The 72,089-nt window shown below is 36.0% G+C and overlaps 2 protein-coding genes and 1 long non-coding RNA gene across 3 annotated transcripts; 1 reads left to right on the top strand and 2 right to left on the bottom strand.

The window, feature by feature from the left end:
* Positions 1-3,044: 3,044 nt before the first annotated feature.
* Positions 3,045-10,019, bottom strand: LOC149410429 (uncharacterized). Its single transcript, XM_089648244.1, has 3 exons — positions 9,869-10,019; positions 3,981-4,539; positions 3,045-3,048 (listed from the first exon to the last, which is right to left on the bottom strand). Exons 1-3 carry the CDS (start codon positions 10,017-10,019, stop codon positions 3,045-3,047), a joined length of 714 nt encoding a protein of 237 aa, XP_089504370.1.
* Positions 10,020-18,769: 8,750 nt separating this feature from the next.
* Positions 18,770-23,468, top strand: LOC149410428 (presequence protease, mitochondrial). Its single transcript, XM_089648365.1, has 2 exons — positions 18,770-18,903; positions 19,402-23,468. The coding sequence occupies exon 2, from the start codon at positions 19,421-19,423 to the stop codon at positions 22,514-22,516; it is 3,096 nt and encodes a 1,031-aa protein (XP_089504491.1). The 5' UTR covers positions 18,770-18,903; positions 19,402-19,420; the 3' UTR covers positions 22,517-23,468.
* Positions 22,755-30,616, bottom strand: LOC149410427 (uncharacterized). Its single transcript, XR_016305002.1, has 3 exons — positions 30,103-30,616; positions 27,941-28,646; positions 22,755-23,489 (listed from the first exon to the last, which is right to left on the bottom strand). It is a non-coding gene; the product is annotated as an uncharacterized LOC149410427 (long non-coding RNA).
* Between the last annotated feature and the right edge of the window lie 41,473 nt (positions 30,617-72,089).

The raw sequence follows: 72,089 nt of genomic DNA, 5'->3' as shown, positions 1-72,089 counted from the left end.
TATTGTTTCTAAAAGTGTTGCGGGTGCTGTGACAGAGATGGTGATAAATCTATAGTATAGTATTGTTTCTAAAAGTGTTGCGGGTGCTGTGACGGAGATGGTGATAAATCTATAGTATAGTATTGTTTCTAAAAGTGTTGCGGGTGCTGTGACAGAGATGGTGATAAATCTATAGTATAGTATTGTTTCTAAAAGTGTTGCGGGTGCTGTGACAGAGATGGTGATAAATCTATAGTATAGTATTGTTTCTAAAAGTGTTGCGGGTGCTGTGACGGAGATGGTGATAAATCTATAGTAAAGTATTGTTTTTAAAAGTGTTGCGGGTGCTGTGACGGAGATGGTGATAAGTCTATAGTAAAGTATTGTTTCTAAAAGTGTTGCGGGTGCTGTGACGGAGATGGTGATAAATCTATAGTAAACTATTGTTTCTAAAAGTGTTGCGGGTGCTGTGACAGAGATGGTGATAAATCTATAGTATAGTATTGTTTCTAAAAGTGTTGCGGGTGCTGTGACGGAGATGGTGATAAATCTATAGTATAGTATTGTTTCTAAAAGTGTTGCGGGTGCTGTGACAGAGATGGTGATAAATCTATAGTATAGTATTGTTTCTAAAAGTGTTGCGGGTGCTGTGACAGAGATGGTGATAAATCTATAGTATAGTATTGTTTCTAAAAGTGTTGCGGGTGCTGTGACAGAGATGGTGATAAATCTATAGTATAGTATTGTTTCTAAAAGTGTTGCGGGTGCTGTGACGGAGATGGTGATAAATCTATAGTATAGTATTGTTTCTAAAAGTTTTGCGGGTGCTGTGACGAAGATGGTGGTAAGACAATATTTTCTCTTTTTGTGCATAGGTGTGACTTTCGTTAGTTTGCACATTTATGGAAATATATTATTACGAAGTGAAAATATTTTATTTACCCTCAAGAACTTGTACAGATTTGTGTCCAACTGTGTCTGTTCCAATCGACTTACCTATATTAATTCTTATTTTTAATGTGCCTAACTTAAGATTCTTGCGATTTTAATCAGACTGATTTTTCTCCTGCTCAGATAAGTTAGCAAATCTGTAAATAGACACGAGCCAACATCATAATATAAAATTTATATTAAATTATTATTTATAACCCAGGAACTTGGTTCATTTCCGGAAGCATCTGCTGAGAAAACTTGCCAAGCATAAAAATGACATAAAACTTTACTGTTTTAGTGGAATTACGACGAGCGACTTCTGGAACTGAAAGCTGTAAGTATAATTATTAGTAGGTAACATAATACAGCTGTGCAATGAATATAATGCGTTTGGTGTGTATTTCATATGTTTACTGCAAATTTTGCATTTTTCCGCTAAAATCCGACAGTTTCTCCTTTTCCCATGTAAATGACCTCATTAACTGCACAGCAATGTTTTTTCTAAAATCTCCAACACGCTTTCAATTTTAAAAAGACAAATTTACAAATCTTCTTAATTACCTCCATAACTTAGGTTTACGCAGCTATACAGGGTGTTAGGGGCCTTACTTGATTTACTTTAACCAGTTATTCCTGACATTATTTGAATTGAAGAATTTTAATGAAATTTTGGTCTCGTATTTTTGATTTGGTAATGGACATCTAGTGGGGTCTATGTGAGGGGTTGAGCAGTTACTCGGCTGAGTGACAGTGACGATATGTGGAAATATATCCATTATATCATTAATTCCTTGAAAAAAAAACGAAGAAGTCACCGTAGACTAAAATTTCGATAACCTTTTTCACTTCAAATTTTGTCCCTTAACACCCTGTATTTTATGCTAACAATTACAACGAAATTATAAATGTAAATGCGAACCAAAACGTGAGGTTCAGCTCGACAGTTCGACTCGCGGATGTATACCTACATAGCATAATAGATGATCTGACCGACTTTTTTGCGATTTTACAAGATGACTGACAAAAGGCATAATTTCCCAATGGAAACATTTCTCTGTTTATTGTATTTTTTAATCAAAAAAGTACTTTTCAAAATGCAATAAATGTTGCCTTTTAGCCTCACTAAAACCCATTCGCTGAATTTCATTAAATTAAGTACGGGTTGTTTCACTAAATTTGAACAATTAATCAAATTTCAAAGTTGATTTTCAAGTTCTGTGAAGGTTCTATTCAAGTTCACCTTAATTTAAACATTAAAGTTTTGGTGAATTTAAATGCGTGTAGTTTAGATTTTTTCCGCTCTTTAGGGGAGACCGGGGACAACTGTACCAATTTGACTTTCAGCATTTTCTACGTCTTAGGTATAAGTTTTATGAAAAAAATACTTATACTCAACGGCAGATAATTTAGTTGTCTACCAAATTTTTACTCTATGATTTTTCTAAATCTTATAGAAATTACGCTATAAACGCATGAACAGGTCGGGGGAAATGCTACAACTGACCCCTACCCCGGGGTTAGTTGTACCATTAGCGGAATTTAATTTAAAACACAGAATTTATGGATAAAGTTGTTTAATTTTAATAATTTCGGTGAGGAAAAACAGTTTTTTTGTTGGTTTACAAAATTACTTTTCAAAATTTCAATTACATTGAACGTAATATACAATTTATCTGACCACAAGAAAACTCTTATAAAATTCGTCAGTTGAAGTGTTACCAAGCACCTTAACTATTGGAATATTTTAAAATGACATTACAAATATATATTAACACCATAGCATGTTTTAAACTCAAGAAAAAGGGAAAAAAAATAATTAAAATTTTGTATGAAAACATTGTGGTACAATTGTCCCCGTGGTACAATTGTCCCGTGGTACAATTGTCTCCAAACAATATGTATATATATATACATTTTGCGATAAAAGTATTTAAAAATTTTCTTTGACAATATAAAATGAACAAATAACTTCTTTGGCTCAAACGTTAACATGATAAAGTCTTATATAAATTAAAATAATTATAATATAAACTTGTAACCATAAAATACACGTTTTAATACGACTTATTGTTGAAAATATAACATTTATTACGAACAAAAAATATAAAAATGCTGGCTTGTTGAGTGATCGGTCACCTAAAAAGACACACAAAAAAGAAATAACAAATAACCTCTTACCATATTATGGGAAGTAAAAATTGTACTACGAACAAATATTGGCTAAAAATTTTACATGTTAATTTTTTGTAGGAACAAATTACAAAAAATATATATGTTTACGAAAATGCAAACTTGTAACCATTCAATATACATATGCAAATAAACTTAGTTTTGAAAGTACAACATAATAAACTAACTAAAAACGAACAAACAAAAATAGCAAATATGCTTGGCTTGGTGAGTGATCGGTCGCCTAATAACTTATAGAAACTATAATATAGTCTTAATCAAGAAACAATAAACATTTTAATAATAAACAACCTCTTACCATATTATGAAAATGGCCATTATAAATAAAGCAGAAAATTATCAAAAATCAAAAGAAACCAAATTGTAAAAATTATTACTTAGATTGACATATATGACAAATGTATCCAGGTTCTCGCTGTGTGCAATCTTCGTGGGACCAGGATTTGCACTGAATACATTGAACCCATTCTTCACCGGGCTTGCTTGCACTGAATGATTCTAAGCACACCAGACATAAATATTCTTCATTTTGATTTTGCTGCTTTCTTGCTGGTTGATTTTTTGGTTTATTTTTCTTTCCAAGCTTTTTTAGGTTTTTTTTGGCTGATTTTGCTTTGTTTTTCCTCTCCCTTTCTTCCGTTTCTAATCTTATCCCTTCTTTTTCGGGCGTATCTGTATAGATAGTAGCCTTTCTCTTCTTTCGACCTCTGTTGGTTATTTTTCGAGGCGGATCTTTGTTGAATGGCCTCAATATCTCTGGAGAAAAGCACATCTGCGGGGCGGCAGACGTTGAAGGAACATACATTCCGACCTCGGTCAATGGATTTATGGAATCGTTAAGGCTTATACAATCTGAAATATTTATAATATCAGTTAACGGATTTTCGAGAATCGGTGTCGTCAGCGGATCTATGTGCGATGAATTCATGTTAAAAGTCTCTGTCTCAGCCCAGGGCTCCTGCATTTGTAGGCTTTCAATTTCAATCTCTTCCGAGGAAGTATTTACACTGGGAAATGCAATGATTATTTGTTGCTGGTTATGTTCATTTGAATCTGTGACTGGTGTTGGCATAGGCCTGTCGGTGACATATGAGGGTGCGTAGTCCAACTCAGAAAAAATACACCTATTAAAGGGGTAGATTCCTGTACATCTGAACCCAGACTGGATATTTATTTGGGTCAGTGATAACGGTACAGCGGTAGCTACAATTCCCGGGATGTGATATATGGTCATTGTATTCCCTGGATTACTTCTCATCCAAGCATCGCAGGCAGAATTCACAGCTTTTTTAAGCGGTCCAAATACTGATCGGTCAAGTGGTTGTAGCTTATGTGAACAGTGGGGTGGGAATGATAACACTATGATTCCATTTTCCTTACAAAAATCCAATGCCCGAATTAAAATGTGCGATGAATGGTTGTCCAACAAAAGCAATACTTTGCGTTGAAGAGATTTTTTTTTTTTTTTTTTTTTATTAAATATCAAAAATAATATACAAAATTCAAAAAGTCCCAATAAACTACTTTAAAGTAGTTTGTCATTGGGTGCTTTTAACTTAAACAGATTATATCAAATGTATACATTCATATCATGAGAGGTGTAATACAATAAAAATAAAAACAAAAAACAATTAAAGCGTATGCAGTTAGAAATAGTTTGTATTAGAGTCTAGTACAAACTATTTCTTTCAGCTAGCCAATTTTTCAACAAAAAATTTCTTTTTATATTTGTACATTTTTTGATTTCTGCAGGTAACATATTTAAACAATTTGGTATCATGTAGTCTAGCGTTCTTTTTCCATATTTGTTTACATGCTTTGGTACGATTAGTCCTTCATTTAATGTAAATCGAGTATTGTAAGTGTGTTCCAGTCTATTTATGTACATAGGGCTATTTATGTGCTGAAAAATTATTTTATACCACATAATTGCTCTTACCGAGAGGATTTTCAGATTTTGATAAAGGTGTGGAACATTATGCCTTTGTTCATATAAACTTTTATGAGCTAATAATTTAACAAGAGAATTTTGAACTGCTTGAACATGATTTATATTTGTTTTAGAGGAAAATCCCCAAGCTGTAATTCCATACCTTATGATAGATTCAGCTAGTGATAAATAAATTATTCGAAGTGTGCATATTGGAACATAAAATTTTAATTTATATAATCTACTAATAATAGATCTCAGTCGTTCACAGACTTTATTTATCTGTAAATCCCATTTGAAAAAACAATCAATAATAACACCTAAATAAACATATTTTTTAACCAGTTCAATATTTTCACATGTACACAACGCAGGGATACCAACATGTAGGCAATCTGAATTGTGTGTTTTAATTTCGGGTATAATAGTATTTACCTTGGCATTGGGTGATCTAATGTGTATCAATTTAGTTTTTTTTGCATTTATGATTAGGCCAGAGTCGTGAGACCATTTTAAAAGTTCAATGTAATCTTTTTGTAAAAGTTCAATACATAATTGCAAATCACTGCAAGAAAACACCAATGCAGTATCATCCGCGTACACAAAGTGTTTTACATGTTTAAAAATAAATTTAATAAAAGATACATAAATTATATATAAAATAGGACCTAATATGGAACCTTGAGGAACACCTGCTAAGATTTTTCTTTTTTTACTTAAAGTGTTCAAAAGCTTTATTTGCATGCACCTGTTGTTCAAATAATTTTCAAATAGCTTTAGAAGTTTCCCTCTTATTCCTATGATTTCTAGTATTTTCAACAATTTTTTATGGTTAATAGTGTCAAATGCCTTGGAATAATCTATAAATAAGACTAATACATGATGTTTATTATTTAAATTATTATTTATCAAGCTGGCAAACTTTTGAAGTAGCACTTCAGTGCCCTTTTTTTTTGGAATCCATATTGGTTAGTATCAATAATAGAAAAATCTTCCAAATATTTTATTAATTTAATTTGAATGTATTTTTCAAGAATTTTTTCGAGTGATGGCAAAATACTGATTGGTCTATAATTACCCAAAATGGTGTGATCACCTCCTTTATAAATGGGTCTGATAATACTACATTTTAAATCATCTGGAATTTTTGCTTCAAATAAGATTCTGTTTACAAAATGGGTTATAATTGGACCTAATGTTAATATATGTTTTTTAATATCGCTCATTCTGATATTATCGATTCCAGGAGAAGAGCTTTTAAGTTGCTTCACAATGTTTTCTATATCAGCAATTTTAGCCCTAGGTAGGTACATGCTTTGAGGCATCTCCTCTGGTTCAAACCCAGTTGTCCTGTGATTACATTTATGTAACATATTGCAAACATTGTCAGAGAAATAATCAACAAAGTCATTTGTTACGCTTTCTTCGGTCCGATCTTTCATCAAATATTTGGATGCAACTTGGTCACAATCATTTTTACATTTCTTTCCTAAAATTTGATTACATTCGTCCCATGTTTTTTTTGAGTCTTGAAATATATTTTTGAATTTATCATTATAGTATGAGGTTTTTAATTTTATTAACAATTTATTTAAAATATTTCGAAAACACTTATATTCTTTTTCATAGTATTTGTTCGTTGGAGCATTTCTCCAACGTTTGTATAAAAAATCTCTTTTTTTAATTTTATAAAGTGCATCAGTAGATATCCATTCATTTATGGCATGCGGTCGGTTTTTTGATTTTTTGCTTATTTCAATTGTGCTTTTTTTATACAAGTCATCAAAATAATTTTTAATTTTCAAATAAATAACAGAACATTCGGTTTCCTTTAGAAGCGATTTCCAATCATAATTACAAATATGTTTATCAACCAGTTTTTGCGAAAGAATTTTAACTTTATTATAATCATTTGAGTTTAAATTATCTACCGAGTTATAGCGTATACTTATAGCTGTTGTGTTGTGATCGGCAATGTTATAGTCACATACACATGCGAAGATTGTACTGGTTAATCCAGCGGGCAGTTTACCGCTTATTCGCACGTAGAAATGATCGATACATGAACTATTTATTTTCTGTTTAACAATTACTTCCCTAGTGACGTCATCTATACATTTTTTCAAATAGTTATTTGTAAGAATATTTTCATAATTTATTATGATAGGATCATTTTTGTTTAATAAATTTAAATTTATGTCGCCGAAAAATATTACACTTTCATTTGATTTAATATTGTTTTCAAACACAGAGGATATTTCTGACAAAAATGATAGCTTATTTAGATTCGGAGGTCGGTATATTGCTAAGACATTTAAAGTGCTCTTATTTGGAAGTGTCAATATTCCAAAAACGTTCTCAAAAAATTTGGTGTCCAGAAATATTTGCGAAAAGGAAAGGTTATTCTTTATATATAACAAGATGCCTCCACCGGATTTTTGTTTTCTACAATAGTGATACGAATTGTATCCGGGAATATCATAAAGATTAACAAGTTCCGAACGAATTGCCGTTTCACAAAGCATGAGTACGTCAACGTGATTTAAACAGTCTTTAAAATAAACATGAAATAGGTCGAAATATTTACATATTGACCTAATGTTTAGTTGAACAAAATTAAGTTTACTTGTATCACATTTCCTTGAATCTTGCTTTTGAAACCATTCACGCAGGTTATTTACTTTACAAAAATTAATATCATTGTCATCATCTATGAAACTAAAAGACATAATGATTTAAATAAAAATAAAATATTTCCAAAACATTCATGGTTAGATTATAGTATTGTTCAGTATAAGGTAGGTTTAATAATTTGCACCAGTAAATACATACTGTACATTTTCTACATGAAATATATTTGTTTCGTTCATTGTATTTCAATTGATAACTAATTGATAATTGATAATTAATTGATAACATGATAATTAATGGATAACAATAATTTATTTGTTTCATTCTCCATTTGGTAACGATTTGTAAGTAAGATAGTGTGCGTGAGTTTACGCCGCTAAAACAAGTATTGAAACAGTAGTGCAGATTTAAATGGGAATATTGGTATTGCGGTGTATATAAACTATTATACTCTTTATTTAAAATATAATAAAATATTACACTTATAACATTCCGTATAAAAGTAAAAAGTTGAAATACAGTATTTATTAATAGATAATTTAGATGCAAGGCAATGGACATAATAGTATATGTAGAGTAGGTGTATAGAACGTATTTAAATAGTGTAGGCCTATAAACAATGATTATAAAATGTATTTTAATATTCTGTATCTGGTAAAGAAAAGTGTGTAACTTTTGATGTGTTAATTTAATATTAACAAGCATCTTAAAAGAAGAAAACTTACATATCACATACGCATGTAAATAAAATTGATTATCTTCATTAATTATCAAAATACTACAATATAACAAAAGATTCTTATTTAAAATATATTGTTGCATTTTTTTTGATAAGTAAAAATTAATATTCAATATTTTGTTCAGCAATTGCGAGCATTTTTTTATATACCTTACAGTTGTTTTTGTCATTTGCCCTATGATTAACTGGAAATGTCATTTTATATTTTTCATTTTGAGTGCAACAGTTTCTGCAGTTTGGTTGTTTGTCCTTGTTCCCGCATTCGCTGTATGTGTGGTCGAGACCGCAGTAACTGCAAACAGGCTTTTCGTTCTTCTCTCTCTGCAGACATCTTGCAGCACCGTGTCCGAAGCGTAAACAGTGGTAACATTGCATTACTGGATTTGCGTCTTCAACAAAGATTCTTTGGTATCCGATTTTAATTTTATCTTTGTTTAAGAGTATTTTCCGGGTTTCACTCTCTACTTCAACCACATAGTTAGATGTATCATTAAATTTATTTTTAATTATTTTCTTGACGTTGAACACAGGTTTATGTTCCTTATTTTCCGACATAATTTTAATTTCTTCATTTTGTTCGATGATGTCACAAGTGAAATCTTCTTTATCATAATCATTAAATATTCCCTTGAAAATTAAAGTAGGTTTTTTTTTTGTTAATTCCTTAGTATCGACATCATTTATTACTTTTGAGATCTCCATTTGTAATTTCTTCGCATCTTCTTTTTTTAAACACTCGATGATGATTCTGTTTCGGGATATTTTTTTGATGCCTTCAATACATATTCCCAGTTTACTAGTTTTAATATGTTTTTGTATTTTTTTTAGAATCGAGTCAGAAGAGTCACTGTTTGTTTTAGGACTAATCATTAGACAATATTTATTTTTTATATTTTTTTGTTTATTTTGAGGGTAATCATATGTTTTTTCTCTGTTCGCAATTTCTATTTTATTTTTATCTTCCGACATTTCAATTGCCAGGTGCCCTAATAATGATAAAATGTTTGTGGCTTTATTTGTCACAATAATTTGTTGGTCTTTACTGAACTTTTTACTGGAATCTTGCACTGCGAGAAGTAGTTCACTAACTACCTCCTTTGCTTCTTCCATGAATTTGTGTAGATTGGCCATATTTATTTTTTCACAAACTTACTCCACTTTACACTTTTACAACCAGTAGTACTGTACAAATATTGTTGTCACCAGTTTGACAGTTTCAGAATGTTTAAAATATTTATTTATTTTCAAATGTGGTTTGTAGAAGATATGTTATTACTAATTGATTATTATTTTTTATTCCAATCGATAGTGCGCACTTTGTTTAATTTAATCATCAGCTTCACTGTTTGTTTTTGCCAAAAATAAACACTTTGCGGAGCACTTAAATTGGGAGCAGAAAAATATGCAGCCTGTCACTAAATGAATGTATAATACTTTTTGAATGTCACTAAATGAATGTATAATACTAGATGATTGGGTATGGTTCTGGAAGTGTTTTAAAAACACGAGAAAGTCATCTTCTTGCATCCATCCAGATGCGTTCGCTGTACCAATACACCCAATTGGACCATCTCTTACAAAAGCATTGTGGTATTTAATACGAGGAAAAATAAACATGGCAGGGATAGAATTTCCTATTGCGTTTACTGCTATAGTTACGGTGACTAGTTTTCCACGTTCGCCTGATGTTAAGGCTCCTACTTGCCGCACTCCTCTTTTGGCAACTACCTTGTCAGGTTTTTGGACGGTAGTCACACCAGTTTCATCAACATTATAAATGTCTTTAGCTTCGAATTTTTCACGGTCCATTACCTTTTCCAATTTGTCGAAAAATGACCGAACATTGCTCTCGTTGAAGCTCGTTGCCCTGGATAAACTTGTTGCTTGTGGACATCGAATCGACAACTCTGGGTTTCTCTTCATAAAACCCGAAAACCAATCTCCTCCTACTAAAGCGATTACATCCCACGTAGAAGGTCTCTTTAGGTTGTATTTAACCGTTAACTCACATGCAAGTCTTCGTATTTCTTTCGGCGATAAACCGTAGTATATTTCAGCAGCTCTCATTAAATATTTTATCATTTGGGATTCCATTTCTTCCGAGAAAACCCTATTGGCAGATTTGTATCCCATTGTTACAGCAGCCGGACGACACTCAGTGGCATCCGCAGCTTCTCTCTTTTGCTTATATCGTATTAGTGACACGTGACACAGGTCAAACATCCGAGCTGAGGAATGTATCGACCTACCAATTTTGATTTCTTCATATGCTTGCTCATATATTAAAAGGTCCTTTGAGGCTCGATCCGTTCATCTTTTTCTATTTCGCGGCATCTGAGAAAATAAAAGATATACATGTTTGATTAAAATCTCGATAATGCAATAATCTCGATAAGGTCATTGACACGATAATTTAACCAACATAAACATGTTTATTATGACTTGGGAACTGTACTCACAGAATCTTAAAAAAAAACCTCGGGGTTAGTTGTACCACGGGGTCGATTGTACCGGTACCATCGCCCCCGAAAAAATTGGTACAACCATCCCCGAGGGGTCATTTTAAATAAAAACGCAAATTTTTGGTTAATCCCTACCCACGAACCCTTCAAAACCAGTCCTAAAATAAACTCAATTATCCAAAGAAATGTGTAGATAGCAAAATAATAACAAACAGAACAAAGTAATTGTAATATTAGAGTATGAACGCAATCGAAAAACTTACGTTTTGGGCTCGAAAAATTTCTTTTTCCAACTGCGAACGACCGGCTTCCACTCTTCCACTGCGTCCCGCGGGCTACTAACGATTGTCCGCGCTTGTCCGGGCTATTGCTTGGCGATACATTAGTATACGTACCTATTATAGTTAGGGAGTTATTCGCATTGGTACTACTGACCCGTGGTACTACTGTCCCCGGTCTCCCTACTAATAACAGTTTATATCTCATTTCCTATACCTACTAGACGTGGGCCAAATTGAAAGAATGGATTAAATGAATAAATTATATCTTGTGACACACTCGATCAGATTCTTCAAAAGGAATTAATTCTTAATTTTTGTCTTCAATAATTAAATATTACAATTTGTGGTTTTACTCATTAAGTTATTCCAAAAATAAAAACAATAATTCACCACCATATTTTTTCTTCCATTTATTGTACTGTTAACCCTTTCAAACCAGAGTTATACCTCGGGTAAATGAAGAAAAAAATTAATATCTCTTGATTCTGTGAAACAAATCGACCCGAATTTGCGTATCGCCTGTGAATGATATATCTATTATCTAATGGCGTCTATTTTTTCTGCTAATTTGCAACCTTCATTCTAGCCACAAATACCGCAAATAATATAAAGACAGTACCGGTTTCGGCTGTTTTGCTTGCACTGGGATCTATAGTTCATTTGTTTTTTTTTATGTTATCTTTACGATATTAAATTAATATTTTTTTTGTTATTAAACAATTGTTTATGTAATAAATATTTTTCCTTGCTATCTAAAAATAACTAGCGTCAGAATCTTAACGACGTATATGAAGCAGCCGTACACAAAAATATGCGACACACGGCTATGGTGTATCGGACAGACTTGCGGTTGAATTTGCCTTATCGAATCTCTAAAATAAAGCGGGAATCTTATCGACATAAGTGATGAAGTCATGTAAAAGCAATATTCAATAGGACCTGCGATCGACTTTGCCGTAGCAGACTTAGAAAATCGTTTATCTGTTGGTTTTATTTTATTATTTCTTATGAACGTATTACTAAATTCTGAAATGTTTCTAGAGGGATACCTCGAAAAGTTACTAATTCATCGTCTAAACGCTTACGGTTAATTTTATTGTTGAAAAAAGTTTTATTTAATTTTAAAACCGTTTTACATAAAGTATTTTAATGGTATGGTCCTGTTTTTATTAATTTTAAATATAAATAATTAAAATGTGAGTCGAAAATGGGAGCAAACCTCCGTTATTTAAGTCTTACGTCGCCTTCAAATATACCGCAACGCAATAATAATAATAATAATTCCAGGATGTGGGGAGGTTAGTGCAATCCCACACGTCCCATATATGTATACATATTTTTTGTACAGTAGGTATGTGAAATTGAAAAAAATATATGACAGAGAATAAATTAACAACAAAGTAATTGACAACTATGCAGGGCGTGGTCTTGAGTGAGCTTGGGCCCAGCGCTCACTCAGTAGTGGCGCTTGGTGCTGGTAGGCTGCGGTCACCAACGTATTGGCGGAGGCCATTAGCCGCATCCTGGCTCCAGTGACCCGGTGTCTCATCAGACCGGCAAATCCATTCAGTCCTAGTTCCGTGAACATTGTCGATGCGCTGCTGTATCTTCGGTACCCAAATATGATTCTACAGGCGTCATTATATTGAATTCGGAGTCGTTCCATAGAGCAAGTTCGGTAGTGACACCATGTCTCACACGTATACAGGCCAGTACAGAATGCGTTGAACAGTATTTTTTTAACGGTATTGCTGCATTTGAAAAATCTGCGGGCAATCATGTCAGACACTATGCTTAGGCTTCTCCTTTGTCGTTCGATATCGCCATCGTCCGATAGGTCTTGATTAATAATGTGCCCCAAGTATTTCACGTTCGAACATGTAGGTATTTATTTTTGCCTCGTTAAGGTATACGGGGAGCATCTTACTTGTATCTTGACTTTTTCCGTGGTGGAACGCAATCATTTCCGTCTTCTTCGGGTTGTACATCATATTATGCTGTTTTCCATATTCTTCACAAATGTTTAGGAGTAATCTTAATCCCTTGATCGACGGAGCTAGGAGGATCATGTCGTCCGCGTAGCTTATAATTATGATTCATACATATACCTACTGTTAACACGACAGCCCGCTCTGATATCCAGGCGACTTGATAACTCGTCCATGTATACATTAAATAGAATGGGGGACATACACCCTCCTTGCCTTACTCCTGACCGCAAATATATCGGCTGGGAGTATGTACTTGCCCACCGTACAACATTTTCCTGCTGGGAGTGCCATCGGGATATTATGTTTTTAAATAAGGTAGGTACCTATATTCCTAGCTTTCAATTTATCCCATAATGTGTTATGACAGACCGTGTCGAAGGTTTTACTTAGGTCTAAGAATCACCCGTATACGGTAGTTTTTCGTTTCTTGTAGAATTCTATTATTTGCTTTGCAGTATATATTGCCATATTAGTGGATAATCTACATTTAAATCCCATCTGGTTACTTTAGACATTAGTTTATCATCAGCAATTCATAAAATCAGAGATAATCCCAAGTGACGTGACAAGCTGCGCCAAATAGTTCCGAGCAATCCATCTCTTTCACTTATCAGGGAATTAATCAATTTATTCCATATTTTCCTATTGTGAGCTGATTTTTCCAGAGCTTTGAATGGAGGCTATCAACACAGTCGAATAAGGCATACAAAGTGATTACCAGCATGAAGAATAGGGCTGGATTTTAGTTTTGGAGGGAACTGAGAGAATCAGAGAGAACAGAGGAATGTTCAAAATTGTTTTTGATTATATATTCGAGAGATTCAATTATTGAAATGCACTCGGCTGAAAAAATGAAAATTGGGTTTAATTGAATGAAACATCCTGTCATTAGAATTATTGTGTTAAACGTTAATACCTATAGCACAGTTATATTAGGAGAGTATAGAAATTTGGAACCATCAGTATATAAAAGAGAGGAATTGGGCCATTTACATTTACACGACATGCGGATATCCTCAAAGAACGCAAGGGCGTATATCAATAGTACGCCATTATTATTACGCCTTCGTAATGAGTAAAATTGAGAAAGGGACACTTAGATGGCTTGGACATAAGAAAGAAGTGCAGGGAGAATATATGACGTGATTGTGAATTATTTTATTTTTTATTTTAAATACATAAACGGCTATACTGCCTTTTATAAATAAACATACAACAGAGTACAAAAGTAAGAAAAATAATATAATTACATAATAATAGTTTTAAACTAGAATTAGAACCAATTAGAACGCCTTCAATTGAAATATTCAATTCCTTTGACGTACCAAATGTACAGCAAATATATGCCAAAAATATATTATTGAAGCTCTTCAAAAATAACAAATCCTCTACTAGAGTGTGTATGCATAACACTAGATCGAACAAAAATGATATAAAAAATATTCCAAGTTATAAAACCACATTCGGACAAAGAAACTATACATACTTTGCAACAAAACTCCATAACATCCTTCCCCAAGACATAAAACTAATAAAAAATCCTAATGAATACAAATCATTAATAAAAATATGGCTGAAAGAGGTCAATGAAAAAACCCTAATGAAAACACTAAAAACGATATAGAAGACACTAAAAACGACATAGAAGACACTAAAAACGACATAGAAGACAAATAAACCATATTTAAATAACTTTAGTCCGCCTCGGCACAGGACCCCCTAGTGAGGAGGACTAAGAAATACAATATTTTATACTTAATTTCACCATTATATTTTGTATGTAACAATTATTTTATATAGTCGCTAAAATAATAAAAAAATAAATAAAAAAAACTTAAAAATAACATACAATTATTTTGTGTATCACAACCAAAAATAACAAAAAAAGAACAATGAGAAATATCATCATTTCATTTCAACATGTCCATATTGCGCATATAAAGTTACATTATGGAAAAATAATTTTTGAGTGCATGTTTATATTGCGCTAATTTTAAGAAATAAATGTCGCCGATGTTAGCATGTTCATTTCCCAAAATGTGTAATCGACTGATTGGTGGGTAATAATGTGATAATGTATGTGTGTTATTATAGTAGAACGGTAGAGTCAGTCTATTGTTAGCGCGACCAGGGCAATGGAATCGTATTAGTTCTAAAATCAGGGGTATCCAGGACCGAGTGAATTATTTTATATAATATTAACACATTGTAATCGGATCAAGTATTAATACGTTTTTAGCAAATTGATGCTAGAGAGCGGATCACGTATTTATACGTGTTTGATAGATTGTTAGTGGAGCGCGGGTCACGTTAAAACACGGGTTCCAATATACTTGAGTTTTGGCTATATAGCGTCTGTAGGGTTGTAGCCATGCAATAATAATTTTTATTTTACATTTAGAAATAATTTTTGTGTATAATTTGTAAAATAAAGGATGTTATGTAAAAAAAATATTTTTTTTTTCAAAACGTTCCTACTTTATGTGAAATTCTGCACTAGTTTAACGATGAAGAATATATTTCTAAATATAATAAAATAAAATGAAATAAAATAAATAATTTTCAAAAAGAATTATTGAAATCAAACAAATATTTTTGAAGTTATCGCAATTTTTCTAGAGGTCTATGTTAGCGCGAAATTACGCAAAAAATCACCCGTTACCAGCACTAGTACGCGGCCGAAAACTGCCCGATCATAATGTGTTAATAGATCACAGATTTTTCTGCGATCTGATAAATTTACGAGATTAGTCCAGTTTAATAACAAATTATAGTCCACGGATTCTCTTGGAATACCTAATTTAAAATTAATATACCTAAGGAATCTATGCTGGACTTTTTCAATCGCTTGAATATGGATTTTGTAATGTGGAGCCCAAATCGTAGAGTTATATTCCAAAATGCTTCTCACTAGCGTTATGTATAAAATGCGAATAGTATCAATGTTACAAAATTGTTTGGTTATTCTAATAATAAATCCTAAAATCTTCATTGCTCTATTAATAATATTAGTTATATGGCTAGTAAATTTAAGTTTTGAGTTAAAAATAATACCTAGATCATTTATTGTTTCTACTGAGTTTAATCTAATTTTGTCAAGATTATATTCATAAATTGTCGGTTTCTTTATTTTATAAAATCTTATTATTTGATATTTACTAATGTTAAGTGCCAGTTTATTGCATATACACCAATTAAACAAGTTTATAGAAGTTTTTAGTTTATATAGAAGAAGTCGGGTCGACTGAGGAAGACATGGCACGATCAAGTGAACCAAATACTTGATTCGGGCCATGTCAAGAGTCACGTAAATTAATATATTTTTACATGTTTTTTTAGTGCTATTAAAAATAAAATTTTGTACACGGCTATTGTGTAGTGCGGACAAATAGATCGTGTTCATATCTAGTCCAGTCAGTGGGGAGTTTTACCTTGCAAAAGGTTAGGTAGTAGCGATTTTGATATATGTTGTTAAGATTGGGACTCTAAGAAAAAAAAAAGTTTTCGACCTTGGGAGGGTCGAGCTCGATCCGCCATCTTGGATTGAAGGTGCCAAAATTTATTTTTTTCAAAATAATTGTGAAGTGGTCGTTTTTACAACCAAATTGTTGAGGGCAAACTTAAAGACAACTAAATTACCTTCATTTTTTGTACAAAGTTTTTTTTTGTATGTCTAATAGGTAACGAGTTACAGTGGCGGAAATGTGAATATTTTTCAAAAAAATTATGAAATTCCCAACTTTGTAATTTTTTCGGGTTATTCATTACATAATTATAATAATTTTGTTAACTCATTTCCACATCACCATGAGGTAGAGAACATGGCGCATTTTTTTATTGTGGTATCCCCAGTAGGTCTACTCCACAGATATACCAGCGATGGTAGATTTCGAAATTATGTTACATTACTATGAATTATGTTACTATAAATTATGTTACTTAATAACAGTCTTCGTCATCAATGTCATCATCTAACTCATTGCCTGTGATACTGAGATTCTGGGCTTCCATTGACAAAATCTCTTCTTCTTCGTCCTCGACATCGATGTGAACCTCTGGCGAATTTCGGCATGTTTGACCATTACAGCACCCACATACAATAGAACACTTCAATCCAGCTTTCCTGCAGCTACATGCAACGCCGCATCCTTTTTTACAATTGCATAAAATAAATTTTAATAAAGTCTAGGGTGTTGGTTTCTTTGTCATTCTTACTGGAACAAGCCCGTTGGTGTCACGTTTCCACCCCCAGTTTTCTGTTTTTTTTTGGATTCCATACCATTTTTGGACTTGATGGTACTTTCTAAATGCATGGTACCGTGCAGCGTCGTTCGTTGGTGGCAAAGAGGCAAGATTGAATTTGCTTTTTGCTGTCGTTATCCATGTCACCCCCGTACAAAGCAACAAGAAAGCGTGTTCCTGCAACTGCTATGTCTTCTGGTGTTGCATCATGTTGTTTGAAGATTCCTATCATGGCATTGAGTCTTGTGTCGTTTTGCACAAGCGAACAAAATTTTGTTTTTCCTTGGTTGGAGAAGGACGATGTTGTATCGCAGCCGCTAAAGGCATGAAGAAACAGAATATTCTCAGCCACCTCTTTGTATTTCACACTATTCGCGGAATACAGTCTTTCAAAAGTTTTGCCTCTCCCAAGTTTGTGAAGATATATTCTACTTTTGGGTGGTGCTAATGCTGTCAGCAGAACTAGGAGATTAACGTCTTCGCCAATAATGAAAACAGCGTCATATGATGAACACAAGGAAATCGTAGTATTGACAATCAACTAATCAGCATTTTCTTCAGCCTGTTTAACTGTAAAATTATCCTGTATAAATTGCTTTGTAAGCATCGAAATCAGACGGATTTTGTTATTCTCATTGGCTAAAAATCGTTCTTGTGAAACTTGAACTGGCATTGTTTCATCGAAAATAACATCTGCAGACATGAGCATCCAGGCAACGTCTTACGTCCTCTAACCAGGACTCAATCAGTGTTGCCAAGTCAGCTGTAGACTAGGATCCCACTATAACAAATCAACGTCATCGAGCACACGGATGATGCTATATAAGTATATTGTAACGTAGAAATACGTTAAAATGATATTGTGTAATATGTTCGTACAAAATTTATCAAGAAAACTGGAGTTTTACATTTTTTTGTCAAAATTTTCTTCTTTCAAGCGCTGTAACTCGTTACCTATTAGACTTACAAAAAAAAACTTTAAAAAAAATGTAGGTAATTTAGTTGTTTTTAAGTTTGCTTTCCACAATTTGGTTGTAAAATCAACCACTTCATAATTATTTTGAAAAAACCAAATTTTGGCACCTTCAATCCAAGATGGCGGGTCGAGCTCGACCCCCCCAAGGTCGAAAACTTTTTTTTTTCTTTAGAGTCCCAATCTTAACAACATATGTGAAAATCGCTACTACCTAACCTTTTGCAAGGTGGAGCCCTTTTTTATCCCCCACTGACTGGACTAATCCATGTGTCGCGGGTTCAATCCCCTACTGGCAAAGGTTCTAAAAATTATTACAATAAATTTTCCTGCATGTGCGTAGGTATATACTATTTTTCAAACATGAATTATTATTCGAATTGTTAAGCTGGCAACACCTCCCGTAATAGCGTTTTGACTTTTGACGTTTTGAGGTTATTCACAATAATATTATTAGGTATTGTGCAATATTTCTTTTGCTCCTGAATTAGTCAATAAATATATTGACACCATAATTGATACTTGACCATTTTCTCAATAAGTATTAACCCGGTATGTTCTTATGACATTTACATTTTACGTTTCATTTATATTTATTTATGTTAATAATTTTATTTTCTAAACAGCAGAACGGTGACAATTTGTTTATGTTTTCATATGTTAATTCACAGAGATGAAAGATAAATATATTTCAGTTTATGTATCTAGCTAAAAAGGGATATTATTTATGATAAATATTTGAAATTGTTAGTTAGACATATTTTATTTGATTTGATGAAATTAATCCTAGCTTCCACACACAAATAAAATTACTTACCAGTTGTTGGAATGAACATCACATGAATGTTACACCTTTTTATTTAGTAATTATTGTTTTAAAAATTCATAAATTTACATGCAACGAAATGAACTCGATGAATGGGAAATTTTCCTTCTTGGAACATCTGTGACGATTATAATATTCGCGCTGTGTTCTGCATTGACTTGTTTTGTTTCGATTAATTCTTCCTAGTTTTCTGAAGATTCATTAAATTTATCTTTCTTTTACAGATTTAAGAAATCTTTTATAATGCTGCGCTCTTTCGGAATTCGTTCTCATTGGGCAGCAAAATGCTCCTCCAAAAACACTTTGAGTTTACAAAATGGCCGTTTCCTCAGCGCGCAACCGGCATTAAAAGAAAGATCTAATCACACCGGCAAATTCAACATTGGAAAAGTCTACAATGGCTTCATGTGCACCGAAATAACTCACATCAAAGAATTCAACATGACGGCCATAATGTTGAAACATGAAAAATCTAAAACAGAATACCTACATTTACAAAGGGACGATCCTAATAATGTGTTTTCAATCAACTTTAGAACTACTCCGTTCAATTCCACGGGGTTGCCACATATCTTGGAACACACGGTGTTGTGTGGATCAAAAAAGTTCCCGGTTAGGGACCCATTTTTTAAAATGCTCAATCGCTCGTTGGCGACATTTATGAATGCAATGACCGGCCCTGATTTCACATTCTATCCATTTTCATCTCAGAACGAAGCGGATTATAGAAACTTACAATCTATTTACCTCGATGCCGTGTTTCAACCGCATTTAAATCGCCAGGATTTCTTGCAAGAAGGCTGGAGGCTCGAGCACTCTGATTTGAATGATGCCAGCTCTCCGCTGACGTTCAAAGGTGTAGTGTTCAATGAGATGAAAGGTGCTTTTGCTGAGAATTCGTCCCTCTTCGGTCAGAAGTTTTTAAATACCATTTTACCGGATCACACATATGGATACGTATCGGGCGGCGATCCACTTCAGATTCCAAACCTGACCGTTACAGAATTGAAAGAATTCCATAAAAGATATTACTCACCGAGCAACGCCAGGATATATTCATACGGCAACTTCCCGCTTGAACGCAACTTGGAAATATGCGATCAGTTATATCTTGGTGACTACAAAGGAATAGATTCTTCATATAGTCGTGTACCCTCACAACCCAGATGGAATAAACCTATCGAGAAACAAATGACAAGTCCATTTCACAAAATGGGAGCGCCGATCGAAAAACAAAACCAAATTGCCGTGGGATATTTAATGAGCGACATTACAAATGTGTACGAAACATTCGTTTTAAACTTCCTCAGCCAACTTATGGTGATGGGGCCAAACTCACCGTTTTACAAGAGTCTGATTGAACCAAATATTTCCGGAGGTTACAGCTCCGTCACCGGGTATGATCCTCATATGAAAGACACCATGTTTTTGATTGGACTACAAGACTTGGAAGTCGATAAGTTTGACATGGTCAAGAAAATCATCGAAGAAACGCTGGATAAAATTATCTTGGAAGGTTTTGATAAGAACCATATTAACAGCGTATTGCACGGTATTGAACTGTCCATCAAACATCAAAACACAAGGTTTGGTCTCAACACTCTGTTTAATCTAGTTCCTCTGTGGAACCACGAAGGCCCCCTGATGGAAGCATTGCAAGTTAGCACATTTTTGGAAAGATTCAAAGACAATTTGAGAAATCCCAAATACTTGTCCAATAGAGTCGAACATTACTTCAAGAGAAACAATCACCGTCTGACTCTAACAATGGTTCCAGATGAGAAGTACGAAGAAAACTTAGACAGAATTGAAGCAGATCTATTGAAGAAGAAGGTTTCGGAGTTGAGTGATTCAGATAAGAAGAATGTCTATGAAGAGGGTTTGAATCTAGCCAAAACGCAAAAGGCTCTTGAAAATTTAGACGTCCTTCCCTGTCTATCATTATCAGATATTCCTAAAGAATTGGGACCCGTTCACTTTGAAGAAACATTCCTAGACAACATTCCGTTTCAAGTTTGTGAGGCCAATACCAATGAGGTCACATATTTAAAAGGGGTTCTTAATACCGCTGATCTTCCTGAGAGCCTAAAACTATTAATTCCATTATTTAACGAGACAGCCACTAAAATGGACACGACTAAACGTTCCTACAGAGAATTCGACCAGCTTGTCCATTTAAAAACCGGGGGCTTGTTCATTGGGTCGCACGTGTCTGAAAAAATTGACGAGCCATCTAATTTCGAAGAAGGTGTCGTCATCTCAAGTCACTGTCTGGACCAAAACATCGATGGCATGTTGTCCTTGTGGTCAGAACTGTTCGACAAACCAATCTACAAGGACGTAGATCGCTTCAAGATGTTGCTAGAGAATTACATATCAAATTTGACAACGGGTATCGCCGACAGTGGTCATATGTACGCCATGCATTGTGCCAATAGTTTAATTTCCAAAAGCGGTTTTTTGAAAGAAGAACTCGGCGGCCTGAGACACATTGAGCACATGAAGATTCTAGTAAAGACTCAAACGCCCGAACAAATAATGATAAACGTATCAGCCATTGCAAATTCTCTGCTGGACGGCAACAGATTGAGGGCTGCTGTCAATTTGAGCAAAAACAATAAGAAAAGTATCATCAGCAAGATGGAAGAAATGTCCAAAGCATTACCGAAAAACTCAACACAAAAGAGCAACGAAAAGAAATACACAAAATTGGCACCGATGCCTGGTTCTGTGCGCTGCTTACACCATGTTTTGAACATGCCTGTTAATTTCTGCGCTAAATCAATCATGGCCGTGCCTTTCACGCATCCAGATTTTGCCAAGTTGCGAGTTCTAGCTAAGTTCCTAAGTTCTAAATACTTGCACCCCGTGGTGAGGGAACAGAACGGGGCATATGGTGGCGGTGCAAAACTCGGAAACGATGGAATATTTAATTTCTTCTCTTATAGAGATCCCAACAGCCGCGTTACTCTGGATGTCTTCGATAACACGGTCAATTGGTTCGAAGACAACTCTGGGAGTATCTTAACCGATCAGTCCTTATTCGAAGCCAAGCTCGGCGTTTTGCAAGCCTTGGACGCACCTGTTGCGGAATTCTACAAGGGCATTGACGATTTTCTCCACGGCATCAGTAGGGAGCTGGTAGAGAAGCACAGAAGCCAGATTTTGAGCGTCACAAAAGAGGACTTGGCTGAAGTTTGTGAACTTTACTTGTCTGACAGGGGACAAGCTATCGGGAAATGTGTCATAGGAACTGGGAAGAATTCTACTAATGATGCTCCATTGATGAAGGATGGGGAAAGCTGGGAGGTGGTGAAACCAGTTTCAGATGAGGTCTAGGCAATATCTGATAGTAGAACAACAAATTAATAAATCACTGTTTTTGGTTCCAATTGAATAAAGCTTTTAAACTGTCATTAAAGTAGAAATAAGATATTCTTTGTGCAGATGTCAACTTTACTCAATTAATTGCATTGGAACAAAGTAACTTGTTTTAAATTTACTAATATTTTAAATTTCACACAACCATTTATCAGTGGTTGTTTATTAGTTGTATTAAATTTAAAACACGTTTCAATAAGACACAAAATGCTTAATTTCTATTTAAAAATATGTTGCATACATAAATATTAAGTTTATTAATAAAAAAAAATAGTAAAGAATACTATTCATCTTTTACTGGCCACAAACGCTAAACACCTCGGTGATATTTTATCATCAGTCACTTTTACAAATCTGAAATCTTGGACAATAGAATGCTTAATCTCACTGACGTAAGCCAATTTATCTACGAGGATGATATTCTCACAAAGTTCTTGTAAGCTATCCTGCAGTACCATAAACAATGCTGCTGCTTTAAAATCCGCTTTACTCAAATCATTCCATAACTTATTGATTTCAATTCTATCTAACTTCAAAAGTACTCTTTTACAATCAAATTGTGGTGATTTTACTCTTTCTATGTTTTTCGATTGAATTCCCTGATTAGATAAAGCATTACTTTTCGTCAAATGTTTTTCAAATCCTCCGGGTAATATTGTTTCTTGGTCAATTTCCTGATTATTAAACAATTCTTCACGATTTTCAATGTTTTCTTTTGCAATCACATTGCAGGATATCCTTTGACCATTTGGTGAGCATTCTGGTAAGATAATCTGATTGTAACACTTTTGGCTTTGAGTAACTTCAATAATTGGTTTTTCTAAAACATAACCACGTCCAATGGCATCTTGGAGAAAGCTTGAGAACTCGCATTTGTTGGATTCCACCCTCCTCACCCCTCTTTGTTTCGTCTTTGTGAGTCTCGCATTTTCTGTAAAAGATAATCAATAATAAATTAGTATTTTTCATGTTTTCTTCAATTAATTAGTATTTTAGCAAGATGAGTACTACGAGCCACCCAAACAAATTGAAGAACCAATGAGTTGATTAAGGAACGTACAAAGGTAACCGACATAATTGAATATGAAAAGGAGACATCCATTTGAGGATGGATCGATGACGCTAGTTTTTTAGAGCACTTCAATCAGAGAGATAGCAACCCGTGTGTTAAGTTATGAGAATAAATACTATAAATGGGTAGCCAGTTTCATTTTGCAGCTTGGCTTTTATAAAATATGATTTAAGATTTTCATGACCAAAAGTATTTTTGTTATTTGTTTTTGTTGTGTTATGCCGTGTTCGCTAACAAATATTGGCTTTTATACTTTATTACGTTACATGCGATACCTACCTTATATAAATATAATACTTCATCTTATTTATTTAACGCCCGGAGGGCTTTTACATGGTTGGTAGTATACATCATTTTAATTTGACAGATACTTTAAGTTACAAAAAAAATTACATTTGATAAAAGCTATGCAACAAGTCATACAAACACAAGAAACAAAAACAGAAAATTACAGCTATTTGTAGGTTTACATGATGTGTTTAGGAGTATTGTTGAAATAAATGTTTTAAGTGATCCACAAAACTTGCCAAGTTGGTATTGAATATGTCAACATCACCCAAGTAATGATTTCCCATGGTGTGAAGTCGTTGTATCGGAGAGTGGGCAATGTAGTTACGCTTATGTGTGCTGCTGTAGAATATTGTATTTTGTCGTGTTGTTACTGTTGGTGTATGTATGTTTATAAGTTGCAGGAGTTCACAACAGTCGAATTTAGAGTTAAGTATTTTGAATAAGAACGTTAAATCGTTTATTTTACAACTTCTAATGTATGTATTTTTAGAGTGTTTAATAAGAAATTGTATTTTAAGTCTTCGGCAGGGATATTTAATTTAAAATTTATAAAACGTAGAAATTTTTTTTGTATTCGCTCAATGTTGTTAATGTGAATTTTGTAAGATGGAGACCAAACTACGGAGTTATATTCAATTAGACTTCTTACTAGAGATACGTATAATAGTTTAATGGCTTGTAAAGAATTAAAGTTTTTAGTTGTTCTTAATACGAAGCCTAGTGTTTTCATACCTTTGTTCACAATTTGATGGACATGATTGGTGAAACTTAGTTTTTCGTCTAAAATAATTCCAAGATCTCTCATTTCCGTGACTCTTTTTAAAGCTATGTTATTGATGGAATATTCAAATAAAACAGGATTTTTGTTTCTGAAGAAAGTCAAGGTTTTGCACTTTACTACATTTAAAAATAAATTATTTTGAATGCACCAATTTCTAAACTTACTAATATATGACTGTAGTATATGGCAATGATTTATATCAGTTATTTTCTTGTATAGTTTGATGTCATCTGCAAAGAGCAATACCTCGACATCGTTGAAGCAATTGGTTATAACATTGATGAAAATGAGGAACAAAACCGGGCCAAGGTGACTACCTTGCGGTAGGCCACTGGTAGCCCGGAAATCTTTCGACATCCAAGATTTTATTTTAACGAACAGTTTACGATTTGACAAATAGCTACTATCCATTTTAGCATGTTATCCCTTATTCCTAGAGCAAATAGTTTTTGGATTAGTAGTTTATGGGATACTTTGTCGAATGCCTTCGAAAAGTCTGTATATATACAGTCGACTTGTTTATTTTCTGCAAATGATTGTATAATGAAGTTTTGAAATACCGTTAAGTTAGTTGCGGTGGATCTTCCTTTAATAAAACCGTGCTGTTTTGGATTAATTAATTTTATTAATTTGGGATAGATTTCATCAAGGACCAATGATTCAAAAAGCTTTGGCAGTACTGACTGTATACAAATGGGGCGATAATTAGCTATGTCAGTATCGTCTCCTTTTTTGTAGATCGGTGTAATGAAGCTAGATTTCCAGCGGTCTGGAAAATGTCCAAGGGACAAGAGACGGTTAAATAGTAATGTGAGTGGTTTAGATAATGTACTAAAGCATTTTTTGAGGAATATTGGTGGAATGTTGTCTGGGCCAGCGAATTTGTCAGTGTCTAAGGAAAGTAATTTTTGTTCGCAACACTTTTGTGTGATTTGGCAGTTTGTTAAGTTTGTGGTCATATTAAATTTGTATTCGGGTATTTTATCATCTGGAGTGTCTTCATCATTATACATTTTTGAAGAAGTCCGAAAAAAGGTTTACAATATCCTGTGTATTGTTTGCACTGATTCCATTCATTTGCATTATTGGCGGGTAGTCTGTGTTTTCATTGTTCATTTTTTTAAGAAATTTCCAAAGGTTTTTGGATTTAACCGCTTCTGTGCCAAGAGCGAGTTTACTGGCATTCTTGTCCGTGCCCAGCAGGCCAGCCATAGAAAAATAGCGAGTTTTCTCGCTCTTCTTTGAGCCTCTGTATCATACATATGTCCCGTTTTTTTTAAAATATGTTTATTTAAGTGAAGGGAAGCAAAAACGTCGAATATTGAATAAATTTGGTAAGTCATTTAAATATCCTTTCAAGGTGTAATGTTTTTAATTTATAAAAATAAGATTTAAAAATGATTTATTTTGATTAAAAATTCACAGCCTGCTGTGCACAGCTACACTTCTACCTACTGGCATTTAAAAGGTTAAAGACAGTGTCCTCGACAGAGGTTATGTACATTTTGTAACATTGTTTGGAAAGATCTTTACATTTTTTCCTAGTTTCGCTAAAGATTATATAATCATTTATGGATTTACTTTGTTTGAATTTTTTGTGTTGACTCTTTTTTTGCTGAAGAGAGGCTGTAAGCTTTGATGAAAACCAAACTGGGTAGGTATAGCTTCTCGGTGTGTAAAAAGGTACATAGGATTCAATAGTATTAGAAAAATATAAATAAAGTTTATCTAACGATTCATCAACGCTTTCATTGATAAAAAAGACCAGTCTGTATTTTTGAGAGATGGCAGTTAATTGAGTCGAAGTCGGCTCGTTTAAAGTTTAGGACGCTTTGTGAAGGTTTCCTTTCATTATCACATGTCATATTTAATTTAATGTATAGGGGAGGATGATGATTATCTATAGGTAGAAGTGGATCATTTGAGAGTTCAACAGACATTTTAGGATAGTTTGATAAAGCTAAGTCTAATAAGCGATTGTTACTGTTATATATAAAATTATGTTGATGAAAGTTTAGAAAGTTGAATTCTTCACACAATCAGTTCAGATTTTGAAAATCGCACTTAAATTCAAAGCAAATTTGAGTACGCAAGACACTGACAACCGAAATTAGTATTTTTGATTTTATTTATATAAATACAGAATGCAGTAACAAAATGGCGAGAATGGTATAAAATTTTAATAACACTATTTTTATTAGAGTGTAGGTTCGATCATTCATAGAGTGGTGGTTCGATAGCTGAAGGTGTTAAATTGTATTGGTACTTTTATATTAATTCCAACTATGTACCTACAATCAGCGTCACAAAAATCTCACCTATTGCAAAATCTTATGAGACAATAAAGCGATTGTCTCTTTCGGATGTGCAGCTTCGTCGTCCTGATCCAGTCTCTTGAAACTGCTAGAAAACCCGTTGAATGGCAAAGTGGCTTAATTTTAGTTGCCGAGCAACATCACACTGTCGCATCCCTGATTGCAGTAGTACTACCACTTGAGCGGCTTTATCAGCAGTGGTGTCCATTATGCTGGGTTGTATTTTTAGTGCTAATAATTCATGTGTGTCCTCTTCAACTTTCGGATAGTGAATGACCTACATTTGACTTAAACTTTTTAGCCCAGGAAGATGACACAAGTTGTGACACATGTCAATAGACTATGCGCAAAAAAATTTTAAGTCCCATACTGAGAAAAATTTGTATTGTTTATGGAATAACACTATTGTCTGATAAGATGTCATTAAATGTACTTTCAATTGATATCAATATTGTTTGGGTTAGATGCATTGGCTCGGGGAAACATGCGCTTGAAACTTATTTTCGAAGGTGTGCGATTTTTGTGACGCAGAGTGTATAAAATTTTATTTATCTTTCTTGTACAATATTATTTTAAAATATGTTTGTATCAGCCATACTTGTCGACTGCCCTATTTATGAGTATATTGCATAAACTAAAGCCTTTTTAACTTGCGAAAATAAACAAATAAGTTGATAGACTTTCAATACAAAATTTTTTGTAAAAGCCCCGAAAAAGGGCATAAATAAATACCTGTGGTGTCGATTAAAAAGTCGTTACAATGGTAAGGTACCTCTTCTGACGAACCATTCTACTTGGCACATGAAAGTCAATCAACTAAAGAAGTTAAGGGGAGTCTAACTTGTTATGAATGAACAATTTTATAATATTAGATACATATAGGGGAACCTACAAGCTACAGAAGCAAATTTATTAATTTTTACCCTTTAAAGCATATAATTCCAACACAGCTCTGCTCAGCAAATGGAAAACCCTCTTTTCATAACCTTTCCACGAACTTTGAGGTCTTTGGCATCCCAATCGCAGGAAAGGCCTTTGCAAGAAAGTTTCTGCTTTAAATCTCCTAAAACATTCTGTCAAATCAATGCTCAATGGAAAATAATCAAAGTCCTGCGACAAACTATTTTTATTCACAATCTGTGGAAGTTCTCTTAATATTGAACTTTCGTTTTCAAATACTTTTACAGGATTTTCAGCCTTGCATTCAGTGGATTCTAAATTATAATCAATTTCAATCTTTGTTGTTTCATGTCTTTTGTTTAAATCTTCATTTTCAACACAAACACCAAACTTTAATTGCATTTTATGGTAGCAACACGGCATAATGAATATGCCTTTACAAGAATCTATGTCCAAAAACAGTTTAATAGCATTAATAGTTAAATCAGCACAAGCATGCAGACCTACAATCAAGAAATCTGTTTCTTGGCAGAATAATTCATTGCAAAATACTTTAATTTCATCAACAGAATTAGCCGTTATATAATGGTGGACGTATTTGACATTGTTTTTGGAGTTTTCAAACAGATTTTCCTGGCGTTTGCAAGCCTGTTCAACATTTTTTGGGTCGCCTTCTATTCCTATGACGTTGTGGCCATATTTTTCAAAAAGCAATTGACTTAGATAGCCCTGTAAATAAATACAAAAGAGATTAGGTAAGATAAGAACAGAAAATCTTAAAACAAGTCATCGGTTTTTCTCGGAGAAACTGGACAAGCTATCATCATATGGATACCCTCAGCACGGCAAAAATACATTTCAGCGTTATCACTATAACCCTTGGAGTCCTGGCTACCTATTTAAATTTCTTCAAGGTAGGAGCCGGTCTCGGGCAATCTCCATCTAGCTCCCAACACCTAGAAATGCGTATTTTGCCTCGACACACGCAAGTTTATGGAAAAAACTCAATGCGAATGGTTGCTCTGCTTGTGTCTGTCGGTGGGCAGAACAGGGCAAAGCAGCTAGCTCCTTCAACAGTAAAACAGACTCAGTACACCGCACACCACCGCTAACAGTGAACATTGGATTGTTAATTAGACACAAGCAGGTAAATCAAGTACCCATTTGAGAGCTACAGCCAGGGCCGGCCCTATTAGGTATCATCAGCACCTTGGTTCCTTAGCTCCTGGCGCCCAGAGCAGACTGCTGCAATTGCGCCTGTGCAGGGCCGGCCCTGGCTGCAGCTCAGAGACCAGGTGTACCTGATATTAGTATAATATTAGCAGCAAAATAATACAAGGCTATCTTAAACACCTAAATATAACCTAAGATTAGATCAGTGTCTGCCAAACTGTGTGCCGCGAAGGAAGAAGCATAAAAACTGTTCATTTTAGATTATCTTTATGCAGTTGAAATTTCTTCAATAAATTTAACATTCAAATAAATTATTATTTTTTTGATAAATTAATGTTTTAAAATATTAAATTATTTAATTAATAATTATTTAATTTAAATATTTAACTATTTAGTCCCGTTGGCGTCATGTATTTTTTATCAGGAGATTTTTTCAATGTGGATGAGTGTTTCAGGCGAACAATTATTGCTTATAAAAATAATTCAAATAAATATTTGTCATCTTCATACACAGTGGTTGACGTGACACAGGGACATGACAAAGTTTGGCTCTGTGCCGACTTTTCTGCATCATTTTTAAAGTATTCAAGTATTTTCCATCACTTGATTATCAAATGTAGCAGTGGGTCATCAATTCATTCGTAAGATTCAACAGTTAATAGAGGAAGAAATTATAACAGATCTAAAAATCCACCCTGTGCACAAAACCTCATTTTCTGGGCCAAAGTTGTCGGCGTTTTGAATATCGCTTTGAAATCAATATCCTCTATTTGCTACAACAGCAATTAAATCTCTGTTGCCGTTTGGATCGTCGTATCTTTGCGAATTTGGTTTTCAGTGATTGTGGAAATGAAATCCAAAAAACGAGAGCGGTTACAGATGTTAGATGAGGAGTTTTTATTTGGTGTGCTGCGGAACAAATGCCATTCACCAGTGAGCCGTGAAGTAAAAAGTTTGGCAGACGCTGGATTAGATGAATGAAATAACAGCAAAGTTGTACAAGTATAATTACCAATCCCGAACCGAAGTCTATTATCAGATTAACTCCCTTCATAACGCACTGTTTATGAATTCCTTCAGACAGTTCAGATATTTCATGTTGCTTTTTAAGACTCACGCCTTTCATGCGCTTTTGGTTCTTTCCTAATTCAAAACCACATCTCTCTCCATTACATTCCTCCAGTATTGGAGAGAGATTGCTAAGTTTAACAAAGAATCCATCAAAAATATCACACTTTGAATACGGTAGCGCAGCGATCTCGTCAATGTTAAGATTTTCAATGCATTGAGTCCAAGTTTGTGGAAGTTTCTTCAGAATTCCCTTGGATAACACGTCAGTATTAGCGTACTTGTAAAGGAAACTGTGATCGTTAAGAAACGTAATCGCTTCATGAAAATATGAATTGTACGTTCTAAAGCCTTCCGGGAGCGCCATTTAATAACATTTATTGATTAACGAAATGATTTAAAAACAAAATACTCCAAGTTAACCAAAACTACATGCTTTTTATTTCCTTCAAATCTGACATTTAAACGTCATAATAAATTAAATATGTGGTCAGTGTTGCTAATGTCCAAAAATAATATTTAATTCTACCACTAACAAGATAGTGGTGGGCGTTTCAGTTTAAAACCGAAAGCATTCCTCATACCCAAAATAAACGGTTACTAGAATCCGTTTAAAAAAAACGTTTTACATCTCAATTTAAAATTAATGTTAAAACCCTGCCATAAATGGATTTAACCGTGTTCAATCCATATCTAAGTTGATCCATCTCCTCGCACCGCAGTGAGAAGGATGGATTCAAACGTCCATCGCTCCTAGAAACAACGACCCACAGATTCCTACCCTTCCCTCTTCTCAGGGTCTCCTGTGTGATGAAAAAAATTGGGGTTGACTAGTCGACATCTTGAACCCAGATTCCTAACCGCCCCTCATACCCTTTTCCTTCCCAGAACTTCCTCTACTTCCTATCCCAAAAAAAACCCACACAGCACCCCCAAAGATGTCTTAAGTCATGTTTTTTTTCCCTCAGAGCCTTCTGTGTGGATCTTATGTAAAAAAATGGCGATGGCATACTCCCATTGGACCCAAGGACTTTTGTGTGGTATTAACATTTACAAAAAAAAAATTATTAATCGACAGTTTGCATGGTTTGATTTGCTGGAGGAAAAATCACGTTAATCACGGAAGTATTAGAAATAACAAAATAAAAATGTGACGAGGAATTTTTCTTTAAGTGTGTTTTCAAATGTGATACGGTAGATTCAGTCCGGTCCTGTGCGGGCGCAATTGGAGCAGTTTACTCCGGGCGCTGACATCCAGCTGCCAAGGTGCCAAGACGCTTATAATACTTAAGATGTAACACAGCGCCCTTGAGGTTTTTACTAAAAAAAAAGTGGGTGTGTCAAGCCTACGCAAGACAGAAGTGAAACTTCTTTTGTTAAACCGTATGAACCACAATCAATTACGTATTTCACTCGTATTACACTCACGACGCAGTATACTAACCAAGCAGCTGATGCTTGGCGTGGCGCAGTTCGCTGGTGTCTGAGAGAGAGGAAAGAAGAGAAGAGAGAGAACGTTCGTGAGCGGCTCCCCCACCTCAACAAGCGCATATGGTGAGAGAGGGACAGTGAACGGTGAGCGGTGGTGGGGGTACCCGCATTTTCGTGTCGATCCTGACTCGGTTTTACTCCGTCCATCGAAAATCCATTACGCGCCTAAAGAAGTTTCACTTCAATATATTTTTAAAAATAATGTACAATGTACAGAAATAGAATCCCACACAAGATCGCGTAGTGCGCTCTAGCGAACGGATATTTTATCAGAGGGAGATAGTTTTAATTTTTTTTTCTGTAAATTATTACATATTATCAAAATAAATAAATTAATTAAATAAATGTAATACAATTATCATAATATACGGATTAGATAATAATTTTAATCCAACACAATAACGCAAAGCGCGCTCTAGCGGAGTAATGTTTTATCACAGTGAGATAAGTGTTTTTATTATTTTGCAATATTATTTTCTTTTAAAAAATGTTCTGACCTACTAAAAAATAAGATATTGAATGAAAAAGGCGTTAAAAACAAAAAAATAATGTGCGATGGCCGAGAATCGAACTCGGATCAACTGCTTGGAAGGCAACTATGCTGACCATTACACCACCAACGCCAGTTGTCGGGATGAGCTAAGAAGCATTTATATGTTACTTCAAAACTTTGAAAATTATTACATATTATCAAAATAAATAAATTAATTAAATAAATGTAATACAATTATCATAATATACGGATTAGATAATAATTTTAATCCAACACAATAACGCAAAGCGCGCTCTAGCGGAGTAATGTTTTATCACAGTGAGATAAGTGTTTTTATTATTTTGCAATATTATTTTCTTTTAAAAAATGTTCTGACCTACTAAAAAATAAGATATTGAATGAAAAAGGCGTTAAAAACAAAAAAATAATGTGCGATGGCCGAGAATCGAACTCGGATCAACTGCTTGGAAGGCAACTATGCTGACCATTACACCACCAACGCCAGTTGTCGGGATGAGCTAAGAAGCATTTATATGTTACTTCAAAACTTTGACTAGATCAAATGAACTTTAATCGGTGGTGGGGGTACCCGCATTTTCGTTTCGATCGTGACTCGGTTTTACTCCGTCCCCGAAAATTCATTACGCGCCTAAAGAAGTTTCACTTCAAAATTACAACAACATTTAAATACGGAACGAGGAACGAAAATAGAAAATCTTCACAGAACACTGAAATATTATATGCCCCCAAACAATAATATTCTTTATGACTGCAAGTAGGTATGTACATCTTAAAAATGAATCTTCCAGAATGATCCCACTTACTAGTAATAAGTCTAAAAGCAATTATTGGTATCCAGAGGATGAGTTGTCGGGGAAATAGAAGACGAGGATGTTGTGGCCACAACCGTTTTATATTTTCCCTGCGCTCGAACAGCGCTCAGCGAGGTGCTCCCTCCAGCTCATATTATGAAATGACAGGTGCGGGGAATTTTGACTTTTGATTTAATTTATTTACAGAGTTAATTTAAACATGAGTTTACTGACTACTACTGGTTATCTATACATTTTTACTTTATATTTTTACTACTAATAAGTGTATTTATTGTAGGATTAGTGTGGCCGGGAAGGTCGGCGTAAAATTTGGTTGCTTGGGAGACAAAGAAGTCCTTTATCAACGCAATGTTGGAGCCATTATGGATAGTTGAAATTCTACTCCATTTAGGCGCATTTAACGCAAGTCTAATGGCTTTGTTTTGAAAGTCTTGAATTATTTGTATGTGATTTAGAGTAGCATGCCCCCAAACGTAGCAAGCACAGGTAAAGCCTGGCCTAATGGTGGTTTTGTATAACAGTAATTTATCGTAAGTTGATAGACGACTTTTTTCCCATCATCGGATAGAGTGCTGCTAGACATTTATTTGTTGCTTTTATTTTTTCAGTTATATGTTTCTTCCAAGTGAGCTTGGAGTCAAGCGTTACACATAGGTATTTAATTGGTTTTTCCCAAAAAGTCTAATGAATGGGGGCCACTTTGGCCATATCATTGAGAAAGTGGTCGCGGTGCTTTTTGTGGATTTACTGATATTCTCCAATTTTTACACCACTCTTCAGTTAGAGTGATTTGTCTTTGAACACGCTTTTTGGCGATGCTCTCGACGCTTGAACTAGACATGATGTTAGTGTCATCCGCAAATTGAGTGATTTGAACGTTATTATCTATGCGTTGACCACAGACATAGGAATTAATAGACGAGAAGATAATGGCGAGGGGTAAAATCAACTGTTGAAGAACGAAGGGAGTAAGGCTGACTGCGATTCGTCAATAAATCAATCTGACAGTAAATAGGCATCTCGCATTATAATATCACCATTTACTTCTTAAAAGTAAAATCTGCTTTTGAATGAATAGACATTTTTACATGGGAGCGCAAATTACTCGCCACGTTATGAACAAATTTGCGAAGTCCAAATTCGGCAAAAAAATTCGGTTCCCTTTTCAGAGTCGAATATTTCGTTTAAGTATTTAGTTAAGACACTTTTATAAATGTTCATAATTTACTTCCCAGCAACCAACCAGCTTTGTGTTTCGCGTCCAGACGTTTCTCGATGTGATAGTATATGTTTCTAAAACTGATCTATATTATACGATGTGAATATGCTTAAAATAAAGTAAAATAATGCTTATATATGGAATTTAATACGACAATTGAGTTTATTCTCTTTTTCAAATCTATTTTTACAAGTTTTCATAGTACAAGTCAACATTTTGCCGTGTTATTTCGTAAAATGAACCCATGATGCCTCGACCATAGTTCGCACAAGAATGATGACGTCACGTTTTCAAATTTCACTTGAGGCCATACGCAAGCACAGCCGGCTCCAATGGAACCGGTATGGGGAGTGGGGATAATACGCTTTTAATCACTTAGGGCAGGTCTACTAATATTCATATGTCTATGGCGTTGACTGTCTTGAGGGACCCCATCTGATGGGGGGCGGATTCTGTAAAATAGGTTGTCTATTTCAACTTTGATGGATCTATCTCTCAGTTAGCTGGCTATTAGTTGCGGAAGTCTTAATGGATAACCAAGAGAGTTCATTTTATATAAAAGGCCGATGTGTCCGACTTTAACGAAAGCTTTACTTAAGTCGAGTGAAAGAATAACTGTTTTTTTCAAACACGCAGGAGTTGGTGAGAGGTTGAGGGAACCATGGTGGAAGTCTGGCAAAAATTGTGAGAGGGAATTGGTGAGAGGGAACCATGTTGGAAGTCTGGCAAAAAGTAGTGTCTTGAGTGAAGGAATTTAGTCCAATATAAGGAGATTTTATTTTTAAAGAACTCAGACACATGTTGGACAAAGAGAAATTAAAACTGTCTATTATGCTTTAGTCCAATTTCGAATTTCTTATAACATTCGCAGTATGTTGGGATCTTATTATCTTAATAATTAAGGAATAAGTCGTTCAGCCGACATAATATTAGGGAGAACACTGTGGCAGACGCGATTATTCTAGCGAAAAAAAGTGAGGACAATGTTTTACTAAACCAACAAATTTACGGGTTTACCACAAGTATTAGGTAGGCAGAATGATATATTCGTAAAAAATGAACTTTTATATGAATTTTGGAGTTTGTTTAATTCAGGTAGTTAATAAGTTGTTGCATTGCCAGGTGATATTTCAGATCATCTGCCACGCACTTGTTACCTCCAAAGGTTGTAAAATATCTATCGGCCACTCGAATGAAGTGAGTTCTATCTTTACGAATATACCGTTCTGCCGACAAAATATCGAGGAGAACCCTGCGTCAGACCTAATTATTTCGAGCGAAAAAATGCCTTTCTCCTCACTAATACTGTTAAATTATCGAGTTCACCGTAAATATTAGATCTGCAGAAAATTCGTAAAAAGGAAACCTTTACCTAAATTCTGAAATTTGTTTCATTCAGGTAGCGAATGAGATATATAATATCTGCCAGGCACTTGTTATCTCCAAAGGAAGTAAAATATCTCTGAATGAATTTATTTTTCACAAAAACGGCACAAATACTGCATTTGACAAGGGACGTCAAATTTTACTCGCATCAAGCGCCGTCTCTTTCGGGACCGGCCCTGACTGTATAACTGTATATGTCGTATTGGAGAAGATAGGGAAAGCAAAGGAATAAACTTTTATCGGTAAATAGGGTTTTATCATAATCAGTTTTCCTACAAATTGGCTTTTTTAAAAACTCAAGGAGCGCTTGAAGTTGGTGCGTCGGTATCCCAAATGTTCCAGGCGGTGCGGTGGTGCGGCGGGCCGTCACCGGTGACTCCGTTCGTTGAGTTGAGACTCGGGCGACATCGACAGCCACCACACCCCCCTTTGTACTTCCCGCATGTAATAACATTTTACACTAATTTTTAAAGAAATATAGACTCTATCTATATACCTTAATGGGTGAAAGAAACAATTTGGCCGTCATCGTCAAGTTATCGTGCAATAACCATGTCACGTAATCTAAGTAGTGGGAAATAAAAGAGATTTTTTTATGAAAACATTTATCTTTCTGATAGAATTGTGAAGATTGGTAATTTTCCTTTTTCTGAAAAATATTATTCTTGGAAAATCGGAAAATTGGTGGAATTTTTTTACAAAATCATGTTTTTATTTTGTCATGTGAAATTCTAAAGTTCAGAAGAAAAATTCACATTTTTTTTTTAAATAGCTCGGAAAATGGGTTGGAAAATTTAGTAATGTTTGTGAAATAGAGAAATTCAAAGGGATGCTGTTTAAAAACGATTCTTTTTTATAATAACTGGTGGCAGCACTTCCGTCTACAACAATCAAAACTGTTTAGGAATTGAGATACTAAGGGCGGGTTGTTTCGGAGAATTTTAACAATTCTTGAAATTTCAATTTAATTTTCAAGTTCTGTGAAAGATTTTTTTCAAGTTCTGTTATTATTTAAGTTCTGTCAAGCAACTAGCCCATATGATATAATAACAGAATTTGAATAGAAGCCGAAAATGAACATTGTTCAAATTCTGTGTAACAACCCATTATGGTATTAGGTTACTATCAGATAGTCCCGTACTATTTCGTCATTTTAAATAATGTTCCAAACGAGACGTGCCACTGTACCAGGTACACTTCGTGAACAACACTAATGCCGCAAATAACTCATCAACAACTCGCGCGATCACTACATACATTATTTTATATTGATTTCTACTCTTGGATATTGTTCATGGTTCTTTAATAACATACGAAACCAATTAATTCATTTTTTAGCGTGATATAAATTAATTTAAATACTTACAATTCATTTTTAATTAAACTTTTATTTATAGTAATTTACAATTTGTGAGCATATAATTCTTGATTTAGAAATTTCTCTTCACTTCTCCTCATCATCTCTCCGCACACATTCTTAATTTTTATTATTATTACTTACATCTACATTAATTAAATAAGATCAAGAAGCAATCTCAAACCAAGCGGATTAACTAAGGTATTGTATGGACGTTATTCATACTTTCATTTTGTAATTAAACATAGTGTCATTGTCTAAGTAAACAAACAAATTATGTCTCTTGTGTTTATAATCAATATAACACGAGTAGGTTTTATTGCCTTTTTAATGGTAAGTACATTCCTTGCTACACTTCGCCTATTTTAAAGATAGTATTTGATATATTTCAATGCTTCATATCGATAGAAACACATTTTAAAAACCTTTTTTGATAATTAGTACAGTGAGCTTCGTAACGTGTTTGACTCCATGAAAAATGCAACTTTTTGAAATGAGAGAACATTTTTAAACACCGCGGTAGAGCGGAATACGTCACTCATTTCAGACCGTACATTCACCGTAATTAGGGACCACACTGCCATTTCGGGGTTACAAATAATATCTTACAAATAATAATAGTCGGCTTGACTCATTCCCTCTGACATTAATTATACAATCACACTAAAAATTATTTATCTCGCCCTCATCTGGTATTGGTATCTGAAAGCCTGTACATTTTGGTTGTTGTAGACGGAAGTGGCGCCCTATGTTATTTGAAAAAATAATATTTTATTTCAAGGATAAGTTTTCAAACAGCATCCCAATGAGAAAATATCAAAAAGAAAATGTAAAAAACAGTCACTAAAGCCATTTTCATAAAAATAAAACTTTCCATTTTCCAAAATTCACATAATATTAAAAATTTCCAATTTTCAGTGAAGAAAGAAGAGTTTGAGTTTTTTTCAGAACAGTAAATATTTTCAAATTTCACATAAAATTAAAAAGATTAATGTCTTTAAAAAAAATTACCGACTATTTACAAGTTTTCCAGGATCAAAATATTACCAACCAAACTTCGAATAATAAAATCGAAAAGATAAAGGTCCAACTAAACACAACTTTTCCAAAGTCAAATATAAAAAATGAAAAAAAAAATCTGTCTTATGAACCCAACTTCATGTTTGACGATATTCCTGTCACGGTGACTGCTGCCACTATATATTTATTTTTCCGAGGAACCGACTATTTTCGGAATCGGTTCCTTCTGGCTTTTATAAAATTCGGAAATTCGAGCTGTGTCTATGAACAAAAAAAAATTTCTACAATGATATGTTGTTGGACATAAATTGATAATATGTAGTTCGGTTAGTCTATAGTTAGTTATAACAAGCTGATTGAAGAAATGTATTATATATTTGTACAGCGCCCTTGAGGTGATTTTGCACAAAAATGGAACTATACAATTCATCCAAATATTATTATTATTATATTGTAAATGGTAATCTTGAAATTTTCAAGCTCTCAAACCGATTTGGTTAAAAAATCATCATCATCATAACTTTTGGCTCTACAACCCCTTGTGGGTCTTGGCCTCCTCAAGAGTCTTCCTCCACTCATCTCGGTCCCGCGCCAGCTCTCTCCAGTTTCGAAGCTCCAAGGCAGACAAATCTTTGAGGACGTTGTCGCTACATCTTAACCTTGGCCTTCCCAGGCTCCTTCTCCCTATCGGTCTTGAGCTCAGCAGGGACTTTGGTTCTTGATGCTCGGTCATTCTTTCCACATGACCTAGCCACCGAAGTCTTCCCAGTTTTATGAACTTTGTGACGTTTAGCTCCTTAAACAGAGTATAGAGCTCATTGTTATAACGTCTGCGCCAAAATCCATTTTCTAGAACCGGTCCGAAGATGCGCCTCAAAATTTTCCTTTCAAAAACATCCAGTGCTCGCTCATTCTTCTTAGTTAGAACCCACGTCTCGGCTGCGTACGTAAGCACTGGTCTAATTAGTGTTTTGTATACTAATACCTTGGTAGTTCTGGAAAGCAGTCTGGATTTTATTTGTTTTGTAGGCGGAAATAGCAGCGGTTTGCATTCAAGATGCGCTTCTGGATTTCCTCTTGGTTAAAACATATGGATCTTGGTTAAAAAATACAAGGGATATATTGGTACAGGAATCATTAACAAGTTAGTAAGGAGAAACTCGAATTTAATGTCGAAATACACAATTTGTTGTATAGTTGGGCCTCTTGTGCTGTCATTACAAAATATGCTAGAAATATAGTGTCTGGTTCTGAGAGTACGTCCGAGTGTCCGTGTGTGGTCCTTTCGAAAATGTATATATATTTAGATACCACTGCTCTGGTTTGAACTTTATGGCAATTAACACTAAATCTTCATTTGGTCAAAGAAATTATTTGTATCAGGCTCCACTTCTATGTAATAGCCTTCCAGAACACATTAAGTTGTCTAATTCTTTGTGTACTTTTGAAAAGAATGTTAAATTATTTGCGCTAGCCGAGGATTGTCATTATTTTTACATCTTTGTCTTTTAAATTAATGGCATGTATATGTATATTTTTTCATCCTTGTCCTTTTATAATGTAATTTTTTTTTCTTCTCTCTGGTCCTTTTTGAAATAATAGTTTATTATGATTGTTTTACAATCAAATATCAATGTATATTATGGTCACCCTACATGTTTACTACATATACATGGCTAGAATAAGTACCCGATCGTAGAAACATTAATTTAACACTATTACACTATTGTTATCTCAATCTTTGTGGTATTTTTATTATTTTGTACAATTATTAACCTCAACACAGGCTTGTCCTAGTGAGGTTAAAAATTCTTACGTAAAAAATATATAATGTAAAGAAACGGTTGTTCTTGGTTGTCCTTCAATGAAGCTGACTTTACTGTATAAATATGTGACTAATAACTCTATTGATGCCGTCACATGTTTTATTTCATTCAATAACTCCCTTCAAACCTGACTTTCACGATCGTAAAAAATCAATTGGTATTTCAAAAGTATTCATATATATTTTTAATCGATTTTTTTCATATGAAGCAAATACTTAGTGAGGTGACACAATAATGAAAATTAGAACAATAACCATGAAAAAATCACTTTTATTTTTTATACCTATTGCCGATCGGGTTTGGCTACGGTAATTTCTTCAGGACAGTATATAATACTAAAATCAATACATTTGATGCCTTTACAGTGGGTTGCAGCTCTGCCTATACTGCCACTGTTATACTGCCCTGAAGATGCTACGGCAGTAGCGAAACCCCGTCGGCAATAGGTATAAAAGTTAAATTGCTGTTTACAAAGTTATTGTTTTATTTTAAAATATTTGTAATACACTGATGAAAAATACAATCACACAACCAAATTGTTGCAGAATTCTTACGAATTCAAAGATCCAATGCTTAGTATCGCTAGAAAAATCCCAAGAATGGTGTTAAATCGGTTTTACTCTTTTTAAATAGTGACCAAAAATACATTGCAATGAGAAGAACGATGCGAGAGATGCGGTCTGTGTACTGGACCCTCTCACCAATCTACTACATCGTCAGAATATTCGGCTTGTCGCCCTATTCCACTGAGGCGGAGAACAACCGCGCTCGCTGGTCAGTGAGCAGATCCTCCTTGCTCTATAATATCTTCTTCTTGGTCGTCGTATTGTTCTGTTTGCTTCCACTCATTGAACATATTAAATACACGGTTAATCTCGGAAAACTGGATAAATTGGCGATGTATTCGGATTTATTTAGAAGGGTTAGTGGAATTCTGATTGCCACAATTTGCGTGACTCTCTCGCTGGTGAACCGACATAAGACATGTAAATTAATGAAGAGCATGGATGATTTTGACCTGGACTTGATGAGTTATGGGATAAATATTGACTATGAACAAATGCGACAAGAGAACCGTATTATGGTGGTGGTAGCGTACTTCACACTCTGCATGTGTGTGGTCGTGGACTTTTTTGTGGCCAAAATCCTCCAGGAAAAGAGCATGCCGTACTGGTATGCCAGTATTTTACTGTTCGGAGTTAATTACTCAACCGTTATGCAGTTCGCTGGATTCGTGCTGGTGTTGAAAAAACGGTAAAGTTATCATATTTAAAAAAATCTTATGAGCAATAATAAGGTGCACTAAACGCTATAAAAATAATACGACGTAGCATAGTGGCTAGTGAACCTGACCGGGAATCAGAAGGCTGCGGGTTCGATTCCCGTTGGCGGCATTTATTTTTTCATGGGAGAATTTTTCATATTATATGGGTGTTTCAGGCAAATAATTATTGCTAATAATAATTAGTTTCTTTTACCTTGTCTTGCAAACATAAGATTGTCTTTAAACAACGATCGTATTTAAATTAATGAAATCATCGAATATGTTTCAGCCGTCGCCACGTATTTATTCTTGAACATGCACAGTGCTGGAATTGTATGGTTTGATTGGAATTACTTTGTACAAAATACTTCAATGAATAACCAATGCCTTTCACCGATCTTTTTTTACAATAATTATTCTAAGATTCTATGGGACATAATGTTTGAAGATGGCTATAAAACAACGATAGCAACATACGTTAACTAGCTATAACGCAAGTTAAATAATATACTTAAAACAGTATTCTTTTCGATTCATTTTTAGATTCGCCATTTTGAACAAGTACTTCAGGACACTAAACGACCAAACAAACATAAAAAAATTAAAAATTTGGTTCACCAGCCAAGGCAATCGACAAAAAGAGAGAACACGGAGGAATCTCAACATACATGTGACTGGAACAGGTGCAGCAAATGCTGCCGAGTACAGAACGAACCCCATCAACATCGTGTGTGATTTTCACGACAGGATGTGTGAATGGGGGAAGAGACTGAATTCATTGTATTCGATTCAGATATTGTATACTAGTGGCATGGCGTCAGTCGTAGTGGTGATCCACTTGTACATATTCTACCTCATGCTTAGCAAGAATGAAAAGTACGAGCTGACCTTTATCGATGCTTGGAAACCCGCTGTTTGGGGACTGTGGTTCTTTTCGATGATCTTCCTGATGTCTTATGTCTGCGCGAGAACGAAAGATGAGGTATTTGTTCTTTATAATTCTATGATAAGGAAGTGCCAATACTTAAGTGATTGATAAATTTTATTTTTATTTTATTTTAAATACATAAACGGCTATACTGCCTTTTATAAATAAACATATAATAGAGTACAAAGTAAGAAAAAAATATTATTACATTATAGTAGTTTTAAACTTAAAAATAACATACAATTATTTTGTGTATCACAACCAAAAATAACAAAAAAAAGAACAATGAGAAATATCATCATTTCATTTCAACTTGTCCATATTGCGTATATAACGTTACATTATGGAAAAATAAGTTTTGAGTGCATGTTTATATTTCGCTAATTTTAAGAAATAAATGTCGCCGATGTTGGCATGTTCATTTCCCAAAATGTGTAATCGACTGATTGGTGAGTAATAATGTGATAATGTATGTGTGTTATTATAGTAGAACGGTAGAGTCAGTCTATTGTTAGCGCGACCAGGGCAATGAAATCGTATTAGTTCTATTAAATCAGGGGTATCCAGGACCGAGTGAATTATTTTATATAATATTAATAGATCACAGATTTTTCTGCGATCTGATAAATTTACGAGATTAGTCCAGTTCAATAAAAAAGTATAGTCCACGGATTCTCTTGGAATACCTAATTTAAAATTAATATACCTAAGGTATCTATGCTGGACTTTTTCAATAGCTTGAATATGGATATTGTAATGTGGAGCCCAAATCGTAGAGTTATATTCCAAAATGCTTCTCACTAGCGTTATGTATAAAATGCGAATAGTATCAATTGTACTGGACGGGAGTCCGCACAAGACTGTAGATTTAGGCGCCGGGTCCAAACCGTGTCTTCAACCGATGAGATGCTCCTTTACGGCCGATGATGATGATTGTAGTTGATATTGTGATGAAATCTGCCTCCCGCACCCAGGCTTGGTGAATGGTGGGCACTGGGTGTGCTTTCGTCTCTGCTCGCTTCTGGTGTTGGCGGTTTTCCAAAGGAGGGCCGGCTGGTCTCGAAGAGGTAACACCAGAAGATCTTGGAGCAGCAGACTTGGCGAGGTGAGGCAGATGTTGGGCAGGAGTCACTTGTAGATAAATAAAACGCTTGGTTTCGGTGGTAAAGATGAACTGATTTATTTTGAATTATGGGGCTGCTTATATTTAATTAGCCTGACTCGTGCCCGACATTGGGCTAGGAGCCCAAAAGTGGTGGGGGGTTGTACCCGCGCCAACAATGCGTTTATAGCCTCTGACAAAATGTTGCATATTCATTTTGTCGATAGCAATGGTGATAGTAGTCGCTTAAATTTGCGAGTTAGAAAAGATTTTGAGCGCTTACATGAATGACAATTACATAGTTTAAATGCATAGTAGTTATAGGAATGTGTATCTTGACAACTAGATTTTTTGTTTGTCAAGATACGACAAAAAATAAGAAATGTTTGTAAAATAAATGTGTAAAAATGATCTCAAGCGATCAAATTTGTAAAACATGTTAAGTTAGTATTTTTCCGAGGTCCCCCGTAACATAGCGCTCAGAAAGAGATAAGATTCACTATGCTACGAGGTTCCTGGATTTTTGTACACGCAAAAAAGGTAAAAAATATTGTTCAAAAATGGGTTTACATATGGGTGAAAAACAGCTTTTTTAGTATCTCCTCAGCGGTAGTATATCGAAAATAGTGTTTATTTGACTACCGCCGAGGGGATGAACAAGTAAAATATACATATTTGCAATGTTTAAAAATTGATTTTTCCTAGTAAATTTTACATAGAAAAAATGCTGGACATTGATCCACGCGGCAGGTAAGCCGGCGATGTGGTATCGAAGCCATTCGGAGTCAAAGTTTTCAAGCCGCTTGGGAGGATATCATATTCAGCATCAGCAAGCAAGCCGAACAGCACCACCGATATTGATTTGAGAGATTGGTTTTTGTGGTTTGTGACACAACCACAGAATCGTTTTTGTCTGGCTTGTGTACTCAGCCAGGCCCCGCTACTTTTGCCGGCCGGAGGAATCCCGCCGGCCCCCTGAGCAGGCGCTCGCGCCCCCAACTGCCTTTCTTAAGGCAAAGCTTCTTTTAGCGCAAATACTCAAAACAACACAGAACCACGCTGGCCCCCACAAACCGCCCGCAAGCACCCGTGACGTGCTCCCTTTTCAAGAGGAGTCACCGTTCGACACAGATGACCATGTTCCCGACCCGGATGCTCCCCGCTGACCACGAGGACTCCCCGGTCGTGGTACCGCCCGGCGCTCACCAAATTACGCATCGCACCAAGACCGGGACCGTGCGCCTTACGGTCCCCGCACCACAGCCCCGCCCCGAGGACCCAAGGACCCGGAGACCATCCACCACCACGGCTTCCACGACGCCCGACGCCACCGAGATGACGGAGCCCGCAGCAGGCCCCTCTTGGGCAGCAGGACCCATTTCTGCCCCCACGCGCCCCCCGATAGGCCCAGCGTCGGCCTACGTGGCGCCCCCGAGACCGCAGCAGCCGATGGAGACGGCTGCCTCCCAGGATGGAGGCTGGACGAGGCCGTCCAACCCCGTGAAGAGGCCCATGTCCCCACGGGGACCACAACCGCTCCAGTGTGGCAACCGTTTTGAAGAGTTGCCCGAGGTAAGCGAAGGCGCTGGCGCGCCGCGTATAAAGCGTGCCAACACTAATACATCTTTCTCTCCCGCAGGTCCCGGCAGGAGAGACCGCGTTCCCCCGGTTGTGATGACCCTGGGGAACATGACGCACGCGCAGATCACAGCTGCGGTGCAAGGACATCTGGGAGCTGGTAAGCTCTTCACTTTCAGATACAACAGGGGCGGCACGGCTAACATCTTCGTGCGCACGATGGAGGACCACCGCGCCCTTACCAACGGGCTGCGAGCGGAGGCTCGCGGCTTCCACACGTTCACGGCCGAAGCGGAAAAGATGAAAAAGGCAGTCATCAAGGGCCTGCCGCTCGTCGAAGTGGAAGACATCGCGGCGGATCTGGAATCGCAGGGATTCCCAGCAGTGAAGGTGGTCAAGATGACCGCCTCAATTGAATATCCTATATACTTAGCGCACTTCAATAAGGAAGTCAACATGGGACAGCTGCGCGCGGCCGTCAAATACCTGTGCCACTGCCGAATTCGACTCCAGAAGCACAGGAGCAACCATTTACAGCACGGCACCCAGTGCTACAGGTGCCAAGACTTCGGGCATGGGTCCCGAAACTGCTCGCACACAGCAAGGTGCGTAAAATGCTTACTGGAGCATGCTTCGGCAGAATGCCCCAAGAAGACAAGAGATGAGCCCGCCGCATGCTGCAACTGCTCAGGCCCGCATCCCGCCAACTACAGAGGCTGCCCCAAGCGGGTAGCGTACGTCGCCTCAATACAGCAGCGACCTGCCAGAAGGGCCCAACGACCGCCGGCAGAACAGAACCCGAGCAGGCCACCTCCTCAGCCGAGGACGGATGGACGCACATGGGCCAACGTAGCCGGAGGCACCGCCCCCGCCCAACAGCAGCGCGAGCCCGTGCCGCCCCCACAGCCCCGACCTCAGCCCCGCCCACAGCAGGAGCACGTGCGCGCGCCCGACTCCTCAGAGGACAACCTGGATTTGATGGCCCTGCTCCAAGGACTCCTGAGGATGCGATCACGGCTCGCCCGCTGCACAACAACAGCAGACAAGCTCGTCATACTGATAGAGCTCCTAGACACCCTCGATGCCTAATACCGAGACGGTGAAAGTCCTCGTATGGAACGCATTTAGCGTGCGCAACAAGACAGACGAACTGCTCGCTTTGGCAAACGAATTACACACCGACATTATTCTCCTATCAGAATCTCACTTGAATCCAAGCGTACCGCTGAGAGTGCAAGGTTTCGAGATTTATCGTGACGACCGACAAGGAAGATCAGGCGGAGGAACCGCAATATTCGTTCGGCAATCTATGACGTCCACAAGAATCCCCACTCCGAAGTTGAAGTACGCCGAAGCCACGATTATCGAAGTCACCATAGAGGGTAGAGCGCACACCATCATCTCCGTATACTGCACCCAACATAACCTAGTGAGAGAAGATCTCAATAAATTGCTCAATCTGGGACCGATTGTTGTGATGGGAGGCGACTTGAACGCCAAACACAACTATTGGAATAACTACAGAGGAAATGCGAACGGAAATACGCTCTTTACACACATGCAGACAAATACCTATTCGATAATGGCGCCCGACAGACCTACGTACTACTCGCAACGATCTAGATATCCGAGTACACTGGACATAGTACTCGAGAAAAATGTCAAGACAATATCTCCACTGCGCACACTAGACGAACTGTCTTCGGACCACCTGCCCGTGAGCTTTACTATAGGCGGCACAACTTCAAGGACCCCCAGAAAACAGCGCAATTACAAGGATGCGAACTGGGAAGGATTCAAAAAAGAAGTCAACGAACGAATTCATCTCACTTCGGGAACTCTGCGCACGCCACAAGAAATCGACGCAGCTACAAGCACTCTCACAGAGATTCTTCAAACAGCACAAGACACACACATTCCTCTCAAAGAAATACATTCATACACGATCAAGCTTCCCGAACACGTTTTATCGCTCATCAAGGACAAAAATCGCCTGCGACGCATGTACCACCGCACGCGTGACGAATACTTCAAGACAGCGTACAACTGCCTGCAGAGGGAAATCAAGACCGAAATCGCAGAACTCAAGCGCGAACTTTGGGACAAAAAAGTTGCGTCGCTCACGCCGAAGGATAATTCCCTATGGAAAATGGCGAGCGCGCTGAGACATAAAGATTACACAATTCCCCCGCTACAGAAATTGAACGGCCCCGGGACGGCGCTTTCGCTACAAGAAAAAGCTGAAACACTCGCCGACGGGTTCGAGAGAGCTTACGCCGCTACAGACGGCTTTTCCGACCCGGCTACGGACCGGATCGTAGCTGACTCTCTACGAGATTTGAACGAAGCGGAGCAGACAAACGCTGAAGATATTCATTTCACAACGCCGAGCGAGATTGCGGTCACAATCAAGCGACTCAGAACGAACAAGGCGCCGGGAAGCGATCAAATACACAACATTCTACTCAAACATCTTCCTCAAAAAGCCATCATCTACACAACAAAATTGTTCAATGCCTGCCTCATGACCGGGCATTTCCCCCAGATTTGGAAATCGGCGACCGTGCTGCCTTTCGCAAAGCCGAATAAAGATAGAACGCAACCGACAAGTTACCGGCCGATTAGCCTATTATCTACGCTGAGCAAGGTATTTGAACAAATTATACTCAACAGGCTTGTACCACACCACGACGACAACAAGACTTTGCCAGACGAGCAGTTCGGCTTCAGAAAGAGGCACTCCACGACCCATCAACTCACCAGAGTAGCGGAATTTATCGCAAGAAAATTTAACGAACATCGCTTCACCGCCGCTGCGCTCATCGACCTAGAGAAGGCATTCGACACCGTATGGATTGACGGGCTCGTGCATAAGCTGCACCGCACTAACACGCCCATATACCTAACGAGACTGATACAGGAATACCTAAAGAATAGATCGTTCAGAGTGTTCATAAGGAACGTGCTATCTTCAATGCGTGAGATTCCAAAAGGCGTGCCGCAAGGAAGTTTACTGGGACCATTTCTCTTCATTCTATTCACCTACGACATCCCCCGAGACGAGAGATGCAATCTGTCTATCTACGCAGATGACGTCAAACTATACGTTTCTTCGCTGAAAGCGAACATGGCCGCGATTTACCTACAGAGAGCGCTCGACGCGCTCGTAGAGTATTACAAGAAATGGCGCCTGAAACTGAACGAGGCGAAAACCGAAGCCATTATGTTTACGAGAAAACGTATAAATAGAAAACCTGACTTCAACATCGAAATGGGAGGACACAGCATTGAATGGAAAGATGAAGTTACATATCTCGGCCTGACCATGGACTCCCGCCTCAACTGGAAATCTCACCAAGCGAAAATGCACGCGCGCACGCGACAAGCGATCGGCATGATGAAGCCAATTTTCAATAGACGGAGTCCGCTACTTCCCAAAACCAAACTCCTCATCTACTACTCGCTCATTCGTCCGGTACTCTCTTATGCGATTCCCGTATGGAGCAGCATCTCACACACAGACCACAAGAATCTACAGACACTTCAAAATCTCTGCATTAAAATCACATACAACACGAGACTCAGAACAAACTTGAAGAGATTACACGAACGAGAACAAATTCCAACTCTATACGAATTCACACACAGACTGACTGAACGCTTTTACAAATCACTCACACTTAGTAAAAATCAACTAATACGAGACATAGGACAATACAATGCTCCGAGCGACCTGACATTCAGATACACACATAGACTACCAAAACACATCCTCATGGACCATGACCACATATGGCACATACCAGAACTAGACGCGGACGAATAGCGAGCAGTAGGTATTTCCTAAACTCCCGACCTTCTTCCCAAATATATAATGTTTATATATCTATTTATATATTTATATAATATTTTATAATTTGTATGTATATGTATGTTTATTTTCTATCTTCCCATAAGTATATATTAACATAAAAACAGACACACACACACACATCTCAAAAATGCAGGACATCATATACCGATGTTACTGAAGGCCGCAAACGTTTCAAGTTGACGTTCGGCCGCTCCTTCCTGGGTAAGGTTTTCTGCGATTTTCCTTACTCCCAACGGCAAATGCGGAAGGACTCCAACAAAAGGGCGCAGCCAAAATTTCCCTCCCATTCCCAACACAACACAAACAGACACGTATGTAGTATATGGCCGCTGTAGGTCGCCGCTGGTGCTGATGCTGGATGATGATACATGCAATTTTAGTAGGGTTTTTAGGTAACAAATTTTTTCCCTACCGAGAAAATACAAGGCCTCTAAGTCTATAAAAGCCAGGTAATATTTGAATAAACCCATATGAGGTAAAAATTGTGAGGCGCATATGACGCCGTTCTATTTGTATAAAGAACATTAACTTTAAATTCAGTAAATTTAAATGATTCACCACTTCATGGAATATAAGAATCTAGAAAATGAAAAAAAAAAAAAAAAAATGCTTGGGCCGAAAATTGGACAAAATGACCAGTGGCGGGGAGTGGTGATTTTGCCAGTGGCGTGGGGTAGGGACATTTTATAAAAGTAAAACAATTTTTATGAAATTAAATAATGTGGTCAACTACGTCCGTTACATCAATGTTACAAAATTGTTTGGTTATTCTAATAATAAATCCTAAAATCTTCATTGATCTATTAATAATATTAGTTATATGGCTAATAAATGTAAGTTTTGAGTTGAAAATAATACCTAGATCATTTATTGTTTCTACTGAGTTTAATATAATTTTGTCAAGATTGTATTCATAAATTGTCGGTTTCTTTATTTTATAAAATCTTATTATTTGACATTTACTAATGTTAAGTGCCAGTTTATTGCATATACACCAATTAAACAAGTTGTTTAAATTTTTTTGTAAAATTATGCAATCAGAAATATTTTTATATAATTTTAGATCATCAGCAAATAACAGGATATCAACATCGGAAAAAACGTCTACAATGTCATTAATAAATAAAATAAACAGTATTGATCCTAAATGGGAGCCCTGTGGCACACCACTTGTGGCAGAAAAGGCATCCGATATTACGTCATTTAACTTTACAAAAAGTTGCCTATTTGTTAAATAACTCTCTAACCATTTAAGAAAGTTCCCGGTTATACCCATACTCCTTAATTTATTTATCAATATTTTATGACAAACTTTATCGAACGCCTTGCTGAAGTCAGTATATATCGAATCTACTTGACATTTATCTGCAAAGGCATTCGCTATAAAGTTTTCATATATTAGTAGATTTGTCAGAGTTCATCTATTCTTCATGAAACCGTGTTGAAACCTTGTTATAATCCCATTTAATTTAAAACTAATTTTATCCAAAATAATTTTGGAATAGTTGACTGTATACACACAGGTCTATAGTTGCGTATATCGCATTTGTCACCTTTTTTAAATATGGGTGTGATGTAACTATTTTTCCATGCAATGGGAAAATATCCCGATGACAATGACATATTAAAAATTAAATAGAGGGGATACGACAAGGCATGTATACAGTGTTTCAATAGAATTGGTGGTATTTTGTCAGGACCCGAACTTTTTTTTATATCTAATTTGTTAATATGGGTTTTAATTTCATTTATATCTATGTGAATGTTAGAAATTTGTAAATTGATGTTAGATGAAAAAAAAGGAATTTCACTATTATCAATTGTGTTGTCATATACATCTTTAAAAAATGAAGCAAATAAATAAACAATAGTTTCTGCATTATTTCCATTTATGCCATTATAATACATGCTAGCAGGTATGTCTATTTCATTTCTTTTTAATGACTTTGAGTACTTCCATAAAGTGTTGATGTCGTTATTTGCAATTGAATTTTCCACATTATTTAAGTATTCTTTGTAACAATTTTTAGAAAGATCGTGACATTGGCGTCGAATTGAATTGAATTGAATATAATCTTTAATTGATTTGGAATTTTTGTACTTTTTATGTATTTTCTTCTTCAATAGAGTCAAGTCAATTAAATCTTTATTGAACCACTGAGGGAAAACATTATTTTTACATTTAATGTAAGGCATATTTTTTTCTATGACATTGTGAATTATTTTATAGAATACGTTGATATTTTCGTTAATATTTTCTTGTTTTAAAAAAGTCCAATCAGTAGCATTTAAGCATTCATTAATATGATCAAAATCAGCACTGTTTTTTGCACTGTAGATTTGGTATTTTATTTAGTGATACGCTAATATTTAATGGAAGATGATAGTTATCTATAGGTAATATTATTTCACTTGATTTTACTACAGTTACTGAAGTATCACTTGAAAATACCAAGTCCAGTATTTTGTTATTACAATTTTCAATTTTATTTTATTGTGTTATATTTATAAAAGTTGAAATGCTTATAACTTCTTTGTTTAAAGTTGACAAGCCAGCGTTTTCTATACCTGTCAATTATCAATGATTACAAAAATATTGAATGTATATTGTTATAGGTAAGCAATATTTCGCCCAAAATGCGCTTTTTTCTATATAGTTAACCTTTCAACAATAATCTAGGTACATTTATCAAGAAATCCTATTATTGCAAGGTGCGATTCGGACTTATAATGACGTCCATGGTGCTCCTTATAATGTATATTGCATGTAGTTTGAAGTCTTACTAAAATTATATTGTTTGGCTTTGGGATATTGAATTCTTGAGTCAAGTAGCGCTTCTTCCTTTTCTCGAGTCAACCATGTGAACAGCCTTGCGATGTAAATCATCAGGGCAGCTGGGTGTTGGCAGATTAGATTTCTTCATGTAGTAAAAATGTATTGTTAAACCAAAACTTTAATAACGAGTAAAGACTTCCTTTAAAAAGCTTCGAAGGGTTTTGTAAAAAAATATGTAAATGGAACGACTACCTTTTTCGTACGTGAATAACGACTTTTTATCAAAACACTTTTATAAAAAAATAAAATACTCTCCAATTTTTGTTTGTTAAAAAATCTGACATTTTTCTAGGCAAACAAAATCAGTGCCTTACTACACCGAATAAATTTCGATTTGAATGATGAAGAATCTAGAACATATGTGAGTAGCATTACGATGATTCAATTGCATGATTTAAAAATATATTTTTGTTCAGGAAAAAAAATTAAGACACTAATTATATTTTAAATCAGTTCTGCACTATGGTTAATATTAGCTGTGTATATAAATATGCATTATTAGCTAAAAAGGTCAAATTATTCGAATGCGTATTTGAAAAGAGACAAGTTTAAGATAGAAAACTATCACATTTGTGTTGGAAATAAAGGTCATTAATGTTTAACTTTTACTAATAATTGCGTTATGTCCCTCATGTCCAGATAGAGATATTCTCCCTACAAATGCTGCACCAGAAGCTGGACTTCACGGCTGGTGGCTTCTTCTCTGTGAACTTCTCGAGCCTCCACACCGTGCTGGCCTCCATCACCACCTACCTGGTATTCTTCATCCAGTTTGAGATGGCCGCCAGGAACACTCGGACTGACAAAACACCTCCTTGAAATATTCACGCTATTGTACGAGTAGAATACAGATTCAATCTGCCGAAAAAACTAATGAAAAGTTATATAAAAATAGTACCAGAACCAGTCAAATTTAATCACAATACTAGCAGGTTATTGTACTCCGATTACAAATGGAGTTCTACAAGGAAGCATACTAAGGTCCGTTCTATTCACTATTCATATGAATGAACTCTGCAATAAGGAAATAGAGAAAAGTTAGTTATGCGGACGATACAAAGACAAAGACGCCCCAAATACCAGGCAATAAAAGTATTCAACAATCTTTCAGTCGATGTAAAAAGTGATATCCACAAAAAATCAGCTTATAAAATTAAAAGATGGATTGAAAAATAAAAAGGCAATATTGCCAAAAAAAATCTTAAAATACTAAAACATATATATGTAATACACAATAAATTTTCAAAACACATATCATTATATATTTGAATATTTTTATTTATTACAAAATAATGCAAGATTTCAAATAACAACAGTGTGCAAAATAAATCTATGTAAATTTTTTGCTAATCATTTTATTACTCCACAAGGCGAGCTCCAGGAGCTCGTGTTCATGGGAGAAGTAAGTATATAAAAAAATAAAATAATGCGGTGAAGCTTTAAGTGAAATCACTATTTAGATTAATCTTTACTACAAACCGGTAAAGGTTATCAATACCAAAAATATACAATGGATACATTGAAGCTTGTTTTATCGCTTGGCTTGATCAGAATTAAAATAAAATAGTTGATTACGTCATGAAAAATATAAGCGAAAACTAATAAATAGATTTCTTTTAAGAGTTTACTATGAACTCGTATAAGAAACAACTTTATTAAATTATTCACAAAAAATTAAAATCCACTTTGGCGCTTACGTAATAATTTTTTGAGCGAAAAATTGTATTGAATTCTAGAATGTCGTCAGAAGACCGCGGAGCGCGGCAATGGACAGACGTCAGATCTGTGCCAGTTTTTTTTAACGGTTTTTCCGTGTTTTAATAACTTTCGCTCGCAGCATTTTTAGTTCTCTAACTGTGAGCGTTAAGCTTGTCTTTTTCCGATATTATTATTTTTCATGACCAAAATATTACTCCGTCTCAATACATCTTTTTGAAATTCACTTTCGTTTTCTTGAAAGAATGTATCAATGAAGTGGAAATTAACCCACTACCCGACATCCGATTGAGTTGAAACTCGGCAGATAGACTCGTTGTCGAAAATAATGCATTTTTGTGGCACATAAGTGGACATATACGCATTTATCTGAAATTGGATGACATTATAACAGTTAATATAAGCAATAAATGTCGGTATTACCAAATTGGGATTCGGCTCAGTTGTTATCGTGGTTGACTCCAGTCCTTTGGAGGAATGTTTACTCCTCGGTAAAACATGGAGGGTTGTGCGTTCTGGAACACACTGATGAATGGGTCGGCCTACTTACTGCGGGGCGGGCCGGGCTGGGAGAGGCCGGTTGAGGGAGATCCAGTAAACCGGTTATCGCTGTCCGGGCCGCTGGATAGTACAGTAGGCTGCCCCATCAGCCAGCGAAAAAACCCTGCCGCTGATGTTGTGCCGGTTCGTGACCGGTGAGGACCCAGCATCCAGCGTTTGGGGCGCACTGGGCGACCTCCACAGCCGGACTCTCCTGCCTATTGCCTGGAACCGCAGTCAGAAGAACAAACCTTACATTTGGTGTATCCAGTTGCTCCACTCTCCAGCTCCCTACTCAACCTTTTTAACCTAATCCTTCCCAACCCATCCTAAATCCCACAAACAAATAAAACAAACTTAAAAACTATGAATTCACAACCAATTAATATAAACTCAGCGACAGCGAACAGTAGGAGTCCTCAGTGTGGACCGAGGATGAAGGTGAATTTCGCTAACATTCGCGGTCTGCACACCAACCTAACTCCCATCCACCACCACCTTCTCTCACAAAATCCCCATCTCCTCTTCCTTACTGAAACTCAGATTGCCGAGCACCCAGATACCTCCTATCTGAACTGCCCAGGATATCATCTGGAAAGCCTTTTCATGCCAAAAGGAGGTGTCTGCCTTTACAGCCGTGCTGACATCAGCTGCGCTCGTCTCGCAAATATCGAGAGCGCAAAACACGAAGTGTTATGGGTACGTGTGGATCTCACCGGTATGATGAGAATTTATGCGTGCCTATATCGTTCACCAAACCTTGCCGAATCAGACACTGTTGAGTTGTTTAAATACTTGAGTGACACTGTAGATATTCTCTTGCCCCGTTACCCATCGGCCGAGTTTGTAATCCTGGGGGACTTCAATGTTCATAATGAACAATGGCTGAAGTTCTCGGGCCCAACGAACTCTGCCGGTAGATCAGCGGAATCCTTTGCTCTTATCCATGGACTAAGCCAACTGATAGAATCTCCGACCAGAATACCAGACATCCCATCACATCGAGTCAACCTACTCAATCTGTTTCTCACTAGTGAGCCACTCGGGTACAGAGTGGAGGTGACAGCGCCCTTAAGATCCTCTGACCACTGCCTGATTACCACCTCTGTCCCATCCTCCATGAACCGATCGTGTGGCAATCTACTCGGATAAGTGACGCATATTTGGGGGCGGTACATGGAGTGTTTTGGTGAAACTCAAACCGTTGGGTTGGATATCTCCAAAGCCTTTGACAGAGTCTGGCACCGGGCGCTTATCGGGAAGTTACCATCGTATGGGATCCACCCAACCCTACATAGTTGGATTGCGGACTTTCTGAGGGGAAGAACAATTCAAACCGTGGTTGATGGCTCTTCTTCCTCACCGCACCAAATCAATGCGGGGGTGCCTCAAGGATCTGTGCTGTCTCCAACGCTGTTTTTGTTGCATATCAACGATCTCGTTGAATGTGCACCAATCACTGCTACGCTGATGACATCACCGTTCACGAGGATTATCTTTTTGACAGGCCCCCTTCCACCTATGATGTCCGAACAGCTCGGGAAGTTTTGAAGCAAAAAAATGACCACCACCTCGAGATGGTTCGTGCCTGGGGTAAGGCCAACTTGGTCAGTTTCAACGTCACAAAAACCAAAGCGTGTCTGATTTCAGCAAAGAGGGAGATCAATGACTGTCTGGTGCAATTTGATGGGAGCACTCTCCCCAATAAAGACTCCATTGAAATGCTTGGAGTTACTATATCAGACCGGCTCAAGTATCGGGGATCCATAGAAGCCCGAGTAAATCAGGCCTCCAAGAAGTTGGGCGTCTTGTACAGGGCTAGGAGATTCTTCAACAGTGACCTGCTGCTGGCCCTGTACAAGTCTCAAGTCCGCCCAACTATTGAATTTGGAAGCCACCTTTGGGCTGGTGCCCCAAAATACTTAATAAACCTGCTTGAATCTATGCAAAGGAGAGCGATCCGTCTGATTGATAATCCGTTGTTAACAGACCGATTGCCTTCTCTAATGCATAGACGCAATGTAGGCATGCTGTGTCTGTTCTACATGTATATCAATGGAGCCTGCTCCAAGGCGCTAGCAGCATTGATTCCTGATGCACCGGTGCAGGTGCGCGAAACTCGACGGACACGAGCTGAACACCCGTTCACGGTTGACGTTGGCTTCATGAGAACGGGCCGTTTTTACGACTCATTTTTGTGTTAGTCGGCTCGTATGTGGAACGAGCTACCAGCATTTTTTTCCTCCCTCCTATAATCCGAGCCTCTTCAAGGCCCGCATTAACAAATCCCTTCCTACAGCCCCTACCTTATTCCGCCTCACAACGCCGCCCAACCGGGTGGTGACATAGTTCCCCTGTCTGTACACTGCACAGGCAGGGACGCTCTTGTGAGGTGTCACATAAAAAATCGAGCTGAAACTCGGAGATAGACTCGTTGCCGATGATAATACATTTTAGTGGCAATACACACACGTGGACATGTACGCATTTATTTGACATTGTATTACATTACAACAGTTAATATAAGCAATAAATGTCGGTCCTTCCAAATTGGGATCTGGATCAGTTGTCAGCGCGGTTTACTCCAGTCCCCGGGGAGGAAGGTTTGATCCTCAGTAAAAAAATTTTTAAACTTTTTATCAATAAAAACAGATGTATTATAGCGAAAAAAAACTTTTTTTGTTTTTCACAGTTTGATTTTTTAAATCTCAAAATACTACTTGTTAATCGATTGTTTTATTCCTTATTTACCCGAATTAATGATATATGTCTCATCGAAAAAATGCTTTCCATTTGTATTTATAATGACTAATAATTCGTTTTTATAGCTCTATAATTCCTCGATAATTTCGAATACTGAGATGTGATAGATTAAATTGTTTTTTAAATTGCATTTGAAAAATGGTTTTTTTAATGATTCTAGTGGGCGGAGGCAGACGTTGTTCTGCCACAGACCGCCTTTATTAAGGGAAGTTACATTTTGGGTTTGTATGTATTTTTGGATGAGAAATCAGAAAAATTAAATTGTCGTTGAAAAAACATTTTTAGATCTCGACAACAGCGCCACAAATCGGGTCTAAAACTATTCTATATTTCAAGCTGGAACCAACCATACACTTGAAATCGGTTGGGCGGTTTCGGAGATTAGCGTACACGAACACAGTAACACGTGATTTTTATATACTAAGATTATGTAAGGTCTTCTTCTGCAGCACATCTTTTTATAAAAAAATATAATATAATAGTTATAGTAAAATATATTTAACATGCGTATGACCGGGCAATGGCTTCTTTGGCATTGCTGCTGGGTCCCACCCCGGCGTCGTGAGTTCAATTTATGGCCTGGGTAAGTCCTTCATCGTGACACAAGCAACATTGCTGCATTTTCAAAATCTGCGGGCAATCATATTAGACACTTTGCTTAGGCTTCTCCTTTGTCGTTCGATATCGCCATCGTCCGATAGGTCTTGATTAATATTGTGCCTCAAGTACTTTACGTTCCAACACGTATTTATCCTTGCCTCGTTAAGGTATACGGGGAGCATCTTACTTGTATCTTGACTTTTTCCGTGGTGGAACGCAATCAATTCCGTCTTCTTCGGGTTGTAAATCATATTATCAGTTTTCCATATTCTTCACAAATGTTTAGCAGTAATCTTAATCCCTTGATCGAATTAGCTAGGAAGATCATGTTATGCATTGATTAAATTATTTTATTAAAATTCGCCGTTTGAAGGGTATTGCTTTGAAATATTAAGACATTACTGCATGTGTAACTTATAATTATGATTATTTTTTCTATTTTTGTATGTGATATCAAAATACTAATGTAAAATTGTACCTTTTAACTCCCACCTATATATTGTAAGTTCCTCCCGTCCTACAATGAGTTTTGTAAATCGTCGGGATTGTTCTAGCAAGAAATAAAAATAATAAAATATATATACATAGCCAGTACATATGCAATATGAATATGAATAAACAGTTTTGTCCGTTAAAAAACTCGATTCTTTCAAGAAAGGCAGACAAATACCATATTGGATTGAATCATCCGTACAAAACTATTTATTCAAATTCACATTGCGTATGTACGGACGTAAACAGATAATTGGTCTTAATATTGAGAACCAATATATTGTAAAAAGCGTATTTCAATAAAATAAATTAATTAACGCTGTCTATGAATGCGTAGAATATAACGCGACAGCGTTTAACCTTAATTTAAATACTAAAAAAGATGATTAGTACAGTCAGCTTCACACAACTCCTTTGAATTCTAAATGCTAATTTAAAATAGCATTATTTAATACACCACCGCCGCGACAGAGCGGTAACGATCTAAATTTGTCCTCAGAATTTTTTTCGTTAACTATTTTTGTATTAAAATCGTACTAAGACATACGAGTATTATTCCGTGTTTATTTATTTATTTATACTGGGTTTTTACAGACGATCTCACTTACGTGAGAACAATCGAGTTATAAAAACTCAGTTAATATATAAATATGTACAACAATTTCCAAAATCTACTCAGCCATAGGACACATTAATTTTTATATACCTTAATAAAAATTAAAATATAAAACAAATAAAAACAAAAATTCATAAATTAAAAATATATTTGAAACACAAATATTACAGAAAAGTAAGAGACGCAAGTAATACATAATATAATCAGTGCAACATAATTTTTAACAATAGCAGAATTTTTTTTCTGGATCCATATAAATTATCGACGAAAATATCTACTACAGATACCTATCGTCTACTCTTCGTTTCAGCGTAGAAGATAGGTATCCTCTTATCTCCCGAGTGAGAGACCACCACTCAGAATCGAAATGTGATTTTAGTGAACCAATATCAATAGCACTGCACTTACGAAATTTCCTGTGAGCAATTTCCTCCCTTCAGCCAGTAGTCCAGTCAGTGGGGAGTTTTACCTTGCAAAAGGTTAGGTAGTAGCGATTTTGATATATGTTGTTAAGATTGGGACTCTAAGGAAAAAAAAAAGTTTTCGACCTTGGGAGGGTCGAGCTCGACCCGCCATCTTGGATTGAAGGTGCCAAAATTTGTTTTTTTTCAAAATAATTGTGAAGTGGTCGTTTTTACAACCAAATTGTTGAAACCAAATTTAAAGACAACTAAATTACCTACATTTTTGTAGAAAGTTTTTTTTTGTAAGTCTAATAGGTAACGAGTTACAAGTGGCGGAAATGTGAATATTTTTCTAAAAAATGATTAAATTCCCAACATTTTAATTTTTTCGGGTTATTCATTACATAATTATAATAATTTTGCTAACTCATTTCCACACCACCATGAGGTTGAGAATATGGCGCAATTTTTTTATTGTGGTATCCCAGTAGGTCTACTCCACAGATATACCAGCGATGGTAGATTTCGAAATTATGTTACATTACTATGAATTATGTTACTGTAAATTATGTTACTTAATAACAGTCTTCGTCATCAATGTCATCATTTAACTCATTGCCTGTGATACTGAGATTCTGGGCTTCCATTAATAAAATCTCTTCTTCTTCGTCCTTGACATCGATGTGAACTTCTGGCGAATTTCGGCATGTTTGACCATTACAGCACCCACATACAATAGAACACTTCAATCCAGCTTTCCTGCAGCTACATGCAACGCCGCATCCTTTTTTACAATTGCATGAAATAAATTTTAATAAAGTCTCGGGTGCTGGTTTCTTTGTCATTCTTACTGGAACAAGCCCGTTGGTGTCACGTTTCTAGCCCCAGTTTTCTGATTTTTTCGGATTCCATACCATTTTTGGACTTGATGGTACGTTCTAAATGCATGGTACCGTGCAGCGTCGTTCGTTGGTGGCAAAGAGGCAAGATTGAATTTGCTTTTTGCTGTCGACTTTGCGAAACGTTTGTAGCGGACTTCTTCCAAGGTTTCCTTATCCATGTCACCCCCGTACAAAGCAACAAGAAAGCGTTTTCCTGCAACTGCTATGTCTTCTGGTGTTGCATCATGTTGTTTGAAGATTCCTATCATGGCATTGAGTCTTGTGTCGTTTTGCACAAGCGAAAAATTTTTTGTTTTTCTTGGTTGAAGAAGGACGATGTTGTATCGCAGCCGCTAAAGGCATGAAGAAACAGAATATTCTCAGCCGCCTAATTTGTATTTCACACTATTCGCGGAATACAGTCTTTCAAAAGTTTTGCCTCTCCCGGGTTTGCGGAGATATATACTACTTTTGGGTGGTGCTAATGCTGTCAGCAGAACTAGGAGATCAACGTCTTCGCCAATAATGAAAACAGCGTCATATGATGAACATAAGGAAATCGCAGTATTGACAATCAACTCATCAGCATCTTCTTCAGCCTGCTTAACTGTAAAGTCATCCTGTATAAATTGCTTTATAAGCATCGAAATCAGACGGACTTAGTTATTTTCATTGGCTAAAAATTGTTCTTGTGAAACTTGAACTGGCATTATTTCATCGAAAAGAACATCTGCAGACATGTGCTTCTTCGATCGGCGAAGTCTTTCTGCGGTTTTCGTATTTTTTTCACCATCATCATGCGGATATCCATCGAAAACAATGACTGCATGTGATCCATAGTGATTTCTTACATAGTGAACGTACTTCTCGCAAATTGACCCAACATAATCATTCCGATTCCATACAACTTTATGTAAAAGATATCCTCCATCCACAACATTAATTATGCTACCTTCAAGTTGCACGCCTTCTGGAAGTTGTTCGAAAACACCATAAAATGATGATTTTGTACCTTTGCGCAATCCTTCTTCAGTGAAAAGCGACAAAGGAAATGGGGTCGAGTTCGAATTTAAGGAAGCTTTAGACTAGGATCCCACTATAACAAATCAACGTCATCGAGCACACGGATGATGCTATTTAAGTATATTGTAACGTAAAAATACGTTAAAATGATATTGTGTAATATGTTCGTACCAAATTTATCAAGTAAACTGGAGTTTTACAATTTTTTGTCAAAATTTTCTTCTTTCAAGCGCTGTAACTCGTTACCTATTAGACTTACAAAAAAAAAATTCCTACAAAAAATATAGGTAATTTAGGTGTCTTTAAGTTTGCTCTTAACAATTTGGTTGTAAAATCAACCACTTCATAATTATTTTGAAAAAACAAAATTTTGGCACCTTCAACCCAAGATGGCGGGTCGAGCTCGACCCCCCCAAGGTCGAAAACTTTTTTTTTCTTTAGAGTCCCAATCTTAACAACATATGTGAAAATCGCTACTACCTAACCTTTTGCAAGGTGGAGCCCTTTTTTATCCCCCACTGACTGGACTAAGGTAAAATTTCCCTAAATTTGGGATTTGGTGATTGGAGCACTCCGGGCACTGGAGGTTATCCATCGCTTTCCCGCCGTGGTATATTATTGCCTGGATGGGTATTCTTTCGGGTTTCTCGCGAGGACTCTATTTTTTTTGAATTAACGAAACTACATTTATTTTTTATAACGAAACTAGACCTCATATAATAGTGTCCGGTTCTGATAAGAGTGTGTGTGTGTCCTTCAATGAAGCTGACTTTACTGTATACATAATAACTATCATAAGTACACATGCTAAAATGTTTGTTAGCATTGTTAATTCAGTAACTCCCTTCAAACCTGACTGTCGATCGATTGAAGAAGTATTATCAAACTCACGAATGGTCAATTTTTTACTGCGACTTGTTCAATTTGTCTTGCGACTTTGAAGATCCGTTGGATTAGCATTGCAAGAAAAATCCCAGGAAAGGCTTTTAACCGGTTTCACTGTTTTTTAATTTGTTACCAAAAAAGATACATTGAAATGACCAAAACGATGCGGGAGTTGCGGTCAGTATACTGGACCCTTTCTCCAATCTACAACGTCGTTAGAATATTCGGATTATCGCCCTATTCATTGGCGGTGAAGAACAACCGCGCTCGCTGGTCAGTCAGTAGATCCTCGCTGCTTTATAATATCTTCTTCCTAATCGTCATGTTGTTCTGTTTGCTGCCGCTCATTGAATACATCCTAGACACGGTACATCTTGGAAAACTGGATATATTGGCGATGTATTCGGAATTCTTCAGGAGGGTTAGTGGAATTCTGATTGCCACAATTTGCGTGACTCTGTCGCTGGTGAACCGACACAAGACATGTAAATTAATGAAGAGCATGGATGATTTTGATTTGGACCTTATGATTTATGGGATAAAGACAGACTATGAACAAACGCGACTAAATAACAGATTCATGATAGTGACAGTGTACTCTTCGCTCTTCGTGTGTTTGGCTGGGGACTCAATTGCAAGGACTCAATTGAATGGAGAGAAGAACACGCTATACTGGTTTGCGAGTCTTTTACTGTTCTTGGTTTATTATTCAACGGTTGTGCAGTTCGCTGGTTTAGTGCTGGTGTTACAAAACAGGTAAAGTTATCATCTATCATCTTCTTCTTCAATATAATAAAAGGTAACGTCCTTAAGTGTGTGCCCCATAGACCCAAACACTATTGGACCGATATCGCAGAAAATTTCAAAGTGAGTTGTTGTTAGTGCAGGAGTATTTAGAGAGTAGTTTGATTAGAAGAAGTCGGGAACGTTCGAGTAACATATCGCACTGGAATGTTAACTGTAACAATATGGATTTAATGATAATACACGAAGGGAATGAATGGTAGAAAAAGTCGAGGACGCCCGAGAATTATTATTACAACAATTATTGTTTAAAGTCTCCTAATAAGAATATTTATTTAAAAATTTGTATAAAATTCGACGATTTTCACCCGTAACACCAAACGAAAAGTTTCCCCATAGAAAATAATGAGTGGATATTTGGCAGTGGTTAATGTAAGAAGACGGTAATGTTGAAAAATGCTATGAAACCTGAATACGAAACGGTACCATCATACGTTAAATAAAATCAAATAAATACACTAAAATTATTTTCCATTCATTTTTAGATTCGCTATTTTGAACGAGTACCTCAGGCCGCTAAGTGACCAAACAAATAATAAAAATATAAACAATTGGTTCGCCAGCCAAGGAAATCGACAAAAAGAGAGAAAATGGACGAACCTCAACATAAAAGCCCCAAGCACGGAATTCTCCGATCATGTACCACGTACTCCAAATACTACCAAGTACAGAACGAACCCAGTCAGCATCGTGTGTGATTTTCATTACAAGTTGTGCGAATGGGGAAAGAGTTTGAATTCCTTATATTCTGTTCAGATATTGTGCATCACGGGAATGGCGTCAGTCGTGGTGGTGACCCACTTGTACATATTCTACCTCATGCTCAGCAAGAATACAAACTATAAGCCGAACTTTTACTACTCTTTCAAATACGTTGTTTGGGGACTGTGGTTCTTCTCGATGATCTCCCTGATGTCTTATGTCTGCGCGAGGACGAGAGATGAGGTATTTGTTGTTTATAATCAATTTGTCAATTTCCATCACAATTGTTTTACATTTTTAAGAACTTTGTATTAATATGAACGACATTTCATATATTTATGGTAGTAAGAAATATTTGTTCTTAAAAATGATTTAGTCTAGATAGCTTCAGCCCCTCCAGCGTTCTAGGGTCATATATGACCGGGCGTCCATATTGTATAAAAGTATTTTTAGCTATTTTTCTATCATTCGAAATAAGTATTTTTTGTTGAAGTTAGAAATAGAAATTTAAGTTCCTCTCAATTATAATACTGGAATCCATTAATAAAATCCAAAAAGTAGCCAAAATTAATAATTCATATTTTGCGCCGCTATCGTAACAATCGGTTTAACTTTTCTTATTTTTTATCAAATGAACGTGATAAAAGTGAAGGTACAGTTTTTTTACAAATTCCACAAACAAAACGATTGTGTTTTTTGAAGTAAAAAAATGCAGTGTAAATTCTATAAAAATGTGGTTAGCGTTTAAATTTTATTTTCACTTTGATATTGAAATTTTAGTATTTAGAAATATGCAGTGTTGTTTATTATACATACACCGAAAAATAATTTTATCGAGTTTTTAAAACAGTATTTGTTTTTATGGAAAATTAAAAAAAATAAATGTACTCGTGTATAGCGCATTTTAAATGCACAGAAAACATTGCAAACTGAACAGAAGTGTTGAAAGCAATGAAAGGTTAAAATTATGAAGTGAACCTGTTCTCTTTTTTGGTTCAGACTTAAAATGCTTTCGATTTCTCATAAAACATAAGTCTAATGTAGTTTAAGCTGATGCTTATTATTGTTGATTGGCTTTTGGAGTATCAAGTCGCGTAGGTACCGCTTCTTCTATTTCTTACAAAACATAAGCCTAATAAAGCCAATGCATATTATTGTTGATTGGCTTTTGGAATATCAAGTCGCGTAGGTACCGCTTCTTCTATTTCTTACAAAACATAAGCCTAATAAAGCCAATGCATATTATTGTTGATTGGCTTTTGGAGTATCAAGTCGCGTAGGTACCGCTTCTTCTATTTCTTACAAAACATAAGCCTAATAAAGCCAATGCATATTATTGTTGATTGGCTTTTGGAATATCAAGTCGCGTAGGTACCGCTTCTTCTATTTCTTACAAAACATAAGCCTAATAAAGCCAATGCATATTATTGTTGATTGGCTTTTGGAGTATCAAGTCGCGTAGGTACCGCTTCTTCTATTTCTTACAAAACATAAGCCTAATAAAGCCAATGCATATTATTGTTGATTGGCTTTTGGAATATCAAGTCGCGTAGGTACCGCTTCATCTATTTCTTACAAAACATAAGCCTAATAAAGCCAATGCATATTATTGTTGATTGGCTTTTGGAGTATCAAGTCGCGTAGGTACCGCTTCTTCTATTTCTTACAAAACATAAGCCTAATAAAGCCAATGCATATTATTGTTGATTGGCTTTTGGAGTATCAAGTCGCGTAGGTACCGCTTCTTCTATTTCTTACAAAACATAAGCCTAATAAATCCAATGCATATTATTATTGATTGGCTTTTGGAGTATCAAGTCGCGTAGGTACCGCTTCTTCTATTTCTTATAAAACATAAGCCTAATAAAGCCAATGCATATTATTGTTGATTGGCTTTTGGAGTATCAAGTCGCGTAGGTACCGCTTCTTCTATTTCTTACAAAACATAAGCCTAATAAAGCCAATGCATATTATTGTTGATTGGCTTTTGGAGTATCAAGTCGCGTAGGTACCGCTTCTTCTATTTCTTATAAAACATAAGCCTAATAAAGCCAATGCATATTATTGTTGATTGGCTTTTGGAGTATCAAGTCGCGTAGGTACCGCTTCTTCTATTTCTTACAAAACATAAGCCTAATAAAGCCAATGCATATTATTGTTGATTGGCTTTTGGAGTATCAAGTCGCGTAGGTACCGCTTCTTCTATTTCTTACAAAACATAAGCCTAATAAAGCCAATGCATATTATTGTTGATTGGCTTTTGGAGTATCAAGTCGCGTAGGTACCGCTTCTTCTATTTCTTACAAAACATAAGCCTAATAAAGCCAATGCATATTATTGTTGATTGGCTTTTGGAGTATCAAGTCGCGTAGGTACCGCTTCTTCTATTTCTTACAAAACATAAGCCTAATAAAGCCAATGCATATTTTTGTTGATTGGCTTTTGGAGTATCAAGTCATATTTTGGAATATCAATACATATATTAAAAATCTGTTAAAATTATTCGTGTTCCTGTTAAAATGCAGGCCCTTACAGAATTAATTGATGGGTTTCACGTTAAAATTTTAGTAAAAAACTAATCTATTAACGTGACGTCGGAACACGTGATCATAAAAATCATTATATATTCGCATTTAGTCATTATATATTAACAAGGCAAACGCAGGTGTATAAACACGTGTTCCGAAATATTAGGAAAGGACTAACATTTTACTAAGAAGTGGCCTGCTGTACCGGTTTTAACAGGATTTTAATAAATCAGCAATACTCATTTTTCTCCGTGTATCCTCACATATTTGTGGTGTTGCGAAACTTTATCAGATAGTGTTAGAAGGTGGTGCTGGAATAAACCCCGAAGCACACCCGAAGGACCAGTTCCAGAACTATTTTATGCATCCGCTAAACTTGATGGACAGTGTTCCCCAATGTTTAATACTCGGCTTCTGGAACATAAGATAAGCCCAGATTGGAGTATAGGATAATAAGACTCATCTGTCGCAGTTGGGGCCACAAAGTCTGCCAGATTCTTGATGCTTCACTCGAAATATGAATGTTAAAATTTAAATTCACCATATAGTATCCCGAGATGAGATGTGCTTGTATTATACATCAATCCGTCCTGTCTTAATTTAGTTGAGTTATTAATTTAACTGAGCTCTGCAGAAATCTCACTGCCACTTTTATTGACATATTGCATCAATTATACCGGCCGTGGTGACATTTTGGATGGGTACTTTGGGCAGGTAGGACAATAGCAGGATTTGATATTGAGATTTCCTATCAACCAAGTCTTTACGAATACAGGCCTACCTATTCCCACATATATGTTTGTTTATTAAAAAATCTGATTTTTTGTAGGCAAACAGTATCAACGTCTTATTGCACCGAATTAATTTCGAATTAAATGATGAAGAATTCAGAACAAGTGTGAGTATGATGATATTTAATTAATTTGTATGATTTAAAAAAATTATTTATGTTTTCAAGAAGCTTTTTTTTAAATTCAGGAGTTTTCAAATAGTTACTTTTTAATACGTGCTTGCGAAATGTAAGCTTATTTTAAAATCCACAAAATTTATATTTGAAATCTAATGATGGTCTGATGCTGAATTGTCATTTTGAGGAGTTATCATGGAACCTGATTGGGGTCCACATTTTAATTTACTCCGATGAATTTGTAACCATAATTTATTTTTAGACTGGTGTGTCAACGGGATGCAAGTGTTTATATTTAAGAATAACAGTAGTTTGCCATTAAACTATTTAACATAAGGTTTGAAAATTTTGTAAAACTTTACTTATTAGTAGTGTGCACCAGATATTATTTTTCTCGTCGATGAATCAGTAACTTCCCAAGGAAATTAGTCAGAAGCATCGGAGATTTTAATAATACGTTTTCGTCTATGAATTAATTATACCCGCGGAAAGTTTAATTTTCTACGCCTGCTACGGCGATTTCGACCGTTTGTCCGTCCAATATTGTCAAATGACATCGTAAGTGAGCGTAAATATGCAAACGGGAATAACAAATATAGACCAATGGAATAAAACCGTTTTCATGATTCTGGTGGAGGTTGGTGTACTTTATTATTCTTTTTGGACAATCATTCATTCTCGAATTCTTTTTTGAAAATTAAATGTCAGTCGATTGATTATAAATAAAACATTAAAAATAGCTAGGAAATTGGTTGTGACAGTAACTTTCACTGGGCAATACCAATGATTTGGTCAGAAATTTCGCACGCTAAAGTTACCCGATTGTGTTGATATTAACGAACATACCAACCTAACCAAGTTTAATAATACATATTTTTAATTGATATAAAAAAGCGGAGACGGTTTACAGATAGCTCCTGTGAGCACTTATTACATTGTGCTATTTCCCTTACTCCTTTTACATTAACCCGATCCCTGTGGTTGTCATTAGATGTATGACTATATCTCCTGATTCCACAATGTACCTTACCAGCTGAGCCGTGTTCTCATCAAACGCGACATTGGAACCGTACGTGAATTAGTGTTTTCCACTCCCAGCAACTGCACGTGTCTTTTGAGATGACAGTGTCCCGTTAGTAGTCTTATCAGTTCCCTCAGAAAGTTTCTGTTCATATTGGGTACTTTAATAATATGTATGGTTTTGTCCAGGTAGAGATGTTCTCCCTACAAATGCAGCACCAGAAGTTAGACTTCACGGCCGGTGGATTCTACTTGGTGGACTTGTGCAGCCTCCGCACCATCATTGCCACTGTCACCACCTACCTGGTGTTCTTCATACAGTTCGAGATGGCTGCCAGGAACGGTGGCCAGTGCCAGTCAGTATAAAACTCCGCCGTGGAATCTTCACGCTCTTGTCGGCAACACCTATAAAGTCACATAACGAGTTATTAAAAAAAAATGTAATTATTATCTTTCCGATTTTGTTCGTGTCATTAAAATTAGTAAGATTTTCCAAAATAATAATTGTTATTGATTTAAAAACACTCTGCTTTTTCCTAAATGGTCCGAATTTGTCTATGACGTGGGGACCGCTACTGGTCGCTATCACAATTACTGTCGTCGGGACCTGAGACTGCTGGTCCTTTGGTTGGGTTGGTTGACCCAAGGGTTGTCCAAAGGTTAACCCAGAGCCGACTACACGACTACAATGCAGGCCTTGGCGCGCGATGGATCACGTAATCACGTGATCAGTGTCGGTTCGGTCAGATCAGTTCAAGCCAGTGCCATCAAGCAAGACAGTTTGCCACGGTGGCGATTATTGTTGATACTCCTTGTTACTGCTGGTTTTTACCGAAAGCGTATTCGATAAACAGAGTATTTTAGCCTGTATTTTAGACAGTTCACAAACACCGTCCGCACATATTATGACATATATTGTTTTGACGGTAAACCAGTGTTTCCCAGCCTTCTTTATGCCATGCCCCACCGTAGTCTTTTCAAAAGTCAGATGCCCCACCGGCATCTTTTTTTATGAAACAACAGGGAAATTTTAAAATCATAATCTAATTTGTTTGTAAACATATGAACCACTTATGAAATTGAATAAAACCTTTAATACATAAATACATACATTAAAACTGACATTAAATTCAGTTACGCTTGCTACAAAGAAATTTTATGTCCGGATCTAACTTAGTTAATTTCGGTCTTAGGTCCCCTCTATTAGTTATTTCTAAACGATTTAGTTGTTATTTAATGAATAAATCGCTTATGGCGCTAAAACCACGTTCCACCAAATAAGTTGAGGGAAAGGTTAATAATAATTTTCTGGCATGCAAAGTAATGTTAGTATATTTTGTGTTAGTTTCTTTGCAAATTCTTAGTGTAAGTTTCTTCTTTAAGCCTTAATTTCACATTCGCACTCAAACTAAGCAAAAAACCGTTATCATGTTATTACTGTAATTTTTCATGTTCACGCAAACCAAATTAAATGGCATACGTGGTCACTCATACGAGGACTCAGGATAAACTACTCTCATTTTCTTCTGTCATTATTCATTTTCACAGAAGTCACAGTTTTGCAACACGTTCTCACTCATTCTAAGGAAACATTCTTCTTATTTTCTTATTGTGATTATTCATGGTCAAGCATAATAAGACACATTCACACTCATACTAAGGAAAACCCGTCTCTTTTCTCGTGTTCTTTCTGTAACTATCCATGTTCGCAGAAGTCATGCTTAATGGCAAACATTCGCATTCATACTAAGGCAAAACCATTATCATATTCTTACTGTAAGTATTAATGTTCACAAAAGACAAACTTAGTGACTCACATTCACACTAAAGATTAACCGTTTTTATGTTCTTACTGCGATAATTCATGTTCACTGAAGTCACGTTTAATTAGAAATAATAGCACTCATACTAAAAAAAACAATTCTTACTATAATTATTCATGTTTATGGAAGTCAAATTTGACGATCTACATTATCACTCATATTTAGGATAAACCATTCTCATTTTATTAGTGTAACTATTCATGTTCACAAAAGTCATAATAAGCAAAATCCATTCTCATGTTCTTACTGTGACCATTCGTGTTTACTAATTTCCAGCTTAATGTTACAAATTCGCACTCATGCTTAGGAAAAATTATGTATCATGTTCTAATCGTAATTATATATTTTATTTTAGGAAAATTAACAGTTACTTGGTTCGTTTATACATGTGAAATTTACTTAACTGGGAAACCAACTATAGATTTCCTCACTATACTTATACATTATTTAGGTATAAAACAATTAAGCAATACAACAACTACAGCTACATCCTGCATAGTTTTTTACATCTCAGGCATTTTTTGTATGACCGATGAGTATTCTCCTTTATATGTGGAATGCCTACGTGTCTCATCTCTGAAGCGTGGTGCCCCACCACTGAGGCGCTACGCCCCACCGTGGGAAACACTGCGGTAAACCAAAATAAAAATAATTGTATCAAAACACATACTCACCATTATTTACTTCTTTGATTCGTATTTAAAAAAATACATTGAAATAATATATTAGAGTAATGTTGAGGCCCCAAAACACACTTAGGGTTGTGTATAAAGGTACATATGCATATACTTCGGACAGCGATGTTCTTGCCGAGAAAAGCATTTTGTCTAACGCCTTGAAACTCTTGCTCTTGTAAATGAAGTAGGTATGTGTGTGGTTTGACCTAAATTCAGAAGCAAACATATCGACCAAAGAATCCAATTAAGGAGAGCGCACTATACATTAAATGTACTTAACCATTGAACGACGATTTTTTCCACAAAACAATTACTTTTAACAATCTGTTGATTTGAATTGGCTGATTAATGTGAATGAATTAATTTGTTTTTACGAACTATTGATTGTCCATGAAAATTACACATAATACGAGAAAATAATAGAAATAACACATACTGTAGTAAGTATGACAAATACTTAACTCGAGGATAACTTTAATAATAGTAAGATTTATACAGGGTGTTCGGGGGTCAAGTGCTCTAACTTCGGGAGGTGATTATACAATAATATGTATTCCTCATTTCCAAAAATACTAATGGGGGGAAATAATTAAGTTGACTCACTACTGAGTTATCACAAGACAAATTGTTAATGAGACAGTTCAGTTATGTATAATACTGTATATTCTTTAGTACTCCTGCGTAAAAAGTCCTTAAAGGGCGTTTATAAGATAATGCACTATTTAAAAGAATAATGAAATAATCCGGTCATTTCAGGGTTAATATTTAACGAGTCACAGAAACTCATTTTTTATGAAATAGTTACGAGTTTAATGTGTGCCACGCGACAACTGACAAAGTCATGTCAACTGTACTCTCAACTCATTCATTATTACCAGTTATTAGTACAAACAATATATGATAACAGATTAGTACCTACGTACAGTAACGATTTATGACTGAGCGTAGAGAAATCCAGATCTGTCTGTAATTTTTCAGTATTATTGTTAATTTATTTTTATTTTACAAAAGAAGTGAATAATGTCGTCCACGCTGGAACGCTAAAATGTCCTTCAAAACTTATATTGTGGTGGGCATTTTACAGGGGTAACAATTAAATTAAAAAATTTAGTGTATTTTATTCAAATTTCAAACAAACAAAAATTTTAACATATTATTTTAAAACAATTATAAACATTTTACAATATTATGTTAAAACAATGGTTTAAAAGTAACTGTTAACTTTTTACCATATTATTTTAAAACAATGGTTTAAAAGTAATAAGGATAATTGCAACCAGTACCTACGTTCCATTTCGGTTTCAAGGTTCGGTAAAGCGTATTTTTTGAAATATGAAATCGTCGTGTTTATTTGGACTTCCCTTTCAGCAAGTACTTTCATGAAGAAAGTTTGAAAAAAGAATTGTCACTGATATAGTTAGATAGATTTGGATAAATTAATTTATTCCCTATTTGTAAAAAAATGCATAAAATATATGGTTTATAATTAAGTCGGTAGGTATGGAAGTAACGAATTTCTTGCAATCTGGCGTCTGTCATTAACCTGCACAAAACCTTTATAGTAAACAACTAGTTGCGTATATTAGATATATTATATTTAAAAAAAGGACGTATTCTCCCTCTATACGAAATAGTAAATTTTGTAGTATAACAACAAAACCTCAACTATTGGAGGAACTTAAAAAATAAAATTTAAGCTTTTTTGGCGTTTGTCGAACAATGAAGCTGACCTTACATCATAAACCTCTCTAACAAACTCAAGCAGCAGCAAATATTTGAATATGCTACATAATTAATTTGAATGCGTCCGATCCGCGCGGTCAGATTTGGTTTGGTCGTTCGTCGGTTGTCGCCAGCCCATCAAAATGATTTCACTTTTTTTCCATATTAATGCTACTTTTATTAATACCCGTTAACATTTTGTCAGAAAAGCAATAAAATCGATTCTCATTGCTATAAAATAAACATCATAATGACAAGAAAAGTGCAAGAAACATTGTCCGCATATTAGGCTCTCTCTCCGATTTACTATGCGGTGAGGATATTTGGATTGGCGCCGTATTCAGTTGAAGTAAGGAATAACCGAGCTCGATGGAAAGTAAGCAAATTGTCCTTGCTCTACACCGTGCTCTTCTTCATAGTCGTTTTGCTTTGCTTGCTACCGATGGTTCACCACGTTCGACATACAATCTTTCAAGGGAAAAAGGACAAGATAGCAATGTATTCAGAACTGTTTCGAAGGGCCAGTGGATTAATCATTTGCTTGGTTAACGTGTCTCTATCCATTGCTAACCGATATAAGAGTTGTCATTTAATGAAGGACCTGAAAAATCTCGATCTGGT

The sequence above is a fragment of the Hesperophylax consimilis genome, chromosome 27, assembly GCF_061612785.1.
Source record: "Hesperophylax consimilis isolate HC1 chromosome 27, BYU_Hcon_1.0, whole genome shotgun sequence".
NCBI classification, from domain to species: Eukaryota; Metazoa; Arthropoda; class Insecta; order Trichoptera; family Limnephilidae; genus Hesperophylax; species Hesperophylax consimilis.
This window is presented reverse-complemented; position numbering and strand designations above follow the sequence as displayed.

Excerpts from the sequence above, each read along its gene's own strand:
- LOC149410429 (XM_089648244.1), bottom strand. The coding sequence starts at position 10,019 with ATGTTTATTTTTCCTCGTATTAAATACCACAATGCTTTTGTAAGAGAT. Across the intron at positions 4,540-9,868 it reads GAACCATACCCAATCATCTA|TATTGCTTTTGTTGGACAAC; the intron begins GTATTATACATT and ends TTCAACGCAAAG.
- LOC149410428 (XM_089648365.1), top strand. The coding sequence starts at position 19,421 with ATGCTGCGCTCTTTCGGAATTCGTTCTCATTGGGCAGCAAAATGCTCC.